Consider the following 72,089-nt stretch of genomic DNA (forward strand, 5'->3'; position numbering starts at 1 on the left):
CATCTGGTGCCATCTTCAAACTCAATTCTCAAATTGATTCAGGCACCAAATTGCATTGGGGACTTCGATGAACTTTGTTAATTTTCCAGAGTCTCAAACTTGGGTGCGTCTTTCCTTCCATAAAGTTTTGAACAGTTCAGTGATGCAATATAATACAACTAGTATGAACACAAGTCAGCTATTCTGACAAACTTAATAGCCCAGATCAACAAATAGCAGAAATGTTTTCCATTTAAGGTGGACGGTCTTCATTCATTCAGGACAACTTCCTCATCGGTTGTTGGCTAAACCAGTGTTTCCCAAACTTGGCAAATTGAAGATATCTGGACTTCTGGAGTCCAGAAGTTTGGAGTTGAAGTCCAAATATCTTCAAGTTGCCAAGGTTGGGAAACACTGGGCTAAACAGTTCCATTTGTCATCTTTGTTAAAGAGATGCCGCGGGAATATACCTTAGAGCAGGATTAGGCAAAGTTGGCTCTTTTGTGACATGTGGACTTCAACTCCCAGAATTCCTGAGCTAGCCTGATTGGCTCTGGAATTCTGGGAGTTGAAGTCCACAAGTCATAGAAGAGCCAAGTTTGCCTACCCCCTGCCATAGAGGTATAGAGGTGGGTCCCGCTCGGTTTGGACCGGTTTTCTTTTATTCTGAATGGAAGTCGCTAATTAACAAAACAAAACTGAAGATGGTTCTGTTTCAAAACTCATGGTCATTTGCTTACGAGGACTCTGCTCCAGTTAAAAACCAGATTGAGACTTCCATGATCCCATTGTTGTGGCCTGTCCACATCCTGCGCAGCTGATCATGGATTCTGAGAATTGAAAGATGGCTGTGGAGTTGGCATCCTAGGCCAGTGTGTTTGGCACCCGAGTCTGGGAGTGAGGAGATCAGAGAGGACATGGGGTCAGAGGTTGAAAGCCAACCAGGGCCTGTTGCACCTCCAGAGGTTCACATGAGTGACTCTTCTGAGGAGGAGCCTCTTTTTGATGCCAGAGTGCGCAGGAGTGTCATAAGGCAGGAGTGGCTGAGCAGGAGAAGGTCACTGAGTGAATAGATCTCTGGAACACTTGGCTACGCCTTTTGGCTATATAAGGGGTAGTCTTGTGATGTGAGTGTGTGGAAGTCAACTTTCTGATGTGGGTGATGGCTGATCGGATCTGGATATTGAAGCATTTAGTTCATTATGATGAATTACCAATCAAGAAAAAGGAAATTCTTATGTCCGGGTGTCCTGCCAACTCAAAGTGAGTCAGTGAAAAGGAGAGCTATGTGATCAAAGGAGAAATAGCGATGAGCTTGCTATCCTGTGCTCGGATTATAATTAGCTGCCACAGAAAAGACATCCCTTGCTTTGTTGCTGCCTTTTAAAACCTCTCTGCTTTATAATACAATATTCCCTCGATTTTAGCGGGGAATGCGTTCTGAGACCGCCCGCGAAAGTCGAATTTCCGCAAAGTAGAGGTGCAGAAGTAAATACACTATTTTGGGCTATGAACAGCATCACAAGCCTTCCCTTAAGACTTTAAGCCCCTAAATTGCAATTTCCCATTCCCTTAGCAACCATTTAGATTATTACTCACCATGTTTATTTATTAAAGTTTATTTTTAAAAATGTTTTTTAAAGGCAGGTGAAAGTTTGGCTATGACATATGATGTCATCGGGTGGGGAAAAACGTGGTATAGGAGAAAAAACCGCGAAGTATTTTTTAATTAATATTTTTGAAAAACCGTGGTATAGACATTTCGCGAAGTTCGAACCCACGAAAATCGAGGGAACACTGTATATTAGAATTGTAGGCTTAAATCTTGTAAAATCCGTGTGTGTGTGTGTATCTATTTCTTGGAGGGCTCATCGCTGGGACAGGGCACCCATGGGGTCAAGGAAGCATGGGTCAAGTCATAAAGCCATCCTTTCCACCAAGGCTGGTATTCCAAGTGCTGTTTGGATGGGGGTCCAGACTGTTGTCGTTATTTGGGATCTGTAAATTGTTGCCCATTAATTATGCATCTAATTTTGCCGAAGGGCACCGTGTTTAATTTCGTGCCAGCTTCTGCTCATTTGGAAATTAATCGAAACCCACCATTTCAGCAGGGGTCCTGGAACATTTTCACACAATCCCAGCTTACTTTCTGATGCATCCAGTGGGTTGATGATATACACCATGAATCTGCGTTTGTCTCCTTTAATCACCCAGACGGCACTCGTTCTCCCTCGGAATATTATCCTGACGTTATGCCTGCTAATTTGCCTGTCATTTAATCCAGTGGAGCCACAGAAATTTTATGCCCCTTATTTGTGCTTGACTGTCCGTGTCTTGAAAAACAGATAACGGGTCCAGCTATAGTTTTATGGGCTTATTTCTTGCCTAGATTCCAGGAAGTGCATACTAAAAAAAGTGTGGACAGTTTGAATGATGATAACATGGACATTTGAAGCAAAGTTTATTTCCCATTTAATGCAAGATAGATCGCTTTGGTGGTGATGGGAGAAGACCAGCATAAAGAAAAGAGCTGATAAAATAATCTAAAGAATAAAACAAAGTAAAAGGAGTAAAAGAGTTTAAAAGAACTTATCTTCTGATTTGGTTCAGGAAATAGACCCCCAACACTTTACCCTTGGACTATCCACGGTTGACCTCTCCAGACTCTTAAGAGGTCAGTAAGGGGCAAGTACAAGTGCACTAGAGTGCCTTCCGTCCCCTATTGCTCTCCTATATCTCCTATACCTTTCTTCTATTCCTATATCTCTTCTTCTATTCTTTCATTGATATGTTCTATTCCTATATCTTCTTTTCTATTCTTTCTTAGATATATTTTACTATGAGTATCTCCTCTATAACCTTCATCATGTATTTTACTATGTGTATACCCACTAAAACCCTCATTGTGTATTGGACAAAATCAATCAATCAATCAATCAATCAATAAAAATAAATAGACAATAAAAAGCACCCAAAAGTATATGAGAAAATTGATAAAATTATGTGAAGAAAGTGAACAACTCTCTCGATTATTTGCTTCTCTGCACTCTCATTGCTGGAACTGGGTCATTCATAAATTCTAATTAGATAATTCATTAAAAAATTAAAAATATGCATGCTTGAAATTTCTGTCTTCCCAAAGATTCTGGTGGAGAAAAAGCATCCCGTTTGTCTTTTTTCCAAATTAAAAACTCACTAATATTCTATATATTTTTTTGTTTGGCTTAAAGATGTGTGAACTGCATTATGATTGGGTTTGCTTCTGCTCAAGCCTTACACATTTTTGTTATGTCCTAATGCCATATTTGGTAGCCACAACTCTTATGATTTTTTCCAAATATCACTAGCACTTAGACTTGCAGTATATATCTCTTCATGGTCCTTTACAGCCCATTTGAAGTGGTTTACAGAGCCAGCTTGTTGCCCCCAGTAATCTGGGTCCTTATTTTATCAACCTAGGTGTTCTGTCTGGGTCCCCCCAGATGCCAACACCAACCAAAAAGAGTATCCAGACACACTGGTAAAAAGCAAAGGCAATTTATATAATTCAAAGCAAACACAGGTAACAAAAACTGTTCTTACAGACAGGAACACTATGAAGCTTCACAGAGGTTTCATGAAGGCCAGGCAATAAAACAGGATTCTTGCTGGCAAAAACAATGCTGGAGATAATAAAACCCACGCCTCCCCCAAGTCTTCCAGACTTCTAGGCCACAAGCCAAGATCAGAGACGCCAAGAATCGAAGCAAGGTCACAGGACTCCCAATTGATAACTCTCCACAAGACTGTAAGGGCGGGCCTGCCTTTTCAAACCTGCTGAGGAGAACCACACCCAAACCCAGCTGTTGCCAATTCAGGGATGGAAATACCTTTCTAATTGGCCCCGTCTTTGAGCTGCTCGTCGCTGCCTCATGTCTATTATAGCCTGTGCGTCTTCATCCAATGAATCCAGGCTACTAGCTGGGGAGAGCTCCCCACCCGGGGTCTCAGGCTGCTCTCCCTCCTCCTCTTCCTGACGTTCCTCTCCCCTGTCTGCCTGGTCCTCCCCCTCCTGTTCACTGTCCTCCTCCTCTGGGCATGGATCCGGCAGAGCTCCAGCCGGTCCCTGAGGAGCCTCAGGCTGAATCACAACACTAGGCAGGATGGAGGGCTGAGTTAATCTTGAACCATTCAGGATCGAACACCTGACAGTGGGCAGAGTCAAATACTGGCTGAGGTGCAGATGTGAAGAAGATGTCAGGTGGGTTAACCCTTACTTCAGACACTTGCAGAGGAGAAGAGAACAAATGTTAGGGAAAAAATATTAGAAGGGGAGGAACTGGTTAATTAATTTCCTCACATCCGGTTGTGAGCGGAAGAGAAAGCTCAGTCATCAATACATGATGAAGGTTATAGAGGAGATACTCATAGTAAAATATATCTAAGAAAGAAGAGAAGAGAAGATATAAGAATAGAACATATCAATGAAAGAATAGAAGAAGAGATATAGGAATAGAAGAAAGGTATAGGAGATATAGGAGAGCAATAGGACAGGGGATGGAAGGCACTCTAGTGCACTTGTACTCGCCCCTTACTGACCTCTTAGGAGCCTGGATAGGTCAACCATAGATAATCTAAGGGTAAAGTGTTGGGGGTTTGGGGATGACACTACGGAGTCCGGCAATGAGTTCCACACTTTGACAACTCGGTTACTAAAGTCGTATTTTTTACAGTCCAGTTTGGAGCGGTTAATACTAAGTTTAAATCTGTTGTGTGCTCTTGTGTTGTTGTGGTTGAAGCTGAAGTTGTCGCCGACAGGCAGGACGTTGCAGCATATGATCTTGTGGGCAATACTTAGATCTTGTTTAAGGCGTCTTAGTTCTAGGCGTCTTAGTTCTAGTATCAGGGTCTTCTCACGTCTCATTTGGTGGCCGAAATATTTGAGCTTCGGCTTCGGTATTGTCCCTCCAAAGGACAGGCGGGATGTTCCGGTGTTGAGGGCTCAATTTCCAGCCCTACAATGGCAACAGCCTTGCGGGAGTGTGCTACAATAATAGTGGGTGGGTGAGAAGGGAGGTGAACTTTCAACTGGGTGGGAATCTCAGACTCAGGTTTCCCTGGGTGGTTTCCAGGACAGCTCCAGAAATAAGTTGGAACTTTGAGGGGTATTTTGACTCGGACTGTGATTTAATTCATATGTTACCTGGAGCTTTGGCATCCCGAGGGGGGCAGGACATCTCTCTCAGGAGGAGCTTGTAGATTAACTTTGCAAGCTTTTAGAACCAAAATAGAAGAGGAAGGACAGAGATGTTGCAAGTGTAATGGAAATGCCAGGGATAATCTTGAAGGGGAGATTGAAATCAGAGTGAAGGGGTTTTTTTGTAAAAGCGAACGTTGCAGTAATGAGTTTCTTGAACTGTCTTTACGTAGACGGAATGAATGCGTATTCAAGTCAGGAAGCGGGTGTGAATTGGACACGAATTCCAATCGAGTGCTGAGGTTTAGCGTGAGATAAGCATGTTGCTGAATCAGCTAGAACAGCGTGACCAGAGAAAACCACGGGAAAAGATGATAAGGAGCAACCGTTCCATCAAGAAAATATGTCGACAGTTGGGAGAACTGTGATTGATGCATAATATCAAGTGACGAAGTTTTGCACTCAGTTTTGGTTGCTGCAATATAAGAAAATAATAAGAATAAGAATAAAAATAACAATAACAACAACAATACTACTACTAATAATAATGATAATGATAATGATAATGATAATGATAATGATAATGAGAATAAGAATAAGAATAAGAATAAGAATAAGAATAAGAATAAGAATAAGAATAAGAATAAGAATAAGAATAAGAATAAGAATAAGAATAAGAATAAGAATAAGAATAAGAATAAGAATAAGAATAAGAATAAGAATAAGAATAAGAATAAGAATAAGAATAAGAATAAGAATAAGAATAAGAATAAGAATAAGAAGAATAAGAATAAGAATAAGAATAAGAATAAGAATAAGAATACTACTAATGATAATGATAACAATGATGATGATGATGATAATAATAATAATAATAATAATAATAATAATAATAATTTATTAGACTTGTATGCCGCCCATCTCCGAAGACTTGGAGCAACTCACAACAAAATACAAAGCACAAATCTAATATTAAAAACAATTATAAAAACCCATTATAAAACAGTCATATCATCCAATTAAAACATACATAAAATGAGCTAAGGGTCAGTTATGTCCCCCAAGCCTGCGAAAGGCAAGGAGGGTGGGGGCAGTCCTGATTTCCAGGGGGAGTTGATTCCAGAGGGCTGGGGCCGCCACAGAGAAGGCTCTTCTCCTGGGGCCCGCCAGATGACATTGTTTAGTCGACGGGACCCGGAGAAGACCAACTCTGTGGGACCTAAGAAGAGCAACAAAGAACTTGGCATGGCTAGTTTAGTGAAAAGAAGGACCAGGGGAGACAGGATAGCAGCCTTCCAGTATCTCAGAGGTTGCCACAAAGAAGAAGGAGTCAAGCTATTCTCCAAAGCATCTGAGGGTAGAACAAGAAGCAATGGGTGGAAACTAAACAAGGAGAGAAGCAACTTAGGAGAAATTTCCTGACCGAAGAGTGGAACCGCTTGTCTTCAGAAGCTGTTCACTGGAGCTTTTACAACTATTTGTCTGAAATGGTTTAATCTTTCCTGCCTGAATGTAGGGTGGGACTCGAAGACCTCCAAGGTCTCTTCCAAGCCTTCCAATGGAGCAGCTTGTGGGAGCTCCATCACTTGAGACTTTCAAGAAAGGATTCCGCAGAAGAGATTGCCATGTGTCGGAAATGACGTAGGGTCTCGTGCCTGACTGGGGGGAGGGGGGGTTGGACTACATGACCTACAAGGTCCCTTCCAGCTCCTTTTAACAGATGCGTTAACAGAATGACGGAAAAACAGAGTTTGTTTTTCCGTCATTCTGCCAAAGCAACTGTCCAGTGGTGATGGTATTGTACAGCCTGCCATTAATCTGCAGAATTTAGAAACATAGAAACATAGAAGACTGACGGCAGAAAAAGACCTCATGGTCCATCTAGTCTGCCCTTATACTATTTTCTGTATTTTATCTTAGGATGGGTCTCTGTTTATCCCAGGCATGTTTAAATTCAGTGACTGTGGATTGACCAAGCACGTCTGCTGGAAGTTTGTTCCAAGCATCTACTACTCTTTCAGTCAAATAATATTTTCTCATGTTGCTTTTGATCTTTCCCCCAGCTAACTTCAGATTGTGTCCCCTTGTTCTTGTGTTCACTTTCCTATTAAAGACACTTCCCTCCTGGACCTTATTTAACCCTTTAACATATTTAAATGTTTCGATCATGTCCCCCCTTTTCCTTCTGTCCTCCAGACTCTATAGATTGAGTTCATTAAGTCTTTCCTGATACGTTTTATGCTTAAGACCTTCCACCATTCTTGTAGCCCGTCTTTGGACCCCTTCAATTTTGTCAATATCTTTTTGTAGGTGAGGTCTCCAGAACTGAACACAGTATTCCAAATGTGGTCTCACCAGCGCTCTGTATAAGGGGATCACAATCTTCCTCTTCCTGCTTGTTATACCTCTGGCTATGCAGCCAAGCATCCTACTTGCTTTCCCTACCGCCTGACTGCACTGTTCACCCATTTTGAGACTGTCAGAAATCATTACCCCTAAATCCTTTTCTTTTGAAGTATTTGCTAACACAATTTCTTCTCTTTGAGTCAGGTGATGAGCACCCCCAACTCATTTGCCTCAAAAGGGGGTAAAATAACATGACGGGTGATGAGGCATCGACAGATAAAATTACAGTGTTTCTTTTCTAACAAGCAAGACCAGTTTACTGCAAATATATGGGGAAAAGAAGCAGGAACAAATCAGATTGACCTACACAGCGTAGGCTTCGGTCAACCTTTGGGAACAATAATCAGAGAAAATTGGGCTGATGGCTACAGGAATTTCTCTCCTGCATGGCTAATGGTGGCTACTGAAACTTCATAACTTCAGCAATGTCATAACTCTGTAATGTCCAAAGCAAAGGCTTTATCTTCTTCCTTCTGTCCAGCAGTTTTAATCTTCCTGTTTTTAAAGCCAATTAATCCTTTTAAGCTTCTTGGACTGTGCTTGCCCTCCGCTGCTAGGGGGGGGGTTTGCGGCGGGGGGGCTGATTCTGGGCTTGTTCATTTGAATTTTATGCTGCATTTTGATTATTAAAGTCTTGCATTTTTAATCTCTAATAATATGAGCTTTGGTTATCTGTTGAAAGAAAAACACCCAGAAAGCGGAGCCTGCAGTCAAGTTAAGACAAGGAGGAAATTCTAGTGAAGTCTGAAATGAAATTAGGGATATTACAAAATGTGTTCATCAAGGAAACATAGGAGGGAACAGATTTCCTGCAGGTTGAGAACAAAAGAGCCCTTCGGAACATCCATTCCTTTGTCAGGATAAAATACGTTACCTTTCTCCTTCCTTCCTTCATTTTATTTATGGTGGCATGAAGATAAGGCAAATCCCGCTCTCTCGCTCTTGCTCTCTCTCTCTCTCTCTTGCTCTTGCTCTCTCTCTCTCTCACTCTCTCTCTCTTGCTCTTGCTCTCTCTCTCTCTCACTCACTCTCTCTCTCTTGCTCTTGCTCTCTCGCTGGCTCTTGCTCTCTCTCTCTCTTTTGCTCTTGCTCTCTCTCTCTCTCACTCTCTCTCTCTTGCTCTTGCTCTCTCTCACTCTCTCTCTCTTGCTCTTGCTCTCTCTCTCTCTCTTGCTCTTGCTCTCTCTCTCTCTCACTCACTCTCTCTCTCTTGCTCTTGCTCTCTTGCTGGCTCTTGCTCTCTCTCTCTCTCTCTTGCTCTCTCTCACACACACTCTCTCTCTCTTGCTCTTGCTCTCTCTCTCTCTCTTGCTCTCTTTCTCTCGCTCTTGCTCTCTCTCTTTCTCTCTCTCGCTCGCTCTTGCTCTCTCTCTTTCTCACTCTCTCACTCTTGCTCTTGCTCTCTCTCTCTCTTGCGCGCTCTCTCTCTCTCTCTCTGACAAATGTTGTTAGACCTTGTAAAAGACACAATAGAAAGATTTGCCCCATGCTTCTCCTGTCTCCAGGCCTTCGTGGATTTATGGCCTTCGTGGATTTAAGGACGGGAGAAAAGTGACAGATGCCGACATTATCAAGGGTATACCTTGTGGTTTTTTTCCTTTTTGAAACAAAGAAAGGGTCATCGCTCAGAGAGGCGGCTAAGGTAGAGTGACCCTCAGGTGGTACCAGGCAAAGCGGACAAGAGGAGAATTGTTTAATGAAAAAAAAAAGCAAAGAGAAAAAGATACAGTTGAGAAGGGTTTTAAAAATGAATCCATGGGTAAAAGAGCTTGTGGGAGAAACAAGTGGAGCCAAGGGACGCGAGAGTCAGGACAGAAGACTTTCAGGGGCTGCAGCATGAATGACAGATGACAGCACTTTCCATTTCTTCTGGAGAACCTAGGCACGTCAGTCAGGCAATATTTCATGTCAATGTAACAATGTGATCTTCATTGTTTAGAAGACCTTTTTTTAAAAAAAAAACAATTCTTCCTTCATTCAGAGACTACGGCCAAATGTGAACATTGTCCACAACGTTCTGGCATCGGACCAGAATATCTCCGAGACCACCTCCTGCCGCACGAATCCACCCGAACTCTGCACCTATTTTAGTGCAAATTGGAGGGTTTGTTTGTTTTTCTAATGCCAAATTCAATTACTTGAAATTTATATATATGGGAAGCAATTCCACTGGACAAATTTGTCTGTCTCTGAAGTTGATCCAGGGCAGCGAGGATCTTTTTGTGATGAGCTGGGTGTTCTTTCCTTCTCCTTTGAGGGAACTGGCTAAAATCTGAAGCACTGGACGGCAGGCAGGGCTTGGCGCCTTCCACCATCACATATTTGCCCATAAGTAGCATGTGGGAGCCTTAAATCACTTCTCTCTTTCCTCCTCCTCCTCCTCCTCCTCTTCTTCTTCTTCACTATCTCCTTCTTCCTCTTCTTCTTCTTCTTCTTCTTCTTCTTCACTACCTCCTTCTCCTTCCTCTTCTTCCTGTTCTTCTTCTTCTTCTTCCTCCTCCTTCCTCCTCCTCTTCTTCCTGTTCTTCTCCCTCCTCTTCCTTCTCCTCCTCCTCCTCTTCTTCCTCCTCCTCCTCCTCCATCTCATTTTCTTTTTGCCTGCTGCCCTCCCACCGTCACACACACTCTCTTCTCTTTTCACTCCAGGCAGTCTGGAGAGGGATTTCTTCCGCCTAGCAACAAGACAGCCTATCAGGAATGGTTAAAAGCTTTTTGTCAATGTGAAAGGCAATTGAAGGGGACCCTCGGGAGAAAAGCTGGCGGTTGTGCCCAGAATGCAGAGTTTAAAAAACTCCTTTGCAGAATAAAAGGGACTTTGTAGCCCCAGAAGCCCCAGCGACAGCAAGTTTCAAGGCACACCACAAAAGAGACATTGATATTCTAGAAAAAGTGCAGAAGAGAGCAACTGTTGTGGTTAGCTCTGGCCCAGCTCCTGCCCCAAGGACTGTGGGTGTGGGGGAGACATCCACATGCTGCAGGCCTGTTTTGCCCCTGGTGGAATCTGCTGATGAAGGCTCCTCTGACCAAGAAGACAGGAGTGACAGGGAGGAGAAGAGTGGGGCAGACAGCTCAGAAGGAGATCAATTATCTAGCTCAGGGGTAAGGAACGTTGGCTCTTCTATGACTTGTGGACTTCAGCTCCCAGAATTCCTGAGCTAATCATGGTAGCTCAGGAATTCTGGGAGCTGAAGTCCACAAGTCATAGAAGAGCCAACTTTGCCTACCCCTGATCTAGCTCCTCCTTGGATTCGGAACAAGAATTAATGATACAGCCACGCATGCGGAGAGCGATGCATAGGCAGCAACAACTGAAAGATTATTATCAAAGAAAATGAGGCCGCCTGTGGTTGGGTGGGGCCATGGTCATTAGTGAGGCTGCTATAAAGAGCAGCCTGTGGGTTTGGCCATTGTGGAGGATTATCTGATCGTTGTGTTTCGTGACTGCTTTACTGACTTCGACCTTTTGTGTGCTGATTTTTCCCCGCTTTGAAACTAAACCAGAGCAAAGTGTGTTTCCCTTTGTGAAAGAAGAAGGACTGTGAATTGCCTCACAGCTGCAAGCTAAGTATCACAGAACTGATAAGGGACTTGTACCAATTACTAGTTTGTTTGGAGACGAGTGCTCTTGGCTAGACCAAAAGAGGGCTTCGTTTAAGTGCATTTTCATTATAAAGAACATTGTTTTGAATTTTCAAACGTGTGTGTGTGTCTGAAATTTTTACCTGTGAATTTTTGGGAGGATTCTACCAGAGAGCCCGACAGAACAGCTGTCAATCAAGGGAGCTTTTAAATATACTCAGACTTGCCAAGCGTGGCAGAGATGGGAGAGAATTTCAAGAGTGAATCATTTATAATTTCCACTACCACCCACAATTGAGCTGAAGAAGAAACTTCAGGCTAAGGCAGTGTTTCCCAACCTTGGCAACTTGAAGATATTTGGACTTCAATTCCCAGAATTCCCCAGCCAGCGAATGCTGGGAGTTGAAGTCCAGATATCTTCAAGTTGCCAAGGTTGGGAAACACTGGGCTAAGGCGTGCAGAATTCCCATCACATCTTTTGCTTTTATACATAACAGCCTTTCCAACATAAAACCTGCTTTTCAAAGAGAGACGTACCAAAAACATCCCCCTTTTTCGAAGGTTGCGGTGTGCAACTTTCTCAACTTTTGATGGCACCTTTCTGATGTCGAAAAAAGGGAACATCTTATAGTGGCTTCAAAGACAAACCCTTGCTGTTTTCTCAGCAACAGAACTAAAAGGGGGCTTATCCTTCGTAATCCCCAGAGGTAAAAGCTAAGCATTCCATGGTCTGATGTTCAACTCCTGGTGCCATCAACTACACCATTGTGCTTTTCTAGTGTGACTTTCCTAGGTTGTTTGCTTTCTGAGGGACCCTGAAGCTCTTGATGGAAATACAGGGCCTCAGCGAAATTGCAGCATCGCAAAAACACAGAAGTTCTCAAAATCCCACCTCCGTACTTCCGTGTTTTTGTGATGCTGCGATTTCGCTGAGGCTCCCCTCGCTGGGAAACCCTACCTTTGGACTTCCGTTGCCAGCAAAGCGCCCGTTTTTGCGCTGCTGGGATTCCCCTGCAGCATCGCAAAAACACGGAAGTCCGGAGGTGGGGTTTCCCATGGAGGGGAGCCTCAAGGGAATCCCAGCAGCGCAAAAACAGGCGCTTCACTGGCAACAGAAGTTTGGAGGTGGGGCATCCCAGTGGTGGCGGCTTGGGTTTGTAAGGTGAAAATAGTTTGTAAGAAGAGGCAAAAAAAATCTTAAACCATGGGTTTGTATCTCAAAAAGTTTGTATGATGAGGGGTTTGTAAGACGAGGTATCACTTTACTAACCTGGCTGGACACTTCTTAGCTCTGAAGTCCACACAAGGTCAAGCGGATTCTAGAGTCCACGAGCTGTCCTTTTATCTCCAGCATCAAAGCCAGCTAGATCCTTTGGGACAGTCCTTCTGTCAACACAGCCCACTCCTGGATCAGCTGCTGTGGGAACGAGAGCGTTATCTATTCCACCTAAACTTGTACCAAAAAGAAAAAGAAAAGACGAGGTAGGAATCTAATAAATAAATAAGAGATGAGGAGTGTGTACCTTGGAGAATTTATTTTTCCACCTGCTAGCTTAGGCAAACTGTAAAAATCCACCATCCCTGTAATCCAGAGTTTCTTAGGTCTCTCCTCTTTCCATTTTGATCTGGCTTTCAAATGGGCAAACCTGAAATTCTACTTAAATAGTAAAGATATGGTGTATAAGAATGCGGCAAAAATACCCATCTTCCCCACGGTTATGCAGGCCCCCCCCTGGCATTGTTCTGTGCCCCCCCCCCCGAGGGAGCACCCCACTATTTGAAAAGCACTGTCTTATTCTGTTAATGTCAATGTAGCTAATGTAGCATCCGAACCAAATCAAGTTGAGTCCAAGTCAAAGTCCTCCTCAAAGCTCCAATTTATTGCTGGAGCCATCCTGACACCTATACTGGAAACCTGAATCTGAGTTTCTCACCCAGTTGAAAGTTCACATCCCTTGTCCCCACCCACCCACCCACAATCTTGTCATGTTGCCCATTCAGATTGTGCCAGCGTGGCCAGTCCTCCCTCCGCTTCCGCCCAGGTGGGTGGGCATAGGATGGCCTTGAACCACTCAGAAGAATGCTTTGTGGCTGCATCTGTTCCCTACTAAAATCCCCCCTTCCACATTCCCATCAACATCAGGCCTTCTACGTCAGGAATTAAAAATCCCTAGGTAATACCATAATGCAGAAAGTAGGCCTCGGGTAAGAATGCTGAGTCATTCTGAGACAGTGGAGCGTGCAGCAACCTAGCAATTATGTGAAAAGTATTTAACTAGGCAAAAGCTCTCTGCTCTTTCTCTGTCTGTTCGCTGTTAGCTGTGTGCTGTTGCTGTTTGTGGAAGTATGCTTTGAAGAAGCTGTAACACTGAAAAAGTTGGCTCCTGTGAGTTATTGAACTAAGATAGTTGTAGCAAGGTACTAGTAAGAGACTAGTTTATTGTATGTATAGTATAGGTAGTAGTAGTAGTAGTATAAAGAAGTAAATATAAACATAGATCCATCCTAAGATAAAATACAGGAAATAGTATAAGGGCAGACTAGATGGATAATGAGGTCTTTTTCTGCCGTCAGTCTTCTATGTTTCTATGTTAATATATTTTTCCACAACTTCCTACTGCTGCTGTGTTTCATTGAAGACTTCAACTCCATTTCTAGTGGTCTGGGGCTGGCTGGCTGGTTGGGTTGGTGGGCTGGCTGGACTGGTTTGCTGCTTGGGCACAAACAGGCTAATTTCCACAAATGCAAACTGTGATATTCTACACAGAGTGTGGCAAGCCGTTAATTTATCACCAACTTCTGCAGCGGCTTGACAGTTAATCTTTTCGCGTGAGAGGGAAGAATCCTAGACAAAGACCTTGCAGGTAAACGAGTGATCCAGAGCGTTTGTAGAAAAAAGGCTTGAGAAAAGAAGGGAATAATGAAAGAAATAATATTGATGCAAGACTCAATTAAGAACCAGCCCGATCCATTGCTCTCATTTATGTTCTGCTGTTTTCTACGGGGGAAAAAATACTCTTGGTTTCATAAGTAGCTTTGAAGCCAGGCAGACTTATTAGTAATTCTGCTCCTTAACTTCGGCAAAATCAATCAAAATATTTAAACACTGAACGAAGCATTGATCAAGATGAAACAGTTCAACGCCTGGTGAACAGAGTTTCTCCAAATTATCTTTTGTTCAGAATTTCCAGGCACAAAGTGCAGCACAGCTATCATTGAACTCCCCTGTGGATTTAACAGTAAGTTAACTGGATTTTATTTTGAAATGTTTTCCCCAGGCGGAAGTCACTGGAGTTTTTTTTAAAAAATGAAAAAAATCCATAGACTCTAGTGAGTCACTCCACGTGCAATTCATAAAATGTATTTTTCCGGGTATATTTTATTTGGCCTTCACACTAGGGACAAATAGGGACATGTTGCTAGGATCCCAGCGGCCGATAAGGTCCCACAGAGTTGGCCTTCTCCGGGTCCCGTCGACTAAACAATGTCGTCTGGCGGGCCCCAGGGGAAGAGCCTTCTCTGTGGCGGCCCCAACCCTCTGGAATCAACTCCCCCCGGAGATTAGAACTGCTCCCACCCTCCTTGTCTTCCGTAAACTACTTAAGACCCACCTATACCGCCAGGCATGGGGGATTTGAGACACCTTTCCCCCAGGCTTATTATAATTTATGTTTGGTATGTATGTGCTGTTTGGTTTTTTAAATTGATAGGGTTTTTAGTTTTTTAATATTAGATTTGTGCCATTATAATATTGTTTTTATCGTTGTTGTGAGCCGCCCTGAGTCTTCGGAGAGGGGCGGCATACAAATCTAATAAATAATAATAATTATTATTATTATTGTTGTTGTTGTTGTTGTTGTTGTTGTTGTACATTTGGGTGGATCAGTACTTTTAAACATATTAAGGTATACCCAGTAATGGGCAGCCATAATTTTTACTGCCACAGTGTGGGTGTGGTTTATTTTGTGGGTGTGGCTCAATGGTCATGTGACTTGGTACGAGTGGCTTACCTGCCATGTGACCAGGTGGGAGTGGCTTGAATTATCATAATCGTTCAAGTGAACTGTTAAGTCCTCGACTTACAACCTTACAATGTCGCTCGCTGGGGTGACAATTTGCTTCGTGTTTCCCGCACTCTCCTTCCTGGGTCTCTCACCCCCCACCCCAGGCTGGGTAGCTAGGCGAACGGGTGCTACCAAAAGCATAAATGCTGTCAGCGCAGCTTCCACCCAGGCCTTCTGCTTGCATCTCATGCAGAAGGTGGCCGCGTGAGGCTGGAGGGGAGCCGGGCAGGAGAGAGGGAAGCTCGTCCATGGCCAGGAAGGAGGAAAGAGGAGAAAAGCAAGGAGCCCAAATGCAGCAGCAGCAGCAGGAAGAAAAAGGAGAGCCGAGCTGAGACCAGTAATCCAGGAAGTGACAGCCGCCGATCAGCTAGAGCTGCGCACTCATCTTCATTTCCACCAGGGGAACTGCATTCCACCCCGTCCTGCCTGCTGCCCACTCCTGATTATACCTAGTGAAGGGCTGCAATCCTGTCTGTTTGAAGCATCTAAAACCCTGGTATGTACATGCTATTATCCTCAATTTCCTCATTTATTTTTGATAATATTTGATTACCCATGTAATAACAGCAGCTGGAATTCTATTTGCACAAAATTGGGAAAGGGAAGAGATCCCTGCAGAGGAGAACATGATGAGGAAAATATTAGAATGTGCAGGAATGAATACATTAATACTGGCAATTAAAGAGAAAGAACAAACTGGATATTGCAATATATGGGAGTTATTTTATCGATGGTTAGGGAGTTAGAAAAAAATAGATATATAGAAAATATAAAAAATGTATTGATAAATATAATTAACAGAGTTAAAGAAATTAAGATGAGAATTGTTACAGTATTAGATATTTAATAAATAGATATTAAGAAGGGATTATATAATGAATATGGCTGTTAACTTTAATTGTTATTGCACAAAATATTTGCACCTACTGTTTATTGAAAGATGGATTTGTTTGTATTAACTTTTTTTTAAAAAAAGCATGCAGAAGAATTTTTTCCTAATTTGAGCAGTGACCCATATAAATTTTGGGCTTCACTGCTGGGAAATGTACATGTTTAATATAATCTAGCCAAGGGGGAAAAATCATATTAGCTTGTCCTGACAACTTGTCTTTCTCTAAGCAATTTCCAATTTTTTCCTTGTGGGAATCTCAAAAAACAATGATCTTGGAAAGTCCAGGAGAGACTCTGCTCATTTATTTGTCAGGCTAGTTGACTATGAACCTTCTGTCCCCTCTTGATATGTTGCTTGATCCTCTCTTAAACCTCAAATACTGTTTTATTTGGAATGCCAATAGAGGTCCTTGGAGACAATGTTAACAAGCACTACCAGTGTTTCACCTCAAGGGAATTGAGACTTTTGCACCATCTGAAATCTTTTCTTGTTTCTAAACACTCTAACTAATCTATTTTATGTAAGCCTAACTCCACAGGGAAAGAGCTCGTCTCGAAAATACTACTTCCTTCCTAGATGTTGCCCTGCCTGCTTTTCTGAACTGCTACATGGAACTCCAACCTACTTTATTATTTTATAACATCACTTGAACAAGAAAATGAAACATGGGCACAGGTAGTCCTTGACTTAAGGTTGTAACTGAGCCCCACATTTAAGTTTAAGGTTTAAGTTTTATTCAATTTATACGCCGCCCAACCCCTGTCGGACTCATTTACATTTTTAGAATAGAATAACAGAGTTGGAAGGGACCTTGGAGGTCTTCTAGTCCAACCCCCTGCTTAGGCAGTGTTGTGGTTCAGCCTGAGGCTGCTCAGGGACTGGCTGTGTCTCTGCTGGCTCCATGCCCAGAGGAGGAGGACAGCGAAGAGGAGGGGGCTGAACAGTCGGACGGGGGAGAGGAAAGTCAGGAATGGGACGAAGGAGAACAGCATGAGAACCCCGGGGGGGGGGGGGGGGCTCTCCCCAGCCAGTAGCTTGGAGTCATTTGGTGATGAAGCACAAGCCGTCATTGACATGCGACAGAGACGTTCAGATCAAAGAAAGGAGCAATTAAAGAAGTATTATCAGCACTGAATTAGGAACAGCTGGGCTTGGGTGTGGTCCTCCTTAGCAGGGTTTAAAAAGGCAGGCAAGCCCTTGAAGCCATGTGGAGTGTTATCAGTTGGAGTTATGGTGTCCTGCTTTGTTCTCGATGTCTCTGTTCCTGGCTTGTGGCCTAGCAGTTTGGAAGACCCGTGGGAGGTGTAGGTCTGCTATCTACAGCCTCGTCTTGGCAGCAAGAATCCTGTATTGCTGCATGGACTTTTGCCTTCGTGGATATATTTGAAGATACAGCGTTTTCCTGTTTGTAAGGACATTTTCTGTTACCTGTGTTTTTCTTGAATTTTATAAAACTGCCTTTGCCTTTTACTGGTGTGTCTGGCTTCTCTTTTTGGGTTGGTATTGGCTTCCGGAGTGACCCAGACAGAACAGGCAGGAAACCCTACACTGCTTCAGACAGATGGTTATCCAACATCTTCTTAAAAACTTCCAGGGTTGGAGCATTCACAACTTCTGGAGGCAAGATGTTCCACTGATTAATTGTTCTAACTGTCAGGAAATTTCTCCTTAGTTCTCAGTTGCTTCTCTCCTTGTTTAGTTTCCACCCATTGCTTCCTGTTCTACTCTCAGGTGCTTTGGAGAATAGCTTGACTCCCTCAAACTAGCCATGCCCAGTTCCTGCAACCGTTCTTCATATGTTTTAGCCTCCAGCCCCCTAATCCTCTTTGTTGCTCTTCTCTGCACTTTTTCCAGAGTTTCAATATCCTTTTTGCATCGTGGTGACCAAAAGTGATGCTAACGATGTTCCCAGCTTTTACTGGCTTGCAGGCTCTTTCATTGTTACTCTCTGTCAAGAATGTTTTCAAAACCCTGACTTTGTAGGTTTTTTATTACTCTACTTGCTCCAAATGTTTCTTTCCAGCCCTAACCAGGTGTAACAATGTTCCCAGCTCTTATCCACTTGCAAGCTCTTTCATTGTTACTCTTTGAGTGTTTTCCAAGCCCTAAGTCTTTGCAGGGTGCTTTTCATTGCTCTACTTGCTCCAAAAGTTTCTTTCTAGCCCTAACCAGGTGCTAATGATTTTCCCAGCTCTTATTGGCTTGAAAGTTCTTTCATTGTTACAAGCCATTGTTTCTCTCTTCCTCAGTCTCTTTCTCTCTCTTTCTCCCTCCCTCTCTTTCTCTTTCTCTCCATCTCTTTCCCCCTCTCTCTCTCCCTCTCCTTCCCTTCCCCTCTCTCTTTCTCTCTCTCTTTCTCTCTTCCTCGGTCTCTTTTTCTCTCTCTCTTTCTCCTTCTCTCCCTCTCTTTCTCCTTCTCTCCCTCTCTTTCTCTCTCTCTCTCCCTCTGCTTTCTTTCCCCTCTCTCTTTCTCTCTCTCTTTCTCTCTTCCTCAGTCTCTTTCTCCCTCTCTTCCTTCTTCTCTCCCCCCCTCTCTCTCCCTCCCTCTCCCTCTCTGCATTAACATTGAAAAACAATCAAAATTGCATGAAAGTCTAGTACTGCTTTATAAAGGCCACATCTGGAATACTGCATCCAGTTTTGGTCACCACATTATAAAAAAAGAAGTTGAGACTTTACAAAGAGTGCAACCATTCTTATTTATTTAATCAATTGTTTATTTGTTTGTTTGAGTTGGAAGGGACCTTATAGGTCATCTAGTCCAAACCCAACTCAAGCAGGAGTCCCTACACCATTTAGGACACATGGCCGTCCAATCTCTCCTCGAAAGTCCCAAGTGTTGGAGTGCTCACAACCTCCACAGGCAGCTTCTGTTCCACCGGTTGATCACTCTCACTGCCAAAAAAAATTATCCTTATTTCGAGGTTGAATCTCTCCTTGGTCAGTTTCCATCCGTTGTTCCTTGTCTGCCCTTCGGGTGCTTTGGAGAATAGCTTGACCCTCTCCTCTCTTATTGGAAGACTGCCCTCATGTCTCCCCTGGTCCTTCTCTCAGACTGTCCATGCCCAGTTCCTGCACCTGCTCTTCGTACGTTCTAGTATCTTTGAGATGATAGCTCACTGTATTTACTTGATTTATTTATTTATTTATTCATTCATTCATTTATCTATCTATCTATCTATCGATCGATCAATCGATCGATCTATTTACTTATTATTTACTTATTTACTTGCTTACTTGTTTACTTGTTTACTTATTTACTTATTTACTTATTTACTTATTTACTTATTTACTTATTTACTTATTTACTTATTTACTTATTTACTTATTTACTTATTTACTTATTTACTTATTTACTTATTTACTTACTTACTTACTTACTTACTTACTTACTTACTTACTTACTTACTTACTTATTTATTAGATTTGTATGCCGCCCCTCTCTGAAGACTCGGGGCGGCTAACAACAGTATAAAAAGACAATGTAAACAAATCTAATATTAAAAATAATCTAAAAATCCCTGATTTAAAGAACCACTCATACATACAAGCATACCATGTATAAATTCTATAAGCCTAGGGGGAGGGAAAGTCTCAATTCCCCCATGCCTGACGACAGAGGTGGGTTTTAAGGAGCTTGCAAAAGGCAAGGAGGGTGGGGGCAACTCTGATATCTAGGGGGAGCTGGTTCCAGAGAGTCGGGGCCACCACAGAGAAGGCTCTTCCCCTGGGTCCTGCCAAACGACATTGCTTAGTCGACGGGATCCGGAGAAGGCCAACTCTGTGGGACCTAACCGGTCGCTGGGATTCGTGCGGCAGGAGGCGGTCCCGGAGATATTCTGGTCCGGTGCCATGAAGGGCTTTATAGGTCATAACCAACACTTTGAATTGTGACCGGAAATTGATCGGCAACCAATGCAGACTGCGGAGTGTTGGAGTAACATGGGCATGCCTTGGGAAGCCCATGATTGCTCTCGCAGCTGCATTCTGCACGATCTGAAGTTTCCGAACCCTCTTCAAAGGTAGCCCCATGTAGAAAGCATTACAGTAGTCGAGCCTCGAGGTGATGAGGGCATGAGTGACTGTGAGCAGTGAGTCCCGGTCCAAATAGGGTCGCAACTGGTGCACCAGGCGAACCTGGGCAAACGCCCCCCTCGCCACAGCTGAAAGATGGTTCTCTAATGTGAGCTGTGGATCGAGGAGGACTCCCAAGTTGCGGACCCTCTCTGAGGGGGTCAATAATTCCCCCCCAGGGTGATGGACGGACAAATGGGATTGTCCTTGGGAGGCAAGACCCACAGCCACTCCGTCTTATCTGGGTTGAGTTTGAGTCTGTTGACACCCATCCAGACCCAAGTTGACGTTCTACTTGGGATCTTTTCTGCCTAACGTTAATGCAACAGCAGAAAGAACAGTTTCTACCATCATATCTCCACACTGATTAAACATGTGATGTGTTTCTCAGGCCAAGAACATCCTTGGCAGGAAAGGACTAGTTTATCTGGAACTCTTTCCATAGTAGACTTCTTCTTAGTGCTCCCCGGGAGGCGCTTATTCAGGGCAAACATATGCCGGTGCAACGGACCTCGAATTTATATCCTCTCTCCGGAAGGAATGCATTCATCTGTGAAGCAATTCCTTTCAATGAAGCAACTTAATCTGAATTGCAAACGACTAACCATAGCCTCAACTCTTCCACTTGTCTTCTCTGGGAATTGAAGAGCAAGTTCTGCAAAGTTTGTGCTTGCCGGGATTTTGAGGCCACCATTTTTTCTGCCCGTGGAATTTTTACTCACTTTTACTACCGTTTTGAATTTCAGTGCATGGTTGGGCAATGTTGTTTGGAAAAATGGCCAGGGCCAAAGGTCAGGCACAGGCGGTCTTAGGGTTGCATGCTGCCATGGTTTTTCAAATACACGGTTCAAAGGTTTTAGTAACACTGACCACTCTTTCGTGCACCCACCCACAGGATGGGGGCGAAAATGCATAGAGAAAAAAATGCAGAAGGAAGTAACTTGGGCGTCCACCTGGATCCACAGCTGACATTGGAACATCATCTTTCGGCTGTGGCGAGGGGGGCGTTTGCCCAGGTTCACCTGGTGCACCAGTTGCGGCCCTATTTGGACAGGGAGTCACTGCTCACAGTCGCTCATGCCCTCATCCCCTCGAGGTTCGATTACTGCAACGCTCTCTACATGGGGCGACCTCTGAAAAGTGTTCAGAAACTTCATATCATGCAGAACACGGCCGCAAGAGCTATCGTGGAGCTTCCCAGATTAGCCCACGTTTCTACAACACTCTGTGGCTTGCACTGGCTGCCAATCAGTTTCCGGTCACAATTCAAAGTGTTGGTTATGACCTTTAAAACCCTACATGGCATTGGACCAGAGTACCTCTGGAACTGCCTGCTACCGCACGAATCCCAGCAACCGATAAGGTCCCACAGGGTTGGCCTTCTCCAGGTCCCATCAACTATTATTATTATTATTATTATTATTATTATTATCAGAAAGAGAGTAAAACAGGAAGCAACTCTTCCCGCCTTCTGCAAGAGGTTGAAGATCTATCTATGTCACCAGGCAGGGGGCAATAACTATCTTGTCCCCCCCAGCACCACCTTTTTCTGACTGTAATATATGAGAATGGTGTGACTATGTAGTAATGATCGTTTTTCAATATTTATGGGTTTTAAATTGTTTTTAACTTATATTGGATTTGTACTTCGTATATTGTATTGCTGTTGTTGGGAGCCGCCCCAAGTCTTCGGAGAGGGGCGGGATACAAATCTAATAAAACTTAAACTTAAACTTAAAAACAGAAGGAAAAAATGGGAGTTTATAAATAAGTAAGTACAGTGGTACCTCTACTTAAGAACGTTTCTAGATAAGAACTGGGTGTTCAAGATTATTTTGCCTCTTCTTAAGAACCATTTTCTACTTAAGAACCCGAGCCAGGAAAAATTTCCCAGGAAATTGGAGAGCGGCACGAAGGCCCGGCCAGTTTCCTGCCATTCCCCCTGGGTTTCTCTCTCTGGCGCAGTGCATGGGAGGCAGCCTCGTGTTGGGTGTATGGGAGGCGCATGTTCCTCCTCGCGGCCTCAGAGTCCCTCTTTTTGTTTTTTAAGCCTTAAAGTTTTGGATTTTTTAGATTCCCCTCCCCTTCTTCCTTCGGCAGCGACTGTCCTCCTCCTCTTCTTCCTCCTCCTCCTCCCACCCAAATTCTGAGCTTTTATTTCTTTCCTAATGGGTTTGCACACATTATTTGCTTTTACATTGATTCCTATGGGGAAAATTGCTTCTACTTACAAACTTTTCTACTTAAGAACCTGGTCACGGAACGAGTTAAGTTCTTAAGTAGAGGTGCCACTGTATTTCCAATGGTCTGCCACCCACATTTAATGTCTCCTTAGTCTCGATTGGCCACCACGTTACGAAAATGGTTTTGAGACTTTGGAAAAAGAGCAGAGAAGAGCAACTAGGAGTGCGAAGATGAACAGTTTTCTTCTTGCATGCCAAAAATGACAGTGTTGTGTGTACACTGGCGCCCACGCATGCCAGCACATAACCGCCATCCCACGCATGCCACACTGCGTAAATGCGCATCTCTGCACTCGTGCCCACTCCCCGTTGGGGATTTTTCATCCTCAGGCTTCCCTGAAGCCTGTGCAGTGCAAATAACAGCCCAACGGGCAAATTGGAAAATTGGAAAAAACAGACTTTCAATTTGCCCACTGGGCCATTTTTCACCTTCCAGAGGCTTCAGGAAAGTCTCCAGAGGGCAAAAAGGGCCTTCCCCAAGGCTGAAAATCAGCTTTGGTTGCAGGAACTGGATAGGGCCAGTCTAGAGAAAAGAGAGGGGTCATGATAGTTATCACTACTTATTTTTTTATAGGGATATCATAGAGTGTTTTATTCATCCTCATTTGTTAAAAAAAGGAAATCAATCCAGGTCATGTTCGGTCTTGCATGGCAGCCGGTCAGTAATTAGCCCCAAATTAAAACTCAAACCCAAAGTTTCTGAAATGAACAAGAGTCTGTTTACAAGGACGTTTGTTGAACTGCGCAAACGTGAACCGATGTCTTTCAACTGCCAAAATCCTGGCGCGAGGTCAGGTTGATAAGTTCCCAAACAGGTGCTCCTCAAGCCTATTTACAAGAATATTAACTCTATAAATGTCCACTACTGTATCAAGGTTTGTGAGACAAAAACAACTCTTCACAGGCTCATTTTCTCCGGAGGCACAAACGTTGGCTTTTTGCAAAGAGCACCTTCCAACTCCTCCCCCTTAGATACTCTCTGGGAGTGCAGACTTTGCACAGCTGTGCTCATTGCCTCTTTCTGAGCCTCTGTAACTGCTCCTGCCTCCCCTGCATCCTTCTTACCCGTACATTCAGGATCCGATTCCTTATCTCCTCTTCCTCCTCCCCAGACCCTGGCAAAGCTCCAGCTGGCGGCTGCAACTCCCCAGTTGGGGGTTCTATAGTTTCTGCAGGCTCCTCACACCCAAACTCTCCCTTCTCCTCGCTGTCTGACTCTGCCAACAACCACACAGGCCGCCCATGCCCAGATGGCCCCAGTTCACCAGGCTCAAAGTCCGTTGCCGGAGGACAACAGGTCATACTGACTTATTTTATATGCAAATATTTTTTATCTGATCCAGCATCTTTTACCCCCTCGGATATCATTACATTTTATTATGCTCCTTGCAAAACTAGCTGTGAAGTGACTTCCTCCTACCTTAAAATGCAGCTTTATTGTCGCTGCTCAATGACTGTGAGCACAACCCTTGATTGATGAATAAGAAGGCTATTGATTACAGAAATTTCATATGTCTGCTTTTTTATTCACATAGACACATAGGCTTTCAGAGTTTGTGTTCATTCTATTGTGTATTTTAGATTCTAAGAATTGCTTTTAGTTTCAGACGTAGTTTTAGTAATAATAGTATCCTAGAATATGCTTCATTTACCCTGAACAAATCACATTGTTCTGACATTTTCCACTTTATTGCTCTTTTTGTTTGCTTGCAAACTTTATTTTTCTCAAAGACTCAGATTAAACAAAAAGACGAGTAAAATAAAGTTTATTTATTGGATGGATGAATGGATAGATGGATGGATGCCCTGTTATTCTTATTGAGAAAAACCAGAAAAACACCAATGAAAATTAAATTGTGACGTAAATCGAAAACTATTTTTACTCCTCAATTTGGAGGCCAGGTTAAACGGTGTATTAAAAATATTTTACAAGACAATGTCAATGCTACCCTGTGAGTAGTTACTAAAATTTTTCCCCTAAGAGATGCTTCATGGCACCGGACCAGATTATGTACGAGACCGCCTTCTGCCGCACGAATCCCAGCAACCGGTTAGGTCCCACAGAGTGGGTCTTCTCCGGGTCCCGTCGACTAAACAATGCCATCTAGCGGGACCCAGGGGGAGAGCCTTCTCTGTGGCAGCCCCGACCCTCTGGAATCAGCTCCCCCCGGAAATTAGGATTGCCCCCACCCTCCTTGCCTTTCATAAACTCCGCAAAACCCATCTTTGTCGTTAAGCTTGGGGGAACTGAGACATCTTCCCCTGCCTATGTAGTTTTTATGCATGATATGACTGTATGTATGTTTTTATTTACTGGGTTTTTTTAGATTTTTATATGTATAATTGCTGTTTTAGATTTTAATTATTAGATGTGTCTCTATGTACCATTTTTATCACTGTTGTGAGCCGCCCCGTGTCTACGGAGAGGGGCGGCATACAAATCTAATGAATACAAATACAAATTGTTCATACGAAGCCCTCCGAAAAAGCTTGTCACCGCAGGAGACGAGAGCTGGAGTGTGTTGTTACAGGAATCCCTCTCTGATCGTTGCAGTGTAGATAAGGCAGCTTTGGTGCTTTTATGAGTAAGGGAGATAAACTTTCATCAAATACGAGCCACTTTCACTCAGCAGGGGGGAAAAAACACATCCCGTAAGAACTGAACTGATCCACTTGTACAAAAGAGCCAGTTGGTTTATGTTCTCTAAATACAGAAAGTGGGGCTTATAAAATGATCAGGTGAAGTCTGTTGTCCAAATATAGTTGTCGTAGCGTATATCAGTATAAACCATAGTTTCCCAATTGAAAGTGCAAAACTCAGCTATACCTTGGTTAGTTTTTTTGAACCTCACTATGAAAATATGTAAAGATCCCTCACACCCTGGACACAAACTGTTTCCACTTCTTCTCTCAAGATGACACTATATGACAGTGAGGGCGAATGTATGGCACAGGGGCCACAGGTGGCATGCAGAGCGGTATCTGCTGGCACACGAGCCGTTGCCCTCGCTCAGCTCCAACATGCATGCGTGTGCCAGACAGTGTGTGTGCCATACATGTACGTACTGTATATATTACAACAGGCACACAAAATAGACATTATCTACTATATAAAGCTATATGTGTATGTACACACACACACACAGCTCTTTAAAATTCTACACATTCAACCTCATTTACTGCAGTAGGAAAAACAGACCCAGAGCCCGTAGGAACCCATCGATGTATCTGGGTTTCAGAAGAGTTTTATTTCTGGTCCAAGTGTGAAAACTAGCAAATCTATTTTGTCTAAGAAAATAAAGAAAGGTCTAAATGCAAGTAGTGGTGATTTTATTAGCTAAATGTTTTGGGAGCTGCCACTCTAAATTTTAGCTGACTGCTCACAACTGCTATTTTGCCTTATGAAAAGCTCTCAAGCCTCTCGCGACAGATGCATTTGCAAGCTATAAACAAGCCCCCTCGCTCTCCCTTTCTTTCCGACCTCATTGAGATCTTTTTTGGGTGGGGGAAGAAATCAATTCCACATTCTTAAGCTGCGGCATTTAATTATCATCAGTATTGATTTTAAACTATCTCAAATAGAATCAGACGCGGCTTTGAAAAATAAGACGGCAGCAACAATATCCCCTGCAGGAAATCTCTCCGCCAGCAAAGCTGTTTCTGAAAAGGGTATTTGGAGGGTTCATTTTATTTTTTACCCCGAGTGTCAAAACACTTCGTATTAGTGAAGAATCAATGTCCACTCTGCATGGCTTCTATCTAAGTTGGCACCTTAGATAGAAGACAGGCAGAGGATCAAGATGGATCTTGACAAACCTGAACCCTGGACCCTAACTAAAAAAATATCCCGCCGACTGGCCACATGCATTCCAGTGGCCGGTCAGTGTTGTAAGTGGTCCTCAGCCAACTCTGGTACTGATAGACCCTGAGGAGGATGGGCCAGGCCCGTCTTGGTACCCTGGGCCCTGAGAGGGATGAAAATTAGGGAGGTTCAGACTTGATTTCTGATCATTGTGTGTTTCTTACACATTTGTGTAGATGCTGGTTTTGTGAATTGTATTTTCTCTTCTGCACATTATTACAGTAGATCATATCAATTATGAGCATAGGTATAACAGTGTCCCCAATAGTATCCTTTGCATTCTCTCCCTCTCCCCCTCTCTCTCCCTATCTCTCCCTCCCTCCCTCTTTCCCTCTCCCTCCCTCTCTCCCTCTCCCCCCTCTCCCTCCCTCTCTATCCCTCCCTTTCCTCCCTCTCTCCTTCCCTCCCTCTCTTCCTTTCTTCCCTATCTCCCTCCTTCACACTTCCCCTCTCCCTTCCCCCTCTCTCTCCCTCCCTCCCTCTCTCTCTCCATCCCTCTCCTCTCTCTCTTCCTTTCTTCCCTCCCTCCCTCCTTCACACTCCCCCTCTCCCTTCCCCCTCTCCCTCCCTCTCCCTCCCTCCCTCTCTCTCTCCATCCCTCTCCTCTCTCTCTTCCTTTCTTCCCTCTCTCCCTCCTTCCCACTCCCCCTCTCCCTTCCCCCTCTCCCTCCCTCTCTCTCCTCCCTCTCTCCCTTTCTTCCCTCTCTCCCTCCTTCACCCCCCCTCTCCCTCCCTCCCTCTCTCCCTTTCTTCCCACTCTCCCTCCTTTCCACTCCCCCTCTCCCTTCCCCCTCTGCCTCCCTCTCTCTCCCTTCCTCTCTCCCTTTCTTCCCTCTCTCCCTCCTTCACCCCCCCTCTCCCTCCCTCCCTCTCTCCCTTTCTTCCCTCTCTCCCTCCTTTCCACTCCCCCTCTCCCTTCCCCCTCTCCCTCCCTCTCTCTCCCTTCCTCTCTCCCTTTCTTCCCTCTCTCCCTCCTTCACCCCCCCTCTCCCTCCCTCCCTCTCTCCCTTTCTTCCCTCTCTCCCTCCTTTCCACTCCCCCTCTCCCTTCCCCCTCTGCCTCCCTCTCTCCCTCCCTCTCTCCCTTTCTTCCCACTCTCCCTCCTTCCCACTCCCCCTCTCCCTTCCCCCTCTCCCTCCCTCTCCCTCCCTCCCTCTCTCTCTCCATCCCTCTCCTCTCTCTCTCTTTCTCCCCTCTCTCCCTCCTTCCCACTCCCCCTCTCCCTTCCCCCTCTCCCTCCCTCTCTCTCCCTCCCTCTCTCCCTTTCTTCCCTCTCTCCCTCCTTCACCCCCCCTCTCCCTCCCTCCCTCTCTCCCTTTCTTCCCACTCTCCCTCCTTTCCACTCCCCCTCTCCCTTCCCCCTCTGCCTCCCTCTCTCTCCCTCCCTCTCTCCCTTTCTTCCCACTCTCCCTCCTTCCCACTCCCCCTCTCCCTTCCCCCTCTCCCTCCCTCTCTCTCCCTTCCTCTCTCCCTTTCTTCCCTCTCTCCCTCCTTCACCCCCCCTCTCCCTCCCTCCCTCTCTCCCTTTCTTCCCTCTCTCCCTCCTTCACACTCCCCCTCTCCCTTCCCCCTCTCCCTCCCTCTCTCTCCCTCCCTCTCTCCCTTTCTTCCCTCTCTCCCTCCTTCACCCCCCCTCTCCCTCCCTCCCTCTCTCCCTTTCTTCCCTCTCTCCCTCCTTCACACTCCCCCTCTCCCTTCCCCCTCTCCCTCCCTCTCTCTCCCTCCCTCTCTCCCTTTCTTCCCTCTCTCCCTCCTTCACCCCCCCTCTCCCTCCCTCCCTCTCTCCCTTTCTTCCCACTCTCCCTCCTTTCCACTCCCCCTCTCCCTTCCCCCTCTGCCTCCCTCTCTCTCCCTCCCTCTCTCCCTTTCTTCCCACTCTCCCTCCTTCCCACTCCCCCTCTCCCTTCCCCCTCTCCCTCCCTCTCTCTCCCTTCCTCTCTCCCTTTCTTCCCTCTCTCCCTCCTTCACCCCCCCTCTCCCTCCCTCCCTCTCTCCCTTTCTTCCCTCTCTCCCTCCTTCACACTCCCCCTCTCCCTTCCCCCTCTCCCTCCCTCTCCCTCCCTCCCTCTCTCTCTCCATCCCTCTCCTCTCTCTCTTCCTTTCTCCCCTCTCTCCCTCCTTCCCACTCCCCCTCTCCCTTCCCCCTCTCCCTCCCTCTCTCTCCCTTCCTCTCTCCCTTTCTTCCCTCTCTCCCTCCTTCACCCCCCTCTCCCTCCCTCCCTCTCTCCCTCCCTCCCTCTCTCCCTTTCTTCCCACTCTCCCTCCTTTCCACTCCCCCTCTCCCTTCCCCCTCTCCCTCCCTCTCCCTCCCTCCCTCTCTCCCTTTCTTCCCACTCTCCCTCCTTCCCACTCCCCCTCTCCCTTCCCCCTCTCCCTCCCTCTCTCTCCCTTCCTCTCTCCCTTTCTTCCCTCTCTCCCTCCTTCACCCCTCCTCTCCCTCCCTCCCTCTCTCCCTTTCTTCCCTCTCTCCCTCCTTCACACTCCCCCTCTCCCTTCCCCCTCTCCCTCCCTCTCCCTCCCTCCCTCTCTCTCTCCATCCCTCTCCTCTCTCTCTTCCTTTCTCCCCTCTCTCCCTCCTTCCCACTCCCCCTCTCCCTTCCCCCTCTCCCTCCCTCTCTCCCTCCCTCTCTCCCTTTCTTCCCTCTCTCCCTCCTTCACCCCCCCTCTCCCTCCCTCCCTCTCTCCCTTTCTTCCCACTCTCCCTCCTTTCCACTCCCCCTCTCCCTTCCCCCTCTGCCTCCCTCTCTCTCCCTTCCTCTCTCCCTTTCTTCCCTCCTTCACACACCCCCTCTCCCTCCCTCCCTCTCTCCCTTTCTTCCCTCTCTCCCTCCTTCACTCTTGCCCCCTCCCTCCCCCTCTCTCTCCCTCCCTCTCTCTCCCTCCCTATGAAAAAGCTGCACATTATTTTCAATGCTCATTAAGCTTTATTTGAAGGAATATTTGCAAAATTTTATGTCAAGACATGAATGTTTTTGAGTTTGATCGACAGCAATTTGAATCATGGGAAGGAAGAAAAGGCGATAGCAGGCGGTAATCCCCGGTCATTGGCCATATCTTGAAGACGTCCAGGTGGTAGTTGGAGGTGGTGTTATTTTCCAATGCCGCTATACAAATGAGATAAAATAATAGGTTGATCATTATATATTCAAGGTAAAGTCCCTGCCCTCCTGTCTGCCTTTGAAACACCTGTTCCTCTTCAGGTCAGTGCCTGGGAATGCCTTGGAGTACGAACAAGGGAACGTCCGATGCACCTCTGGGGCCTCTGGAGTAGAGGAGAGTTTACTTACGGTGCACAGCATCGCCATCCCGGTTGACAGTCCACTCTCCCATGGGAGAAGAAGGAAACTGGACAGGGAAGGACAGAACAGTATCCTTGCAAACCACGACACGTGCCCTGGGCATTACCTGAGAAAAGGAAAACAGCAGACAGGGAAATGATACGTCAAGATACTTTGTCATTTAGGTAATTTTTTTCCTTCTAAGGCATCACTTTCTTTTGCAGAATTCCTGGATTCCTATGAACTCAGGGCGGCTCACAACATATCTATATCTATATCATCTATATCTATATCTATATATATCTATTCAAGTCCCAGTGGGTATGGCTAGCTGATGAGGCCAAAATAAGGCCGAAATAGATCTATCCTAGTCTCCCTTAATTTTCATACAGATAGAATTGTCGGCTATCAATAAAATTAACTGCCTTGGAAATGGCCCTGGGTTGGGCCGAGAGGCAAAAAAGGAGCTGTGATGTTCCTTCAATATACCAGGGTGATTCGACACAAAATGTAACCCCTGGTGCAGAACTGAAGGGATTGGATACTGTAGCCTAGAGGATAATTCTCTGCCTTACAAGGCAAAGGTTGCAGGTTCAAGTCCCAGTGGGTATGGCTAGCTGATGAGGCCAAAATAAGGCCGAAATAGATCTATCCTAGTCTCCCTTAATTTTCAAATTCAGCTTAAACATGTGACATATATATATATATATATATATATATATATATATATATATATATATATATATATATATATTTGTTTTCGTAAATTTTCACGGGTATATGTATGTAGATTGTTCTGAGTTCGGGTTTTGCCCTGTGTAATATTTTGCATGTCTATGCGACGTTTCGGCAAAATCACATTCACCATCATCAGGCTGAAGTTCCAATCTTTGTGTTGTTGTAAAATGGAATGTTAGCAACTGTCATTTCTTCCTAGTATGTAGTGTGGGGGTGGAGATTTGTTTTGAATGTAGCAAATAGATAAAATCCAATTGGAATACCAAGGAATCTATGAAATCCCTTGCAAAACATGTGCAGCCACATACATTGGACAAACTAACAGAAGAGTGAGCCAACGCATAGCAGAACATGTGAATGCAGTCAAAAAAGAAGAAAAGACCTCCTCCCTTGTCCAGCACATTAAAAAAACAGGGCACGAAATTGACTTTGAAAAAACTAAATTACTCCACAAAACAGAGAATTTATATAGAAGAATTTCTCTAGAAGCTATAGAAATTGAGAGGAGACCCCTTTGCATAAATAAAAGAGATGACACGTCCCGCCTACCAGAAATTTGGAAACCAGCCTTAAACAAAAAAAAACACTTCATAATAATCAGCATGTCAATCCTTCTAATAATTATGATTTTAGAATTTTATATTTGGAAATCAGCCTTAAACAAAACACTTCATAAAAATCTCCATGTCATTCCTTCTAATAATTATGATTACACCAACCAATCAGATCACTGAAACATAATCACCCAATCTATTTGCTACATTCAAAACAAATCTCCACCCCCACACTACATACTAGGAAGAAATGACAGTTGCTAACATTCCATTTTACAACAACACAAAGATTGGAACTTCAGCCTGATGATGGTGAATGTGATTTCGCCGAAACGTCGCATAGACATGCAAAATATTACACAGGGCAAAACCCGAACTCAGAACAATCAATATATATATATATATATATATATATATATATATATATATATATATATATATATATATATATATATATATCAGAATAGAATAGAATAGAATTTTATTGGCCAAATGTGATTGCACACACAAGGAATTTGTCTTGGTACATATGTTCTCAGTGTACATAAAAGAAAAAGATATCTGTATGTATATCTATATCTATATCTACATCTCCATATCTATCTCTCTATCTCTATCGATCTATCGATCTATTGATCTATCGATCTATCGATCTATCCATATCTCTCTGTCTCTCTCTCTGTCTCTCTCTCTCTCTCATCTATCTATCTATCTATCTATCTGTCTATCTGTCTATCTATCTATCTACCTGTATTATTATTATTATTATTATTATTATTATTATTATTATTATTATTATTATTATTATTATTATTATGTCAGTACTACACAGCAAACGAGATCACCATGCTGGATTTCGTATTTCATCCCCAGTCGGGTGCTTCCCAAGCACCTAGGACTGCGTGATGTAGCGGCGAATTACAGTTTTCCAATCCCAGTAAAGCGGCCTTTTGCAATTGACAGTTGGAGATTTTGTCAATTCCGATGGTTTTCAAATGTCCGCTGAGATCCTTTGGCCCTGCGCCCAGCGTGCCAAGTACCACTGGGACCACTTTCACTGGCTTATGCCAGAGTCGTTGCAGCTTGATTTTTAGATCTTCGTATTTCACTAATTTCTCTAGCTGCTTCTCCTCAATTCTGCTGTCTCCTGGGATTGCAATGTCGATGATCCATACTTTCTTTTTCTCCACGATCACAATGTCTGGTGTGTTATGCTTCAGAATTCGGTCAGACTGAAGTCGGAAGTCCCACAGTAGTTTTGCTTGCTCATTTTCGACCACTTTTTTGGGCTTATGATCCCACCAGTTCTTTGCCACTGGTAGATGGTAGTTCCGGCACAAGTTCCAGTGGATCATCTGTGCCACAGCATCATGTCTATGCTTGTAGTCAGTCTGTGTGATCTTTTTGCAGCAGCTGAGTATGTGATCGATTGTTTCATCTGTTTCTTTACATAGTCTGCACTTTGGATCGTCTGTTGATTTTTCAATTCTGGCTTTGACAGCATTTGTTCTAATGGCCTGTTCTTGTGCCGCCAGTATTAGTCCTTCTGTCTCCTTTTTGAGTGTTCCATTTGTAGGCCATGGCCAGGTCTTTTCTTTATCCACTTTGCCTTCAATCTTCTCCAAGAACTGTCCATGCAATGCTTTGTTGTTGTTGTTGTTGTTGTTGTTGTTGTTGTTGTTGTTGTTAATTAAGAGCAAACTGACTCTCTAGGGTCCCTCAAACACATCACAGAGTCTTTGGTGGAGAATTTCATAAACCAAAACTAAAATGAACCATCCAATAACCCACAAGAATAAAACCTCCCGTTAAGCTTTGTGGAGAATAGGGAATCAATGATGCCAGTATTTCCCAGTCCCTCCTTAATGCCGTATATCTCCTTTGATCTCAAGTTTTAATCCAAAAGAAATATCAATGGCATCTTTTTCAAGTGTTTGAAGGCTCCTGTTGTCACTAGTCCACAGTGTTCAAGGCTATTTGTTTAACATAAACTACAAGAAAATATTGAATATTATCCTGCTTTCAGAGATTATCATACTTGCTTAGAACATAGTGAGTTCTCAGTCATTCCTCAATTATCAATATTTTGCCTTCTTACCTGGTTCAGACAGGAATGCAAGGAAAAACAATACGAAGAGCAGAGAAAGGATCTTCATGCTGGGATTGGTTCTGGACCAGATTTATTCCTGGGATGGGACACAACTCTCTATTTATGCAGCTACAACGATTGCATCACACTGTGAAATCGTGCAACTACTCTTAAATGTAATTGGAATTGTGGGATTTCCCTCGATTGAAACATACCTGCGGCTTAAATGTCACAAAGGCCCTTGCAAAAGCAGGAGAGTTGGTCGAATAGTTACAGGGTTCTGCTTATCGCTAAAATACTTTGGAATTTGTTTCTTTCTTTATTCGGTTGGATTTCCATGCCGCCCTTCTCCACAGACTCAGGACAGAATCAAGAATGGTAAATATTTGGCTCCATTACTGGTGGCCTGCAGAGTTGACGCAACTAGTTACTTTCAAATGAATTACGTATCAGGGTAGATTAGTTATGCGTGGTTTTAATGAAATGTAGTTAACATCTATTAGCACCCTATAACATTTATCTCTCTCCCTCCCTCCCTCCTTCCCTCTCTCTCTCTTCTTCTCCCTCTCCCTCCCTTCCTGTGTGTGTGTGTGTTTGTTACAAATCCTAACTTATCCACTGCCTGATAATTTTTCTTCTATTGTTGTCTTTCTACTTGTTTTATGCTGGTGAGTAAAATTAATAGGATTCACCTTTTGGCCTGTCCAGACAGAATGGTCCAGGAAGAGATCTCTCTCTCTCTCTCTCTCTCTCTCTCTCTCTCTCTCTCTCTTTCTCTCTCTCTCTCTCTCATATTTTCTCTTGCTACGTCTTCCATGATTGGACAAGACCCATCCTATGCTGATGCTGGGTCAACAGACAAGGACATTCGTATTCTAAGTGGTATCCTACAGTGTTGAGCTCCAGGAAAACAATCTTGAGAGGCTCTTCAGGATCAGGACAGGCTGGACCTCGCATTCTCCATTCTGGGGTCTCCGTTAATAGGTCATGTTCCACCTGCGTTTCCTTCTGCTCAAGCAACCACATCAGCTGGGAGACCACAATGGCGAAAGATTCAACACAACAGACGGGGAAGAATGAGACCGGGTGACTCTGTGGCCTCATGTGCGGTTGAAGAGCAGGGAGCTCCTTCCCCACTGACAGGCAGGCAAAGAGATCCGACACACAGACAGACACATTGACCGAGTGGAAGGCATAGAAGGCTCCCAGCTCCCTGTGAAAAAGCTACACGTTATTTTAAATGCTCATTCAGCTTTATTGGAAGGAATATTTGCCAAATTTTAGGTTAATGCATGCATGTTTTTGAATTTGATTGACAGCAATTTGAATCATGAGAAGGAAGAAAAAGCGATAGCAGGCGGTAATCTCTGGTCATTGGCCATATCTTGAAGACGTCCAGGTGGAGGTGGAGGTGCTGTTATTTCCCAATGTGGCTATACAAATGAGATAAAATCATAGTTTGATCATCATGAGTTTAAGGTAAAGTCTGTTCTCTGAAGCAGAAAATTTTCCCTGCCCTCCCTTCTGCCTTTCAAACACCTGTTCCTCTTCAAGTCAGTGCCTGGGAATGTGTTGGAGTACGAACAAGGGAACGTCCGATGCACCTCTGGGGCCTCTGGAGTAGAGGAGATTTTACTTACTGTACACAGCATAGTGATCCCGATGGACAGTCCTGTCTCCCATGGCTGATGGCGTTCATTGGATAGCGACGGTAATAGCAGCGTCCTCCATAACGATGACAGATGGGCTGAGCATTACCTATGAAAAGGAAAACAGTAGACAGGGAAATGATAAATCAAGATACAGTGATATCTTGTCTTACAAACTTAATTGGTTCCAGGATGAGGTTCTTAAAGTGAAAAGTTTGTAAGACAAAACAAAAAGCGATTAATGCATGCAAGCCCAAAATTCACCCCTTTTGCCAGCCGAAGTGCCCATTTTTGCACTTCTGGGATTCCCCTGAGGCTCCCCTCCATGGGAAACCCCACCTCCAGACTTCTGTGTTTTTGTGATGCTGCAGGGGAATCCCAGCAGGGGAATCCCAGCATCGCAAAATTGAGCGCTTCGCTGGCAACGGAAGTCCGGAGGTGGGGTTTCACAGCGAAGGGAGCATCAGTGAAATCGCAGCATCGCAAAACCACCAAAGTCCTCGAAACCCCACCTCCGGACCTCTGTGTTTTTGCGATTTGCTTTCTTACCTGGTTCAGACAGGAATGCAAGGAAAAGCAATACGAAGATCAGAGAAAGGATCTTCATGGTGGGATTGGTTCTGGCCCAAATTTATTCCTCAGATAGGACACAACTCTCTATTTATGCAGCTATAAGGATTGCATCACGTTGTGAAATAGTGCAACTACTCTTAAATGTAATTGGAATTGTGTTATTTCCTTCGATTGAAACACTCCTGTGGGTTAACTGTTGAAAACGTCCTTGCAAAAGCAGGAGAGTTGGTTGAATAGTTACAGGGTTCACATTATAGCTAAAATACTTTAGAATTTCTTTCCTTCTTTATTCGGTTGGAATATTTCTATGCCGCCCTTCTCCACAGACTCAAGACGAAATCAGTAATGATAAATATTTGGCTCCATTAGAATAGAATAGAATAGAATAGAATAGAATAGAATAGAATAGAATTTTTATTGGCCAAGTGAGATTGGACACACAAGGAATTTGTCTTGGTGCATATGCTCTCAGCGTACATTAAAAAAAAAATACATTTGTCAAGAATCATGTGGTACTGTATTATTGGTGGCCTGTAGAGTTGACACAACTAGTTACTGCATTTTTCGGTGTGTAAGATGCACCTTTTCTCCCCCCTAAAATATGCTGATAATTAGGGTGCGTCTTATACTCTGAATGTAGCTTTATTTTTTCCAGCCCTAACCAGCTGCTAACGATCTTCCCAGCTCTTACCCTGCAGGCTCTTTCATTGTTTTTCTCTGCAGAGAATGTTTTCCAAGCCCTAAGTCTTTGCATGGTATTTTCCATTACTCTAACTTGCTCTGAGTACGTTTCTTTGTAGCCCTAATCAGGTGCTAACAATGTTCCCAGCTCTTACACGCTTGCAAGCTCTTTCATTGTTACTCTCTGCCAAGAATGTATTCCAAACCCTGTCTTTGATTTTTTTTTTCATTCTCTGTTTGCTCCAAATGTTTTTTTCCAGCCCTAACAAGGTGCTATTAATGTACCCGCTTTCATTGTTACTTTTGGTGAAGAATCTGTTCCCAGCCCTGTCTTTGTAGGCGGGGGTTTCATTGTTTTACTAGCTCCAAATGTTTCTTTCCATCCCTAACCAGGTGATAACAATGTTCCCAGCTCTTACCCGCTTGCAAGCTCTTTCACTGTTACTCTCTGCAAAGAAGAATGTTTTCCAAGCTCCAAGTCTTTGCAGGGTTTTTCCCATTGCTCTCCTTGCTCAGACTGTTTCTTCCCAGGTGCTAATGATGTTCCCAGCTCTTACTGGCTTGCAAGCTCTTTCATTGTTACTCTCTCAGAAAGAAAAAAATTTAGTGCCGAGGAATTTAACTCGTTTTTCGCTGATAAAGTTGCTCGGATCCGGGCTGATCTCAACTCCAATTGCATAGCAGTATTGGCTGACAATGAGTCAGTCGAGGTGACTGGGGCTAAACGTCTTTGTCCATCAGTCTGGGAGGAGTTTGACTTGGTGACACCTGATGAAGTGGACAAGGCCATTGGAGCTGTGAGTTCTGCCACCTGTCTGCTGGATCCGTGACCCTCTTGGTTGGTTTCGGCCAGTCGAGGGGTGACACGGAGCTGGGCCCAGCAGATTGTCACCGCCTCCTTGGGGAGGGGGTCCTTCCTGGCTCCTTATAAGGAGACACTTGTGCGCCCCCTCCTCAAGAAGCCTTCCCTGGACCCAGCCGTGTTTAATAACTACCGTCCAGTCTCCAACCTTTCCTTTATGGGGAAGGTTATCGAGAAGGTCGTGGCGCTCCAACTCCAGCAGTCCTTGGAAGAAGCCGATTATTTAGGTCCTCAGCAGTCGGGTTTCAGACCCGGCTACACCACGGAAACTGCTTTGGTTGTGTTGATAGATGATCTCTGGCGGGCCCGGGCCAGGGGCTTGTCCTCTGTCCTGGTGCTTCTCGACCTCTCAGCGGTTTTCGATACCATCGACCATGGTATCCTTCTGCGCTGGCTGGAGGGGTTGGGAGTGGGAGGCACTGTTCTTCAGTGGTTCTCCTCCTACCTCTCCGGTCGGTCGCAGTCGGTGTTGGTGGGGGGTCAGAGGTTGACCTTTAGGTCCCTCCCTTATGGGGTGCCTCAGGGGTCGGTCCTCTCCCCCCTGCTATTTAATATCTACATGAAACCGCTGGGTGAGATCATCCAAGGGCATGGGGTGAGGTATCATCAATACGCCGATGATACCCAGTTATACATCTCCACCCCATGTCCAGTCAACGAAGCAGTGGAAGTGATGTGCCAGTGCCTGGAGGCTGTTGGGGCCTGGATGGGTGTCAACAAACTCAAATTCAACCCAGACAAGACGGAGTGGCTGTGGGTCTTGCCTCCCAAGGACAATTCCATCTGTCCGTCCATTACCCTGGGGGGGGGGGAACTACTGACTGCCTCAGAGAGGGTTCTCAACTTGGGCATCCTCCTCGATCCACAGCTGACATTGGAACATCATCTTTCGGCTGTGGCAAGGAGGGCGTTTGCCCAGGTTCGCCTGGTGCACCAGTTGTGGCCCTATTTGGACAGGGAGTCATTGCTCACAGTCACTCATGCCCTCATCACCTCGAGGTTCGATTAGTGCAACTCTCTCTACATGGGGCTACCTTTGAAAAGTGTTCGGAAACTTCAGATCGTGCAGAACGCAGCCGTGAGAGCCATCGTGGGGCTTCCCAGATTCGCCCACGTTTCTTCCACACTCCGTGGCTTGCATTGGCTGCCAATCAGTTTCCGGTCACAATTCAAAGTGTTGGTCATGACCTTTAAAGCCCTACATGGCATTGGACCAGATTACCTCCGGAACCGCCTGCTACCACACGAATCCCAGTGACCAGTGCGGCGGCATACAAATCCAATAAATTATTATTATTATTATTAAATTATTAAACCATTAACCAGGGAATAAAATAATGTGCTGAAGGTGACCAGACTAAGGATGCTAGCCAGATGAATACCTGGTAAGCAGATACTTTTCCCTAATTTCCCCCCAAAAAACTAAGATGCATCTTATACTCCAAAAAATATGATACCTTCAACTTATCCGGGTAGATTAGTTACCTGTGGTTTTAATGAAATGTAGCTAATATCTATTAGCTTTCTGTTAAATCTCTCTCTCTCTGTCTCCCTCTCTCTCTCTCCTCCCCAGTGAATATTAGCAGATCAGTGAGACTACAAATGGCAAAATTGGCAGAAAAGAAAGTCCGTGTTGAAAGATGTTCTTCTTTGGTCAAGAACCACAGGAAGCAAGTGGAGGCCAATGGTTCAGTTCTTGGTATTTCCCCAGGTTCTGTTAGATCATGAGTGTGAGCCGAGAGGGAAGTGAGGACATCTCAGGCCCCAACTGACATGTTCTTTAGCAACATAGTGAAATAAGGGAAAGAATAAAACAATGTCCACCATATTGTGACCATATTGGGGTGCAGTTCACCTAGTGCCATGATGGGGAACCTATGGCATACAGGCCACAGGTGACAGGCAGAGCCATGTCACCGGGAACGCCAGGTGGAGTCGACTGACAATGAGTCAGTCGAGGTGACTGGGGCACGTACTTGTCCACCTGTCTGGGAAGAGTTTGATCTGGTGACACCTGATGAAGTGGACAAGGCCATTGGAGCTGTGAGTTCCGCCACCTGTTTACTGGATCCGTGTCCCTCCTGGTTGGTTTCGGCCAGCAGGGAGGTGACACGGAGCTGGGCCCAGGAGATTACCAACACTTCCTTGGGGAGGGGAGTTTTTCCATCACTCTATAAAGAAGCGCTTGTGCGCCCCCTCCTCAAGAAGCCCTCCCTGGACCCAGCTGTGCTTAATAACTACCGTCCAGTCTCCAACCTTCCCTTTATGGGGAAGGTTGTTGAGAAGGTGGTGGCACTCCAGCTCCAGCGGTCCTTGGAAGAAGCCGATTATCTAGGTCCCCAGCAGTCGGGTTTCAGGCCCGGTTACAGCACGGAAACCGCTTTGGTCGCGTTGATGGATGATCTCTGGCGGGCCCGGGACAGGGATTTATCCTCTGTCCTGGTGCTCCTTGACCTCTCAGCGGCTTTCGATACCATCGACCATGGTATCCTTCTGCACCGGCTGGAGGGGTTGGGAGTGGGAGGCACTGTTCTTCAGTGGTTCTCCTCCTACCTCTCTGGCCGGTCGCAGTCGGTGTTAGTTGGGGGACAGAGGTCGACTCCTAGGTCTCTCCCTTGTGGGGTGCCTCAGGGGTCGGTGCTCTCCCCCCTGCTATTTAACATCTACATGAAACCGCTGGGCGAGATCATCCAAGGACATGGGGTGAGGTATCATCAATATGCGGATGATACCCAGCTTTACATCTCCACCCCATGCCCAGTCAACGAAGCGGTTGAAGTGATGTGCCGGTGCCTGGAGGCTGTTGGGGCCTGGATGGGTGTCAACAGACTCAAGCTCAACCCGGATAAGATGGAGTGGCTGTGGGTTTTGCCTCCCAAGGACAACTCCATCTGTCCGTCCATTACCCTGGGGGGGGAATTATTGACCCCCTCAGAGAGGGTCCGCAACTTGGGCGTCCTCCTCGATCCACAGCTCACATTAGAACAACATCTCTCAGCTGTGGCGAGGGGGGCGTTTGCCCAGGTTCGCCTGGTGCACCAGTTGCGGCCCTATCTGGACCGGGACTCATTGCTCACAGTCACTCATGCCCTCATCACCTCGAGGTTCGACTACTGTAATGCTCTCTACATGGGGCTACCTTTGAAAAGTGTTCGGAAACTTCAGATCGTGCAAAATGCAGCTGCGAGAGCAGTCATGGGCTTACCTAGGTATGCCCATGTTTCTCCATCACTCCGCAGTCTGCATTGGCTGCCGATCAGTTTCCGGTCACAATTCAAAGTGTTGGTTATGACCTTTAAAGCCCTTCATGGCACTGGACCAGAATATCTCCGAGACCGCCTCCTGCCGCACGAATCCCAGCGACCAATTAGGTCCCACAGAGTGGGCCTTCTCCGGGTCCCGTCAACTAAGCAATGTCGGTTGGCGGGCCCCAGGGGAAGAGCCTTCTCTGTGGCGGCACCGGCCCTCTGGAACCAACTCCCCCCGGAGATTAGAACTGCCCCTACTCTTCCTGCCTTCCGTAAACTTCTTAAAACCCACCTTTGCCGTCAGGCATGGGGGAATTGAAACATCTCCCCCTGGGCACGTTTAATTTATGCATGGTATGTATGTGTGTGTGTCTGTTAGTATATGGGGTTTTTTAAATCTTTAAAATTTTAAATTGTTTGATTACTTATGATTTGTTTTTACATGTTGTGAGCCGCCCCGAGTCTTCGGAGAGGGGCGGCATACAAATCCAAGTAATAAATAAATAAATAAATGGAGCTTCCGGGATACTCGAGCGCATGAGCTGTGGCCAGAATGTGCGGTAAAGACATGTGAAGGGCTGTTTGCTGCTCCCTCTCCTCACCGGCTTAAGAGTAAGTAGACTGGTGTTGCGGGGGACTGTGGGGGTGGCATGAGGGGGCTGAGGGAAAGGCCACAAGGGAGGTACGGGGGGGAGAAACCCTGGTTGGCCCCCACCTCCACCACTTCACTCCCTCGCTGCCCCCTCTGCCTGCGCTGCCTCGATGCTGGAGCCAAAGGGCCACTGGGGCCACCAGGCCCTTTCTTCTCCCACCGCCGAGAAGAATAGAAGAGAAAGAAAGAAGGAAGGGAGATAGAAAGGAAGAAAGAAAAGGAGGAAAAGGGGAAAGGAAAAAAGGAGAGGAGGTGAAGAAGAGGAAAGAAATGGAAAGGGAATGAGAGAGAGATAAGAAAGAAAAAGAGGTTGCATTTATTTGATTTATAAGCCACCCAATCCCATAGGACTCAGGTCGGCTTAAGAATATAAGAAAGAAAGAAAGAAAGAAAGAAAGAAAGAAAGAAAGAAAGAAAGAAAGAAAGAAAGAAAGAAAGAAAGAAAGAAAGAAAGAAAGTCTTTACCACTCCTTCAATTTAGACACGCTTGGATGCCAGTTAGAGAATGGCTGGTAGATGACAACTATATAACTAAAGTTTAATTAGATAGATGAAATCAGACAATTATTTCAGTTTATTAAAATCCTGTTGCTAGTTCAGATTGTTTCAGGGCCAAATTCAGTCTCCTTCCCTCGGCACTTATACATGGGGCATTTAGGAAGGTTCCGAGGGCCCATGAGTTCTGCCCTTGGAGTGAAGGCTACACCATCCTTCAATTGCTGTTACATTGTGCATTTTATCACAATACCTGAAGTGGGTTTGTCTTTTCTTTGTCCCCTTTTCCTTCAGGTCATCCGGTGGAAGTTTACGTTGACATTCTTCCCCTTTGACAGAATGGAGCTTCCACTTAAGGGAACTCTGTCCAGTATCATAGCCAGACAGAGTTTGGGGCAGAGACAAAGGTTTGTAAGCAATTGGTCTTAGGAACACGTTGTTCATTAGTATTCGTATTATAATTGAAGGGATGTATGACTCACAGGTAAGACTTTGAGAATTTAAAGCATTTGTGTCAGTGATGTTTAATTATTTAATTGTACTTTAAATATTTATATCCCTTTCTAAATTTGGGCAATGTGATAAAGGATAATTGGAAAGTCTCTCAACAACACCTGAGAGGGATGAAAATTAGGAAGGTTCAGACTTGATTTCTGATCATTGTGTTTCTTACACTTTTGTGTAGATGGACATTATTTTATTCTTTCCCTTATTTCACTTTATTGCTAAACATGTCAGTTGGGGCCTGAGATGTCCTCACTTCCCTCTCTGCACACACTCATGACCTAACAGAACCTGGGGAAATACCAGGAGCTGAACCGTTGGCCTCCACTTGATTCCTGTGGTTCTTGACCAAAGACCTAGATCAGTGATGGGCAACCTTTTGAGCTTGGTGTGTCAAAATTCGCCAAAAAACTGAGCATAACTCGGGTGGTGTGTCACCTTGAGAAAAAAACATAATTTTGTGATATTTATAGTTTAAATAACAAATATGCATAATTATCTTTCTCTTTCCTGTCATTCTCTGCCTCAATCATTTTCTCATTTCTCTTTTTTTCCTCCCCTTTATTCTATCATTTCTCTCCCTCTCTCTTCCTATCTTCTCTCTCACACTCTTTCTCTCTCTCTCCCTTCCTTCCTTTCTTTCCTTCTCTCTTCCTTCCACTTTTTTCTCTTTCTCTCTCTCTCTCCCTTCCTTTTTTTCTCTTCCTTCCACTTTTTTCTCTTTCTCTCTCTCTTTTCCTTCCTTCCCATCTTCCCCTCCCTCTCTTTCTCCCTCTCTCCCTTTATATTTATCTCTTCCTTCCTTCCTCTCTTCCTCCCTTTCTCTCTCCCTCTTGTTCACTTTTCTCTCTTCCTCCCTTTCTCTCTCCCTCTCGTTCACTTTTCTCTCTTTGGCGAACCCCCAAACTGTTCAGATTCAAGTAAAAGCTTATCAAGGGGGGTGGGGGGTTGTAAAAATCTAGTTATGAGCCGCCAAAGGAGGAAGCAAATGGTGCGATGTCCACGCAGGGTTTTTTTTCAGACTCTCTTTTTTGCGAGCCCGGCATGATTTTTTAAAATTACAAATTAATAACCTGGAAAGGGTTTACCTTAGCACCGTCTCCTGTAACACCGTTCTGGAAGGCGAGCAGGGAGCAGAGGGGCGAGGGCAGTGTTCCCTCTAATTTTTTTGGGGGGTGGGCGGAAAAGTACAGTGTCTGAGTGACAATCCCTTTGGGACTGGGCGGCATATAAGTATAAATAAATAAATAAATAAATAAATAAATAAAGTGTGGGCGTGCGCTATCACACATGAGCGAGTTCTTGCATCTATAATTCTATCCTTTCTATGTCTCCCTCCCTCTTTCCTCCCTCCCTCTTTCCTTTCTATCTTTCTCTCACCCTGCCTTTCTCCAAGCCCTTCCTTTTTCCTCTCCCTATCCTACTACCCCTCACCCTCCTTCTTTCCTCCCTCTCTCCTTTTTTCTATCTCTCCCTCCCTTTCATCCTTCCCTCTTTCCTTTCTATCTCTCCCTCCCTCTTCCTTTCTATCTTTCTCTCCCTGCCTTTCTCCCTCTTTCCCTTCATCTCTCCCTCTCTCTTTATCTCAATTCCCTCTTTCTTCCTGGGCTGCTGTGCCTGCCCTGCAGCCCCACCACGGACGGACTGCCTTAGCATTGGCGCCCCCCCCCCCCCCCACACGCTGCAGCTGCCGGACCATCAGCAGCACACACACACACACACACACTGCGTTTCTCCCTCTTTTCCTTCATCTCTCCCTCTCTCTTTATCTCAATTCCCTCTTTCTTCCTGGGCTGCTGTGCCTGCCCTGCAGCCCCACCACGGACGGACTGCCTTAGCATTGGCGCCCCCCCCCCCCCCACACGCTGCAGCTGCCGGACCATCAGCAGCACACACACACACACACACACTGCGTTTCTCCCTCTTTCCCTTCATCTCTCCCTCTCTCTTTATCTCAATTCCCTCTTTCTTCCTGGGCTGCTGTGCCTGCCCTGCAGCCCCACCACGGACGGACTGCCTTAGCATTGGCGCCCCCCCCCCCCCCCACACGCTGCAGCTGCCGGACCATCAGCAGCACACACACACACACACACACTGCGTTTCTCCCTCTTTTCCTTCATCTCTCCACGCACACGCTGGCAGCACACACAAACGCGCGCGCACACACCCCACACACGCTGCGTTTCTCCCTCTTTCTCTTCATCTCTCCACGCACACGCTAAGCTCCCGGACCATCAGCGGCACGCACACACGCGCACACACACACACGCTGCCTTTCTCAATCTTTCCCTCTTTCTTTCTTGCTCTCTCTCACTCTCTCTTCCTTCCTATCTTCTCTCTCTCTTTCTCTCTCTCTCTCCCTTCCTTTCTTCTCTCTTCCTTCCACTTTTTTCTCTTTTCCTTCCTTCCCCTATTCCCCTCTCTCTCCCTCTTTATATTTATGTCTCCCTTCCTTCCTCTCTTCCTCCCTTTCTCTCTCCCTCTCATTCACTTTTCTCTCCCTTCCTTCCCTCCCTCCTTCTGTCCTCTCCTCTTTCCCTCCCTCTCTTTCCCTTCTTTCTCTCCACATCTCCGGCGTGCAGCTGGCTTTGCTGACCGGCACAAGTCTCAAGCCAGCTGCCCCGGAAAGCCAGGAAGGTCCTCCTGCCCCCCCCCGCCGAAAAATACCCGGAGGTCTACCGCCACCAGCCTGAGCCTCCCGTTGCTCCACTCGGCTTCGCTGTGGACCTCTGTTGTGTTTTCGGAGGGAGGGAGCGGCGGGAAAGCTCTGTGCTGGCCAGGAAAGCTGGCTTTCCGAGAAAGCAGCGCGCTTTCTTACAACTTTCTTTCTTACAACTCTTTCCTGGGCAGGGGGAAGGGAGGAGGCCTGCAACCCCTCCCCTCGCTCCCAGCGGCCCCTGCGAGCCAACCACCGTTCGATGCTTGGCACCACGCCAATCAGCTGGGAGGCGGTGTTCTCGCCCCTCCCAGCCATCGCAAATATCGGCGGGGCGAAAATCGCCCGGCCTCTTAATTAAGGGGAGAGGAAAAATAATAATAATTGCGGTTGCAATTGCACTCCCTAAAGCTCCGTTTCTCCGGCGGCCGCGTGTCACCAAAAATGGCTAGGCGTGTCAGTGGTGACACGCGTGTCATAGGTTCGCCATCACTGACCTAGATCATTAAACATTGACATTCTTTTCTACTGGTTTTGCATTTTGTAGTCTCACTGACTTACTAATATTCTTGGGGGAGGAGAGAGAAAGAGAAAGGGAAAGAGAGAGAGAGAGAGAGAGAGAAATAAAAAAGAAATTCCAAATATGTTAGCTATAAGCAGAACCATGTAACTATTCAACCAACTCTCCTGCTTTTGCAAGGATCTTTCCAACCGTTAACCCACAGGAGTGTTTCAATCGAAGGAAATGCCACAATTCCAATTACATTTAAGAGTAGTTGCACTATTTCACAGTGTGATGTAATCATTACAGCTGCATAAAATGAGAGTTGTGTCCCATCCAAGGAATAAATTTGGTCCAGAACCAATCCCAACATGATTAATTAATTTTTAGTCTAATTGATAATTAGTTATGTTAACTGTTTTAATATTTTTATTCTTCTTTTAATGTTTTTATTCTTCTATTTTAATTAATTTATTGTGGGGTAATTTTACATATGGATGTCTGGGATTGGATGGAGAGTATGTATGAGATGAATGGGTCTGATGTTATAAATGATAGGGTCACCTTGCCTGATGATATAGAGGTGGGAGGGAATGGGTAGCCCATCTCTGGGGTGGCAGAGGGCCAGATTATTTTGGTTCTGCTGGGGAGAGGCAGTTATGGCAGGAGACATAGGGTAGGCTGCTCTTGGGGAATGAAAGCCCACTGTATGAAAGAGGTCCCTTGTTCCGTCCCCATGAGCTCAGCCCGGGGTGCTGGTGATGAGCGAAATCCAGACCCTGGGCTCAGGCTGTTGCTACTTAATGCCAGGTCAGTTGTAAATAAAGCTCTCCTCATCCAGGAAATGATACTGGATGAGGAGGCCGACCTGGTATGTGTGACTGAGACCTGGCTGGGCCCGGAGGTAGGAGTTCTTCTCTGAAATATGCCCAGTTGGGTTTCAGGTATGGCACCAGCCAAGACCCAGGGAATGGCGGAGGCGTGGCTATTATCGCCATGGAGACTTTTAGCCTACGCAGATTTGCTGCTCCTGAGATTGCGAGTTGTGAGTCCCTCTTTGGTTGTGAAGTTGGACCTAGGGTTTCAGGTGGGCTTGTTGCTCATGTACCTGCCTCCCAGCTGTGTGTCAACAGCCCTGCCTGCACTGCTCGAGAGGTAGCTGGGCTGGCGGTGGAATTCCCTGGATTTATCATCTTGGGGTATTTTAATCTGCCGACACTTGGTGATTCCTCTGGGTTAGCGCAGAGGTTCATGGCCCCCATGGCAGCCATGGACCTGACCCAAGTAGTTCAGGGTCTGACTCATGAGGGGGGGGCACATTCCCGACATGATATTTCTCTCAGAGCAGCTGAGCAATGGTTTCAGTTTAAGGGACTTAGATGTTTTGCCCTTGTCGTGGTGAGGACATTTTCTGCTACAGCTTGACTTCAAGGCTATAATGCTTCCACGCAGGGAGGTGGAACTGGTTAGATCTACTCTGCAGGTCACCAATAATGGAGCCAAACATTTATCATTCCTGATTCCATCCTGAGTCTGTGGATAGAAATCCAATCAAATAAAAAAGAAATTCCAAAGTATTTTAGCTATAAGCAGAACCATGTAACTATTCAATCAACTCTCCTGCTTTTGCAAGGACGTTTTCAACAGTTAACCCACAGGAGTGTTTCAATCGAAGGAAATACCACAATTCCAATTACATTTAAGAGTAGTTGCACTATTTCACAATGTGATGTAATCATTATAGCTGCATAAAATGAGAGTTGTGTCCCATCCCAGGAATACATTTGGTCCAGAACCAATCCCAACATGATTAATTAATTTTTAGTCTAATTGATAATTAGTTATATTAACTGTTTTAATATTTTCATTCTTCTATTTAATGTTTTTATTCTTCTATTTTAATTAATTTATTGTGGGGTAATTTTAGAGATGGATGTCTGGGACTGGATGGAGAGTATGTATGAGAATGGGTCTGATGTTATGAATGATAGGGTCATTTGCCTGACGATGTAGAGGTGGGAGGGAAGAGGTAGCACATCTCTGGGGTGGCAGAGGGCCAGATTATTTCGGTTCTGCTGGAGAGAAGCAGTTATGACAGGAGACATAGGGTAGGCTGCTGTCAGGGAAAGAGAGCCCGCTGTCTGAAAGTGGTCCCTTGTTCCGTCCCCATGAGTTCAGCCCGGGGTGCTGGTGATGAGAGAAATCCGGACCCTGGGCTCAGGCTGTTGCTACTTAAAGCCAGGTCAGTTGTAAATAAAGCTCTCCTCATCCAGGAAATGATACTGGATGAGGAGGCCGACCTGGCATGTATGACTGAGACCTGACTGGGCCTGGAGATAGGAGTTCCTCTCTCTGAAATATGCCCAGTTGTGTTTCAGGTATGGCACCAGCCAAGACTCAGGGAAGGGCGGAGGCGTGGCTATTATCGCCATGGAGACTTTTAGCCTACGCAGACTTGCTGCTCCTGAGATTGCGGGTTGTGAGTCCCTCTTTGGTTGTAAAGTTGGACCTAGGGGTTCAGGAGGGCTTGTTGCTCATGTACCTGCCTCCCAGCTGTGTGTCAACAGCCCTGCCTGCGCTGCTCGAGAGGTAGCTGGGCTGGCGGTGGAATTCCCTGGATTTATCATCTTGGGGCATTTTAATTTGCTGACCCTTGGTGGTTCCTCTGAGTTAGCGCAGAGGTTCATGGCCCCCATGGCAGCCATGGACCTGACCCAAGTAGTTCAGGGTCTGACTCATGAGGGGGGGGCACACTCCCGACATGATATTTCTCTCAGAGCAGCTGAGCAATGGTCTCAGTTTAAGGGGCTTAGATGTTTTGCCCTTGTCGTGGTGAGGCCATTTTCTGCTACAGCTTTACTTCAAAGCTATAATGCTTCCATGCAGGGAGGTGGAACTGGTTAGATCTACTCTGCAGGCCACCAATAATGGAGCCAAACGTTTATCATTCCTGATTCCATCCTGAGTCTGTGCATAGAAATCCAACCGAATAAATAAATAAAGAAATTCCAAAGTATTTTAGCTATAAGCAGAACCCTGTAACTATTCAACCGACTCTCCTGCTTTTGCAAGGACATTTTCAACAGTTAACCCACAGGAGTGTTTCAATCGAAGGAAATACCACAATTCCAGTTACATTTAAGATTAGTTGCACTATTTCACAGTGTGTTGTAATCGTTATAACTGCATAAAATGAGAGTTGTGTCCCATCCCAGGAATACATTTGGTCCAGAACCAATCCCATCATGAAGATCCTCTCTCTGCTCTTCGTATTGTTTTTCCTTGCATTCCTGTCTGAACCAGGTAAGAAAGCAAATTATTGATCATTGAGGAATGACTGAGAACTCACTATGTTCTAAGTAAGTATGATCATCACTGAAAGCGAGATAATATTCAATATTTTCTTTTAGTTTATGTTAAACAAATAGACTTGAAAACTGTGGACTAGTGACAACAGGAGCCTTCAAACATTTCTTTTGGATTAAAACTTGAGATCCATGGAGATATACAGCAGAAGTGGACATGCTGACAAGGACATTAGAAGGGAAAGAGGATTCAGATTATTATAGACTATGGGATAAATTTTACAACTGGGTAAAAGAAAGAAAAGACAAAGGAAGTGAAATAAATTGAAAGGAAGCCTAAAAGATTAAAAACAGATAAAATCAACTTTATTTGAAGTTTAAAAAAGAATGTGCAAATATAAACGTTAACAAAATAATTTAAAAATGTAAATATCTCCCATAGAACCTCTGATAGAAACGAGGATGTATGTATCCCAAATGTATTTTTCTGTTTGTTTTAAATGTGTGTATGTTTAATCAAAACATAAAAATCAACCAATGAATAAATCTATTCATATGTTTATGAATCTAAAGAGTTTTCAACCCTCTTATGACTTGATAGTCATGGAAATAGGAGGAGGAAGGAGTATTAGATACATTTGCCCTTTTGAATTAGTTTAAGAAATAAAAAGGAACAAAAACTAAATATTAATTATCTAGTGAATCTATTGATATTCAGTTTGTAAAAAAGAGAAGCTATTGGGGGAAATGTCCCATGTGCCCTGCTTTTCAAGAGCAGAGAAGAGCAGTGATAGGAGCATTGAGAAAAGAGGAAGAAAGCCAAGGGTCAATCAGATTCTGATGGTCAAGGGAAGTTAATGTTCTCACCCAAAATCTCCATCCAAAGCACCAGCAGAAGCAGCCACGATAACTCTGGATTATTTCTTAGCAAACAAGGATCCATAGTAATAATGGAGGCAGAGATACCACCGCAAGGTCTTCTTGGTTGTGAGTGAGATATTCCCCCCTCTGTGTTACCTTAACAGACACAGGCATACCTGCCAATCCAGGTCTGGGCCAAGCTTGAAACCGGTGTTGATATATGACATATTGGGGTGCTGAAGGGAGATTAGCAGAAATGGATTCGTGGTCAGAGATAAGTTCCTGAATTCATAGGAATCCAGTCATTCTGCAAAAGGAAGTGATGTCTCAGAAGGGAAAAAATATCTAAATCACAAAGTATCTTGACTTATCATTTCCCTCTCTGCTGTTTTCTTTTTCACAGGTAATGCCCAGCGAGAGTGTAATCGTTTGGGAGGATTCTGCTCTTCCATTCGCTGTCGACCTCCCTTCCTCTCCCGTGGGAGACAGGACTGTCCACAGAGACACGTATGCTGTGTACGGTAAGTAAACTCTCCTCTACTCCAGAGGCCCCAGATGTGCAATGGAGGTACCCTTGTTTGTACTCCAACGCATTCCAAGGCACTGACCTGAAGAGGAACAGGTGTTTCAAAGGCAGACAGGAGGGCAGGGATTTTACCTTGAATATATGATGATCAAACTAATATTTTATCTCATTTGTATAGCCGCAATGGGAAATAACACCACCTCTACCTGGACGTCTTCAAGATATGGCCAATGACCAGAGATTACCGCCTGCTATCGCTTTTTCTTCCTTCCCATGATTCAAATTGCTGTCGATCAAACTCAAAAACATTCATGCATTGATGTAAAATTTGGCAAATATTCCTTCAAATAAAGCTTAATGAGCATTTAAAATAACATGTAGCTTTTTCACAGGGAGCTGGGAGCCTTCTATGCCTTCCACTCCGTCAATGTGTCTGTCTGTGTGTCGGATCTCTTTGCCTGCCTGTCAGTGGGGAAGGAGTTCCCTGTCCTTCAACCACACATTAGGCCACAGAGTCACCCGGTCTCATTCTTCCCCATCTGTTGTGTTGAATTGAAACAGTGCTTTTGCCATTGAGGTCTCCCAGCTGATGTGGGAGAGGAAGGGAGCGAGGGAGAAAGAGGGAGGGAGAGGGAGGGGGGAGAGAGAGAGAGAGAGAAAGAAAGAAAGAGGGAGGGAGGGATAGGGATAGATAGAGAAAGAGAGAGAGAAAGAGGGAGCTCAATGGATACCATTGCGAACAGTGTTATACCTATGCTCATAAAGTGATAGGATCTACTGTAATAATATGCACAAGTGAAAATATAATTTACAAAACCAGCATCTACACAAATGTGTAAGAAACACAATGATCAGACATCAAGTCTGAACCTTCCTAATTTTCACCATTCTCAGGTATTGTTCACACCCTTTCCAATTATCCTTTATCACAGAGCCTAATTTTAGAAAGGGATACAAACATTTAACTTACAATTAATTAGTTAAACCTCACGGACACAAAGCCTTTAAATTCTTAAAATCTTACCTGGGAGTCATACAGCCCTTCAAAGACATTATAATATAAATACACACTAACTATATGTGCCTAGGACCAATTGCTTACAAACCTTTTTCTCTGTCCCACAAAACGTGGCTTTTATACTGGACAGAGTTTCCTTAAGTGGAAGGTCCATCCCATAACAGGGGAAGAAGGTCAACATAAACTTCCTCCGGATGACCTGAAGGAAAAGGGGACAAAGGAAAGACAAACCCACTTCAGGTGTTGTGATCAAATGCACAACGTAACAGCACTTGAAGGATGCTGTAGCCCTCACTCCAAGGACAGAACTCAGGGGCCCTCGGAAGGTCACTAAATGCCCCACGTAGAAGTACTGATGGAAGGAGGCTGAATTTGGCCCCAAAACAATCTGAACTAGTAACGGGATTTAATAAACTGATATAATTGTCTGATTTCATCTGCATAATTAAACTTTATACCGTTGTTGTCTACCAGCCATTCTCCAATTGGCATCCCAGACTGTCTAAACGGAAGGAATGGTAAAGACTTAAGACAAAGGAATTTTTAGAAAATTACTTTCCAATCTGGAGTTTTAAATCTCTGCATGGGATGGAATGAGTCTGGCTGGAATGTACCTGTTGTGGACGGAGTCGCACAGACGCCACTGATTGGCTAATATAGAAGTGGGAGAAACAAACTACGGTCAGTAGCCGGTTGGGTGACAGGCAGGCCCTCAAAAGAAGCTTCCCTGCAGCCAGCCAGCAGTTGGTTTTGCAATCCAGCACAGGTCAATCAAGGTGCTGAACTGCTCCTACGTCTCGTCTCTTCATTCCCTCGCAGTCCAACATTGGCGATGAAGGTGGAGGAAGAAGGAGAACAGGACAAAGGCAACTCGTGGCATCCACGGCAGGGGGGGGTTCCATAATTATTTTTACTATCACTCTGTGGCCGTGGATTAATTTGTGGGTGTGGATTAATTGTCATGTGATCAGGTGGGACGTGGCTTGGTGATCACGCGACTTGCTGGTCATGTGAGTGGCCAACTTGACGTCACTCATGTCAAACATTAGGGTTAGGGGGCCTGGCTTCTCCTCGCCGCAAAGAGATAAAATTCCCCTGACTATTTACTAACACTGAATAGGCAAAATATACTATTTAATCCTATGTATACATGACATATATGTATATACGTATTATACAGGCACCAAAAATATACATTATCTAGTCTATATGCTGTTTGGATATATACACACAGACCTCTTCCAAAACTACACACGTTCAACCTCACTTACTGCGTTTGGAAAAAGACCCCCAGAGTCCAGTTTCCACCACACATTTAACCACATCTTCTGTACATTAGAACATGACACGTGTCTTCTGATGTTCTTCCCTAGTTTGCACATGACTGTTATTAGCTGGGAGATGTCATGGATTGAGTAATATGTGGAGAAACTCACTTAACAACGCTCTTGCTTAGTAACCAACATTTGGGGCTCAATTGTGGTCGTAAGTCAAGGACCGTCTCTGCCTTCCTCTGCATGGAAGCCTTGTGCTCCTCAACTCCTCCTCCTTTCGGGCAATTTTCCTCCCTGTTTGAGGCACCAAAACTATCCAGACAATTTAAGGTTTCCTGCTGCAGCAGAGGGTTGGACTAGATGACCTCTGAGGTGTCTTCCAGCCCTAAAGTTCTGTGCTGCTTTAAAGTGTCTTCTAGTGACAGGGATTGTGGTGCTTCCTTCCTCTTCTCTCTTTCTCTCACTCTCCTGCTTCCTTCCTTTCTTCCTTCCTTCCTTCCTTCCATCCTTCCTTTCTTTCTTCTTATATTCTTAAGCCAACCTGAGTCCTATGGGATTGGGTGACATATAAATTAAATAAATTAAACCTCTTTTTCTTTCTTATCTCTCTCTCATTCCCTTTCCATTTCTTTCCTCTTCTTCACCTCCTCTCTTTTTTTTCCTTTCCCCCCTTTCCTTCTTTTCTTTCTTATTTCTATCTCCCTTCCCTTCTTTCTTTCTCTTCTATTCTTCTCGGCGGTGGGAGAAGAAAGGGCCTGGTGGCCCCATTGAACCTTTGGCTCCAGCCTCGAGACAGCACAGGCAGATGGGGCAGCAAGGGAGTGAAGTGGCGGAAGTGGGGGCCAACCAGGGTTTCTCCCCCCCCCGCACCTCCCTTGTGGCCTTTCCCTCAGCCCCCTCGGGCCACCCCCACAGTCCCCCCCAACAACAGTCTACTTACTCTTATGCCGGTGAGGAGAGGGAGCAGCAAACAGCCCTTCACAGGTCTTTACCGCACATTATGGTCACAACTCATGTGCTCGAGTATCCCGGAAGCTCCATGGTCACCACATGGCGTTCCCGGTGACATGGCTCTGTCTGTCATCTGTGGCCCGTATGCCATAGGTTCCCCATCATGGCACTAGGTGAACTGCACCCCAATATAGTTACAATATGGTGGACATTGTTTTATTCTTTCCCTTATTTCTCTTTATTGCTAAAGAAAATGTCAGTTGGGGCCTGAGATGTCCTCACTTCCCTCTCTGCACACACTCGTGACCTAAAAGAACCTGGGGAAATACCAGGAGCTGAACCGTTGGCCTCCGCTTGCTTCCTGTGGTTCTTGACCAAAGAACTACATCATTAAACACTGACTTTCTTTTCTACCGGTTTTGCATCTTGTAGTCTCACTGACCTACTAATATTCTTGGGGGAGGAGAGAGAGAAAGAGAGAGAGAGAGATGTTACAGAGTGCTAATAGATATTAGCTACCTTTCATTATAAACACGCATAACTAATCCACCCTGATAAGTAATTCATTTAAAAGTAACTAGTTGCATCGACTCTGCAGGCCACCAAAAATGGAGCCAAATATTTATCATTTCTGATTCTGTCCTGAGTCTGTGGAGAAGGGTGGCATAGAAATCCAACCAAATAAAGAAATAAATAAATTCCAAAGTATTTTAGCTATAAGCAGAACCCTGTTTCAACCAACTCTACAGTTTTTGCAAGGGCCTTTGCAACAGTTAACTCACAGGAGTGTTTCAATAGAAGGAAATTCCACAATTCCAATTACATTGAAGAGTAGTTGCACTATTTCACAGTGTGATGCAATTGTCATAGCTGCATAAATAAAGAGTTGTGTCCTATCCCAGGAATAAATTTGGTCCAGAACAAATCCCAACATGATTAATTAATTTTAGTCTAATTGATCATTAGTTATATTAACTGTTTTAATATTTTTATTCTTCTATTTAATGTTTTTATTCTTCTATGTTGATTAATTTATTGTGGGGTAATTTTAGAGATGGATGTCTGAGATTGGATGGAGAGTATGTATGAGATGAATGGGTCTGATGTTATGAATGACAGGGTCAGCTTGCCTGATGATATAGAGGTGGGAGGGATGGGGTATCCCATCTCTGGGAGGCAGAGGGCCAGATTATTTCGGTTCTGCTGGAGAGAGGCAGATATGGCAGGAGACATAGGGTAGGCTGCTGTCGGGGAATAAGAGCCCACTGTCTGAAAGTGGTCCCTTGTTCCGTCCCCATGAGCTCAGCCAGGGGTGCTGGTGATGAGCGAAATCTGGACCCTGGGCCAGGCTGTTGCTACTTAATGCCAGGTCAGTTGTAACTAAAACTCTCCTCATCCAGGAAATGATCCTGGATGAGGAGGCCGACCTTACATGTGTGACTGAGACCTGGCTGGGTCTGGAGGTAGGAGTTCTTCTCTGAAATATGCCCAGTTGGGTTTCAGGTATGGCACCAGCCAAGACCCAGGGAAGGGCGGAGGCGTGGCTATTATCGTCATGGAGACTTTTAGCCTACGCAGACTTGCTGCTCCTGAGATTGCGGGTTGTGAGTCCCTCTTTGGTTGTGAAGCTGGATCTAGGGGTTCAGGTGGGCTTGTTGCTCATGTACCTACCTCCCAGCTGTGTGTCAACAGTCCTGCCTGCGCTGCTCAAGGAGGTAGCTGGGCTGGCATTGGAATTACCCGGATTTATCATCTTGGGGTATTTTAATTTGCCATCACTCGGTGATTCCTCTTCGTTAGTGCAGACGTTCATGGCCCCCATGGCAGCCATGTACCTCACCCAAGTAGTTCAGGGTCTGACTAATGAGGGGGGCACACTCCCAACATGATATTTCTCTCAGAGCAGCTGAGCAATGGTCTCAGTTTAAGGGGCTTAGATGTTTTGCCCTTGTCGTGGTGAGGCCATTTTCTGCTACAGCTTGACTTCAAGGCTCCAATGCTTCCACGCAGGGAGGTGGAACTGGTTAGATCTACTCTGCAGGACACCAATAATGGAGCCAAACATTTATCATTCCTGATTCCATCCTGAGTCTGTGGATAGAAATCCAACCAAATAAAAAAGAAATTCCAAAGTATTTTAGCTATAAGCAGAACCATGTAACTATTCAACCAACTCTCCTTCTTTTGCAAGGACGTTTTCAACAGTTAACCCACAGGAGTGTTTCAATTGAGGGAAATACCACAATTCCAATTACATTTAAGAGTAGTTGCACTATTTCGCAGTGTGATGTAATCATTATAGTTGCATAAAATGAGAGTTGTGTCCCTTCCCAGGAATACATTTGGTCCAGAGCCAATCCCAACGTGAAGATCCTTTCTCTGCTCTTTGTATTGTTTTTCCTTGCATTCCTGTCTGAACCAGGTAAGAAGGCAAATTATTGATAATTGAGGAATGACTGAGAACTCACTATGTTCTAAGCAAGTACGATCATCACTGAAAGCGGGATAATATTCAATATTTTCTTTTAGTTTATGTTAAACAAATAGCCTTGAACACTGTGGACTAGTGACAACAGGAGACTTCAAACATTTCTTTTGGATTAAAACTTGAGAACCAGGGAGATATACAGCAGAAATGGACAGGCTGACAAGGACATTAGAAGGGAAAGAGGATTCAGATTATTATAGGCTATGGGATAAATTTTACAACTGGGTAAAAGAAAGAAAAGACAAAGGAAGTGAATTAAATAGAAAGGAAGCCTAAAAGATTAACAATAGATAAAAGCAACTTTATTTGAAGTTTAAATAACAATGTGCAAATATAAACGTTAACAAAATAATTTTAAAATGTAAATATCTCCCATAGAACTTCTGATAGAAACGTGGATGTATTTATCCCAAATGTATTTTTCTGTTTGTTTTAAATGTGTGTATGTTTAATCAAAAAAATAAAAATCAACCAATGAATAAATCTATTCAGATGTTTATGAATCTAAAGAGTCTTCAACCCTCTTATGACTGCTACTTGATGGCCATGGAAATAGGAGGAGGAAGGAGTATTAGATACATTTTCCCTTTTGAATTTGTTTAAGAAATAAAAAGGAACAAACCTAAATATTAATTATCTACTGAATCTGTTGATATTCAGTTTGTAAAAAAGAGAAGCTATTGGGGAAAAATGTCGCATATGCCCTGCTTTTCAAGAGCAGAGAAGAGCAGCGATAGGAGCATTGAGAGAAGAGGAAGAAAGCCAAGGGTCAACCAGATTCTGACGGTCAAGGGAAGCTAATGTTCTCACCCAAAATCTCCATCCAAAGCACCAGCAGAATCAGCCACGATAACTCTGGATTATTTCTTAGCAAACAAGGATCCATAGTAATAATGGAGGCAGAGATACCACAGCAAGGTCTTCTTGGTGGTGAATGAGATATTTCCACCTCTGTGTTACCTTAATAGACACAGGCATACCTGCCAATCCAGGTCTGGACCAAGCTTAAAACCGGTGTTGATATATGACATATTGGGGGGCTGAAGGGAGATTAGCAGAAATTGATTCCTTGGTCAGAGATAAGTTACTGACTTCATAGGAATCCAGCAATTCTGCAAAAGAAAGTGATGTCTTAGAAGGAAAAATAATATCTAAATGACAAAGTATCTTGACTTATCAACTCCCTCTCTGCTGTTTTCTTTTTCACAGGTAATGCCCAGCCCAGGTGTCTTGATAAGGGAGGAATCTGCAGTTTACGTCCCTGTCGATTACCCTTAGTTTCCCATGGGAAAGAGTACTGTGAAGGGCGATTGCGATGCTGTGCACCGCAAGTAAACTCTCCTCTATTCCAGATGCCCCAGATGTGCCCTTGTTTGTACTCCAATGCATTCCAAGGCCTTGACCTGAAGAGGAACAGGTGTTTCAAAGGCAGACAGGAGGGCAGGGACTTTACCTTGAATATATGATGATCAACCTATTATTTTATCTCATTTGTATAGCCGTCCTGGAAAATAACACCACCTCCACCTCCACCTGGACGTCTTCAAGATATGGCCAGTGACCAGAGATTACCGCCTGCTATCGCTTTTTCTTCCTTCTCATGATTCAAATTGCTGTCAATCAAACTCAAAAACATTCATGCATTGACCTAAAATTTGGCCAATATTCCTTCCAATAAAGCTTAATGAGCATTGAAAATAACTGTTCTGTCTGGGTTCCCCCAGACCTCAACACCAACTGGAAAAAACAGCCAGACACTCTGGTAAAAGCCAAAAGTATTTTATAGCTGGAAAAAATAAGCACAGAGGAAAACCTGTTCTTCCCAACAGACAGGCTATAATACGGTACAGCAGGGTCCTGATGTCCAGACAATACAGCAAGCTTCTTGCTGGCACCCCCCCCCCCCCCCAAGGTTTCAATAGTCAAAGGCACAAACCAGGATTCCAAGACGCCAAAGTTCACAGCCAGGTCCCACGACTCTCAAAGATAAAACTCCACAAGCCAGGAAGGGTGGGTCTGCCTTTTAGCCTTTCCCAAGAGCACCACACCCAAACCCAGCTGTTGCCACTTTAATGCTGAAAGTATTTAGCCAATTGATTCCGTCTTTGAGTAGCTCTTCGTTGTCGCAGATCAATTATGGCTTGTGCATTTTCCTCTAAGGAATCCAGGCTGCTTGCTGGGGAGAGCTCCCCCTGGTGGGACTCTGGCTGTCCTCCCTCTTCTTCAGCCTGGGATTCCTCCTCCTCGTCTGTCTGCACCTCCTGTTCCTCAGCCTCTCCCTCTGAGCTGGAAACCGACAGAAGGTCAGCCGTTCCCGGAGGGGCCTCAGACGGAACCACAACAATAACGTGCAGCTTTTTCACAGGGATCTGGGAGCCTTCTATGTCTTCCACTCCGTCAATGTGTCTGTCTGTGTGTCGGATCTCTTTGCTGCCTGTCAGTGGGGAAGGAGTTCCCTACCCTTCAACCACACATTATAATAATAATAATAATAATAATAATAATAATAATAATAATTATTATTATTATTATTATTATTATTATTAGTATTAGTATTATTATTTGTTAGATTTGTATGCCGCCCCTCTCCAAAGACTCGGGGCGGCTCACAACGATAAAAACAATATTATAATGGCACAAATCTAATATTAAAAAACTAAAAACCCTATCATAATTAAAAACCAAACAGCACATACATACCAAACATAAATTATAATGAGCCTGGGGGAAAGATGTCTCAAATCCCCCATGCCTGGCGGTATAGGTGGGTCTTAAGTAGTTTACGGAAGACAAGGAGGGTGGGAGCAGTTCTAATCTCCCGGGGGAGTTGATTCCAGAGGGCCGGGGCCGCCACAGAGAAGGCTCCTCCCCTGGGGCCCGTCACATTATGCCACAAAGTCACCCGGTCTCTTTCTTCCCCGTCTGTTGTTTTGAATAGAAACAGTTCTTTGGCCATTGAGGTCTCCCAGCTGATGTTTGCAGAGGGAGGGAGGGAAGGGGAGGGAGGGAGGGACAGATAGGGGGAGGGAGAGAGAGAGGGAGGGAGAGAGCAATAGAGAGAGCAAAGGATACTATTGGGGACAGTGTTATACCTATGCTCATAAAGTGATAGGATCTACTGTAAAAAAATGCACAAGTGAAAATATAATTTACAAAACCAGCATCTACACAAATGTATAAGAAACACAATGATCAGACATCAAGTCTGAACCTTCCGAATTTTCATCATTCTCAGGTATTGTTCACACCCTTTCCAATTATCCTTTATCACAGTGCCTAAATTTAGAAAGGGATACAAATATTTCACTTACAATTCATTAGTTAAACCTCACGGACACAAATCCTTTAAATTCTCAAAGAAAGAAAGGGAGAGAGAGAGAGAGAGGGAGGGAGGGAGAGGGAAGAAAGAAAAAGAGAGAGAGAAAGAAAGAGGAGAAAGAAAGAGAGATTGAGAGAGAGAGAGAAGAGGAAGGAAGCCCCACAATCCCTGTCACTTGAAGACACTTTGAAGCAGCACAGAAATTTAGGGCTGGAAGACACCTCTGAGGTCATCTAGTCCAACCCTCTGCTGCAGCATGGTCTGGATTGTTTTGGTGCTTCCAACAGGGAGGAAAATTGCCCGAAAGGAGGAGGAGTTGAGGAGCACAAGGCTGCCATGCAAAGGAAGGCAGAGACGGTCCTTGACTTACGACCACAATTGAGCCCCAAATGTTAGTTACTAAGCAAGAGCATTGTTAAGTGAGTTTCTCCACATTTTACTCAATCCATGACATCTCCTAGCTAATAACAGTCATGTGCAAACTAGGGAAGAACATCAGAAGACACGTATCATGTTCTAATGTACAGAAGATGTGGTTAAATGTGTTGCAGAAACTGGACTCTGTGTTTTTCTCCAAATGCAGTAAGTGAGGTTGAACATGTGTAGTTTTGGAAGAGGTCTGTGTGTATATATCCAAATAGCATATACACTAGATCAGTGATTTTCAACCTTTTTTGAGCCGCGGCACATTTTTTACATTTATAAAATCCTGGGGCACACTACCAACCAAAATGACACAAAATAACACTCTAAGACACTTTCCTTCCTCTTTTCCCATCCCTGCCTCCTCCCCCCTTGTGTGTGTGTGTGTGTGTGTATACTCTTGAACCATTTCTCTTTCTCTCTTTCTTGCTTTCTCTCTCTCTCTCTCTTTCTCTCTCTCTCTCTTGCTTCTCTCATTCTCTTTCTCTATCTCTTTCTCTCTTGCTTTCTTTCTCTCTCTTGCTTTCTTTCTCTTTCTCTCTCTTTCTCTCTCTCTTGTAGTCTTTCCCTTTCTCTCTGTCTCTTGCTGTCTTTCTCTCTGTTTCTCTCTCTTGCCGTTTCTCTCTTTCTTGCTTTCTCTCTTTCTCTCTCTCCCTCTCTCTCTCTTTCTCTCTCTCTCTCATTCGCTATCTCTTTCTCTCTCTTTCTCTCTCTATTTCTCTCTCTCTTTCTCGTATACCACACTGCAGCAGCAGCATTGGGCAGTAGACACAGGGCCGCCATCAGGAATTTGGGGGCCCCATACAGCCTAAGTGTCTGGGCCCCCCCCTCCCCGCCATTTTAAAACTACTTTATTTTGCAACATACCAATTATGTATGAAATTTACCTTCTTTGGGGAGGGGTGAAAGGAGAGAGTAAGAGAGGAAGGAGTGAAAGAAGGGAATGAGGGAGGAAAGAAGGGAGGAAGGAAAAGGAAAGCAAGAAATGGAGGGAGGAAAGGAAGGAAAGAAAGAAAGAAAGAAAGAAAGAAAGAAAGGGGGAAAGGGACAGGAACAGAGGAAGGAAGCAAGGAAACTTATGAAAGGGGAGAGTAAGAGAGGAAGGACTGAAGGAAGGGAGGGAGGGAAGAAGGTAGGAAGGAGAAAGAAAAGAAGAAATAGAGGAAGGGAAGGTAAAAGAGAGAAAGAAAAAGAGCAAGAAAGAAAGAAAGAAAGAGAAATAAAAATAGAGAGGGGGAATGAAAGAAATGGAAGGAGGGAAGGAAGGAGAGAAAGCAAGAGAAAGAAAGAAAGAAAGAGAGAGAGAGAAAAAAGAATGAAAGAGCAAGAGAGCAAGAGAGCAAAAGAAAGAAAGAAAGAAAGAAAGAAAGAAAGAAAGGCAACTTCAAAGAAAGGCTCACTGAGCATCTCTCCCTCTCTTTCTATCCCTCTTTCTTTCTCTCTCTTCCTTTCTATCTCTCCTCTTCCTTTATCTCCTCTCTCCCTCTCTCTTTCTCTCCCCCTCTCTCCCCCCTCTTTCCCTCTCTCCCCCCTCTTTCCCTCTCTCCCCCCCTCTTTCCCTCTCTCCCTCTCTTGTTATCTCTCCCCCCTCTCCCTCTCTCTTTCTCTGTCTCCCTCTCTCTCTCTTTCTCCCCCCTCTCTCCCTTTCTCTTTCTCCCTCTCCCTCTCTTTCTCTCTCTCCCTCCTCTCTCCATTTCTCTTTCTTCCCCTCCCTCTCTTTCTCTCTCTCTCCCCCTCTCTCCCTCTCTCTTTCTCTCTCTCCCTCTCTTGCTATCTCTTTCTCTACCCCCTCTCTCCCTCTCTTTCTCTCTCTCCCTCTCTTGCTATCTCTTTCTCTCCCCTCTCTCTCCCTATCTCTTTCTCTCTCTCCCTCTCTTGCTATCTCTTTCTCTCTCTTTCTCCCCCCTCTCTCCCTCTCTCTTTCTCCCTCTCCCTCCACTCACCCATCCCGGGGGTCTTTTTCGGACTTCCCAATCCAAGTCACACAGCCTTGCGGAACTCCTGGTGGTCTCCCATCCCCGAAGCAGCCAGGTAAACACGGCCCCCTCTTCCCTGGCCCGAAACCAGCGAATGTCGGGGAAATTTCTGCGCAACCCCAGCCACTTTCGGGGTTAAATTCCTCTCCCCACCCTCTCCGCACCTCCGAAGGGAGCAGGGCAGCGTTGCTGGGCTGGCCAATTCTGGGCGGGGGGCGAATTCCTCCCCGGGGGGGTGGAGGTGTGGAGGTGTGCGTGCGCCCGGAAGGCGTCCGAACTTTGCCCGGCGGAGCTCTGCAAACATGAGGCAGGGAGGGAGGGAGGCCGTTGCCCGGCCAGCGGGCACCAAACAGGGCAGGGCTCCATGGGAGGGGAGGGGGCGCCCACGTGGGACCCCCCCGGCGGGCTCCCTCCGGTCGGGAAAAAGGGGGGCAGGGGTCTCTCGGCTGAGGCGGCACTGGGGGCGCTCTGCACACGCTCAGGGGGCCCGAAGCTGCGTGTGAAAGGGAAGGGGAGGGGGCACCTTGTGTGGGACCCCCGACGGGCTCGCCTGCCTGCCCTGCCTGCTAGCCCCTGGGATTGGGCCGTTCTCAGGTGGCATATTCGGCTGTGGCTACGTGGCCGGCTTTGTCCCGCGGGCTGGCGCTGGCAGAGGCGACAGTGACGGATTTAGGGGGGAACGGGGGCAGATAGACAGGCTTGGCTACCTCCCCCCCTCGCCTTTCTTTTCCTCAGCCAGTTCCGCGGCACCGCTGAGCAGCCCCCGGGATCGGGTTGTTCCCGGGTGCGCCTCTTTTTTTTGGTAACCCCCATAAATGGGCATCCCCTGGGGCTAGGGGGCCTCTGTTCGGCAGTCCACCCGTTTTTCTCGCGGAGTGCCCCCCTCCCCGATACTCTGTCTCCTTACCTGGCCAAATTGGCGCCTCCCTCCCTCGCCGGAAGAGCTGCCCATCTAGCAGTCCCGCTGCCCCATTGCCCGGCAGGGGATGATGGGCAAGGGACGCCTCGGGGAAGGAGGGCGGGAAGGGAAGGAGGGGGCTGGTGGGGGTTTAGGAAAGGGGAGCCCGCCGGGCACGAGGGAACGCTGGCCGTGCGGGGCTCCGAGGCCAGCCTTGCAGCTCCTCGGTGGGAGGAGCCGAAAACCACAGGGAGAGGACTGGGCTCAGCAGAAGAAGCGCCGGGCCCCCCCCCATTATTCAATTTTCCCGGGCCCGGTACGCCCCTCCCAGTAATACCCGTCTATCGGCGGCCCTGAGTAGACATGGGGCAGCGCCAGGGCGGTCAGCTGTGAGGTGAAGCTCCCGAACGGAGGCACCAACGGCGGCAGCTGGACATGTTGCTAGACACCATACATTCTGGCGCTGGGCATGGGGGTGGGGCCGGAGCCTCCATCCCGGCCAAGCCAGTGGGCCAGTGCCAGCCCCACACTGCCAGCATGTAAGGCATCTAGCAACACGTCCAGCCGCTGCCATTGGTGCCTCCGTTCAGGAGCTCCTTCTCACAGCTGACCGCCCTGGCGCCGCCCCATGGCTACTGCCCAATGCTGCTGCCGCCAGGGAAGCTCCAGCCGGGAGGGGCGCTGCAGCTGCCGGAAAACTTGGAAGGCGCGAAGAAGGAAGTTCAGCTTCCAATCTCGCAACTTTTTTCTCTTTGCATCCTCAGCAAAAAGTTGTGAGACCGGAAGCTGAGCTTCCTTCTTCGTGGCACACCAGACCATGTCTCGCGGCACACTGGTTGGGAAACACTGTACTAGATACTGTATATTTTTGGTGCCTGTATAATACGTATATACATATATGTCATATATACATAGGATTAAATAGTATATTTTGCATATTCAGTGTTAGTAAATAGACAGGGGAATTTTGTCTCTTTGAGGCGAGGAGAAGCCAGGCCCCCTAACCCTAATGTTTGACATGAGTGACATCAAGTTGGCCAAGCCACCCAGTCACCTGACCAGCATGATCACCAAGCTACGTCCCACCTGGTCACATGACCATCAAGGACGCCCACAAATTAAGCCATGGGCACAGAGTGATAGTAAAAAAAATTATGGGAAACGCCCCCCCCCCCCACACCGTGGATGCCACGAGTTGCCTTTGTCCTGTTGTCCTTCTTCCTCCACCTTCATCGCCAATGTTGGACTGCGCGGGAATGAAGAGACGAGACGTAGGAGCAGTTCAGCACCTTGATTGACCTTTGCTGGATTGCAAAACCAACTGCCGGCTGGCTGCAGGGAAGCTGCTTTTGAGGGCATGCCTGTCACCCAGCCGGCTACTGACCATAGTTTGTTTCTCCCACTTCCAGATTAGCCTCTTTCTTTCTTTCTTTCTTTCTTTCTCTTTCTTATCTCTCCCTCTCTCTCTCTCTCTCTCTCTCTCTCTCTCTCTCCCTTTCTTTCTTTGAGAATTTAAAGGATTTGTGTCCATGAGGTTTAACTAATTTATTGTAAGTTAAATATTTGTATCCCTTTCTAAATTTAGCACTTTCTGCTCATTGTGTTTCTTACACATGTATAGATGCTGGTTTTGTAAATTATATTTTCACTTGTGTACATTATTACAGTAGATCATACCACTTTATGAGAATAGGTATAACACTGTCCCCAATAGTATCCATTGAGCTCCCTCTTTCTCTCTCTCTCTCTCTATCTATCCCTATCCCTCCCTAGCTCCCTCTTTCTTTCTTTCTTTCTTTCTTTCTTTCTTTCCTTCTCTCTCTCTCTCTTTCTACCTCCCCCTATCCATCACTCCCTCCCTCTCCTTCACTTTTTCTCCCTCCCTTCCTCTCCCACATCAGCTGGGAGACCTCAATGGCAAAAGAACTGTTTCAATTCAACACAACAGACGGGGAAGAATGAGACCGGGTGACTCTGTGGCCTCATGTGTGGTTGAAGGGCAGGGAACTCCTTCCCCATTGACAGGCAGGCAAAGAGATCCGACACACAGACAGACACATTGACAGAGTGGAAGGCATAGAAGGCTCCCAGCTCCCTGTGAAAAAGCTGCACGTTATTTTCAATGCTCATTAAGCTTTATTTGAAGGAATATTTGCCAAATTTTACGTCAATGCATTAATGTTTTTGAGTTTGATCGACAGCAGTTTGAATCATGAGAAGGAAGAAAAAATGATAGCAGGCGGTAATCTCCGGTCATTGGCCATATCTTGAAGACGTCCAGGTGGTAGGAAGAGGTGGTGTTATTTTCCAATGAGGCTATACAAATCAGATAAAATAATAGGTTGATCATCATATATTCAAGGTAAAGTCTGTTATCTCAACCAGACAATCTTCCCTGCCCTCCTGTCTGCCTTTGAAACACCTGTTCCTCTTCAGGTCAATGCCTTGGAATGCGTTGGAGTACAAACAAGGGTACCTCCATTGCACATCTGGGGCCTCTGGAGTAGAGGAATGTTTACTTACCATACACAGCACAGCCATAGCCATCGACAGTCCTGTCTCCCAACTGAGATGTAGGGAACTCGACAGATAAGGAAATCGCAGAATCCTCCCAAACCACGACACCTGGCCTGGGCATTACCTGTGGAAAAGAAAACAGCAGAGAGGGAAATGATAATTCAAGATACTTTGTCATTTAAATATCTTTTTTCCTTCTAAGACATCACTTTCTTTTGCAGAATGGCTGGATTCCTATGAATTCAGGAACTTGTCTCTGACCAAGGAATCCATTTCTGCTAATCTCCCTTCAGCAGCCCCAATATATCATATATCAACACTGGTTTTAAGCTTGGCCCAGACCTGGATTGGCAGGTATGCCTGTATCTATTAAGGTAACACAGAGGGGAAAATATCTCATTCATAATGAAGAAGACCTTGGTGTGGTATCTCTGCCTCCATTATTACTATGAATCCTTGTTTGCTAAGAAATAATCCGGAGTTATCGTGGCTGATTCTGCAGGTGCTTTGGATGGTGATTTTGGGTGAGAACATTAACTTCCCTTGACCATCAGAATCTGGTTGACCTACTTCCCCATGAGCACAGCCAGGGGTGCTGATGATGAGCGAAATCCAGACCCTGGGCTCAGGCTTTTGCTACTTAATGCCAGGTCAGTTGTAACGAAAACTCTCCTCATCCAGGAAATTATCCTGGATGAGGAGGCCGACCTTGTATGTGTGACTGAGACCTGGCTGGGCCCGGAGGTAGGAGTTCTTCTCTGAAATATGCCCAGTTGGGTTTCAGGTATGGCACCAGCCAAGACCCAGGGAATGGCGGAGGCGTGGCTATTATCGCCATGGAGACTTTTAGCCTACGCAGATTTGCTGCTCCTGAGATTGCGAGTTGTGAGTCCCTCTTTGGTTGTGAAGTTGGACCTAGGGTTTCAGGTGGGCTTGTTGCTCATGTACCTGCCTCCCAGCTGTGTGTCAACAGCCCTGCCTGCACTGCTCGAGAGGTAGCTGGGCTGGCGGTGGAATTCCCTGGATTTATCATCTTGGGGTATTTTAATCTGCCGATGCTTGGTGATTCCTCTGGGTTAGCGCAGAGGTTCATGGCCCCCATGGCAGCCAAAAAAAGAAAAAAAAGAGCTGTTGCTAATTAATGCTAGGTCAATTGTAAATAAAGCTCTCCTCATCCAGGAAATGATACTGGATGAGGAGGCCGACCTGGTATGTATGACTGAGACCTGGCTGGGCCTGGAGGTAGGAGTTCCTCTCTCTGAAATATGCCCAGTGGGTTTCAGGTATGGCACCAGCCAAGACTCAGGGAAGGGGGGAAGCGTGGCTATTATCAACCTGGAGACTTTTAGCCTACGCAGACGTCATGCTTCTGAGATTGCGGGTTGTGAGTCCGTCTTTGTATGTGAAGTTGGACCTAGGGTTTCAGGTGGGCTTGTTGCTGGGTGTCAACAGCCCTACCTGCGCTGCTCGAGGAGGTATCTGGGCTGGCAGTGGAGTTCCCCGGATTTATCATCTTGGGGTAATTGTAATTTGCCAACACTTGGTGATTCCTCTGGGTTAGCGCAGAGGTTCATGGCCCCCATGGCAGCCATGGACCTCACCCAAGTAGTTCAGACTCTGATTCATGGGGGGGGGCACACTCCCAACATGATATTTCTCTCAGAGCAGCTGAGCAATGGTCTCAGTTTAAGGGGCTTAGATGTTTTGCCCTTGTCGTGGTGAGGCCATTTTCTGCTACAGCTTGACTTCAAGGCTCCAATGCTTCCACGCAGGGAGGTGGAACTGGTTAGATCTACTCTGCAGGACACCAATAATGGAGCCAAACATTTATCATTCCTGATTCCATCCTGAGTCTGTGGATAGAAATCCAACCAAATAAAAAAGAAATTCCAAAGTATTTTAGCTATAAGCAGAACCATGTAACAATTCAACCAACTCTCCTTCTTTTGCAAGGACGTTTTCAACAGTTAACCCACAGGAGTGTTTCAATTGAGGGAAATACCACAATTCCAATTACATTTAAGAGTAGTTGCACTATTTCGCAGTGTGATGTAATCATTATAGTTGCATAAAATGAGAGTTGTGTCCCTTCCCAGGAATACATTTGGTCCAGAGCCAATCCCAACGTGAAGATCCTTTCTCTACTCTTCGTATTGCTTTTCCTTGCATTCCTGTCTGAACCAGGTAAGAAAGCTAATTATTGATAATTGAGGAATGACTGAGAACTCACTACGTTCTAAGCAAGTATGATCATCACTGAAAGCGGGATAATATTCAATATTTTCTTTTAGTTTATGTTAAACAAATAGCCTTGAACACTGTGGACTGTTGACAACATGAACCTTCAAACATTTCTTTTGGATTAAAACTTGAGATCCAGGGAGATATACAGCAGAAATGGACAGGCTGACAAGGACATTAGAAGGGAAAGAGGATTCAGATTATTATAGGATATGGGATAAATTATACAACTGGGAAAAAGAAAGAAAAGACAAAGGAAGCGAATTAAATAGAAAGGAAGCCTAAAAGATTAACAACAGATAAAAGCAACTTTATTTGAAGTTTAAATAAGAATGTGCAAATATAAACGTTAACAAAATAATTTTAAAATGTATATATCTCCCATAGAACTTCTGATAGAAACGTGGATGTATGTATCCCAAATGTATTTTTCTGTTTGTTTTAAATGTGTGTATGTTTAATCAAAAAATATAAATCAACCAATGAATAAATCTATTCAGATGTTTATGAATCTAAAGAGTTTTCAACTCTCTTATGACTGCTACTTGATGGCCATGGAAATAGGAGGAGGAAGGAGTATTAGATACATTTTCCCTTTTGAATTTGAACCCTGCTGTTCTGTTCGGGTCGTATGTGACCCGAAGCCAAGTTTGAGTCCCTGTAAAAAATTTTCCCTGCATATCTGAAACTTGAAATTTCATGACTTTTCATCATTTCAGGGGTTCTCTCTATGAGAATTTTTTTGGGGGGGTGGGGGGCTTAGTTTTTGCTGAGCAAAAAAAGTTACAAATCTTATGTTCGGGTCACATACGACCCGGACCGAAAACACTTCATTTGAAGTGCTTATGTTTGGTCAATTTGAAAACTTTTTTCACTTGGAAAGTAGTCTGAATATTTCTGCACACAATGATATGAAAATTGAAATGAAAAAATTAATCCTTATTGGTTTATTTTGCACATAAATGTGCCCCCCCCCGTTTTTGTGATTTTTTTTTCAATTTATGGATAGTTTTGCTTGCAAAATCCATTCTATTTTACTGGAGTTGGTGTGGGATTGGTAGCTTGAACATTTCTGAATATAAGAAAAATATAAAGGAACTGAAAAAAAATGATTCTTACTGGTTTTTTAACATCAGAAATAAGGCCTCCCCCCCCCCCCTCGGCTGCTTGCAATCATTTTCACTTTTTATTTTTTTATGCTCCAAATCCGAAATATTCTTTAAAATCTTAGGCATTCATTTACTCAATTTAACAATGCTGGTCATCAAAAAATATTTTTGGGGTGGTGGCTAATTGTTTTCTGGGCAAAAAAAAATCATAACTTCAAATCTGTTTCTGTTCGTATATGACAGGACCAAAAATATTTTTTTTAGGTACTTGAATTTAATCTTTTTGAAAACTTTTTCAACTGGAAAACTAGTTTGAACATTTATGAACATAATGATATGAAAATTGAACTGGAAAAATTGAGACTTATATTTTTATTTTGATCAAAAAGCCCCTCCCTCCCCCCATCCTTTCTGAATTTCGTGTCAATTTATATTTTTTAAGGCTACAAATCCCTAAGGAATTTTCCCCCAAAAGGTTTGATATACTAAATTGAACATTTCTGAACATGAGAAAAATATAAATGAACTGAAAAAAATGGTTCTTATTGGTTTATTTTTGCCACAAAAGGGCCACCCCCCCCCCGGCCTTGCTGTGTGCCATTATTGTCACTGTTTATACATATTTGTCTATAAATATTTGGAATATCCTTTTGAAAATCAACCACATTGTAGCCAGATAACTAATTTTATGAAAGAAATCCATTTTACTAAAAAAAAGTATGTAAGTTTGAAATTAACAGCATAATTTTTATATAAATTGAAATAAATTTATATGCAAAATAAACCAATATGCATCAATTTTTCCAGTTCAATTTTCATATCATTATGTTCAGAAATGTTCAAGCTACAAATCCCACACCAACTTTAGCAAAATAGAATGCATTCTGCTAGCAAAACTATCCATAAAGTAAAGACTATTTCACAAAAACGGGGGGGAGGCACATTTATGTGCAAAATAAACCAATAAGGATTAATTTTTTCAGTTCAATTTTCATATCATTGTGTGCAGTAATGTTCAAGCTACCAATCCCACACCAACTTTAGTAAAATAGAATGCATTTTGCAAGCAAAACTATCCATAAATTGAAAAAAAATCACAAAAACGGGGGGGGCGGCACATTTATGTGCAAAATAAACCAATAAGGATTAATTTTTTCATTTCAATTTTCATATCATTGTGTGCAGAAATGTTCAGACTACTTTCCAAGTGAAAAAAGTTTTCAAATTGACCAAACATAAGCACTTCAAATGAAGAGTTTTCGGTCCGGGTCGTATGTGACCCGAACATAAGATTTGTAACTTTTTTCGAACAGAACAGCAGGGTTAAGAAATAATAATGAACAAAAACTAAATATTAATTATCTTGTGAATCTGTTAATATTCTGTTTGTAAAAAAGAGAAGCTATTGGGGGAAATGTCGCATATGCCCTGCTTTTCAAGAGCAGAGAAGAGCAGCAATAGGAGCATGGAGAGAAGAGGAAGGAAGCCAAGGGTCAACCAGATTCTGACGGTCAGGGGTAGTTAATGTTCTCACCCAAAATCTCCATCCAAAGCACCAGCAGAATCAGCCACGATAACTCTGGATTATTTCTTAGCAAACAAGGATTCATAGTAATAATGGAGGCAGAGATACCACAGCAAGGTCTTCTTGGTGGTGAATGAGATATTTCCACCTCTGTGTTACCTTAATAGACACAGGCATACCTGCCAATCCAGGTCTGGGCCAAGCTTAAAAACGGTGTTGATATATGACATATTGGGGTGCTGAAGGGAGATTAGCAGAAATTGATTCCTTGGTCAGAGATAAGTTCCAGAATTCATAGGAATCCAGCAATTCTGCAAAAGAAAGTGATGTCTTAGAAGGAAAAATAATATATAAATGACAAAGTATCTTGACTTATCAGTACTTCAGATCACAGAGAAGGAGAAGAAGGTAGTGCTGTTTACTTTTTGCATTTGCATTTTTTGAATTCAAGGAGAAGGGGCATTTATAACTGGCTGTTACAGACAATTTTATTAGCAGTTTGTTTTCAAACACAGACCAATCAGATTAGGCTGGGGCAGGATTAGACTGGGAAGTATAAAAGGCAGGAAAAAGCCATTTTAATTTGCACTTCAGATCACAGAGAAGGAGAAGAAGGTAGTGCTGTTTACTTTTTGCATTTGCATTTTTTGAATTCAAGGAGAAGGGGCATTTATAACTGGCTGTTACAGACAATTTTATTAGCAGTTTGTTTTCAAACACAGACCAATCAGATTAGGCTGGGGCAGGATTAGACTGGGAAGTATAAAAGGCAGGAAAAAGCCATTTTAATTTGCACTTCAGATCACAGAGAAGGAGAAGAAGGTAGTGCTGTTTACTTTTTGCATTTGCATTTTTTGAATTCAAGGAGAAGGGGCATTTATAACTGGCTGTTACAGACAATTTTATTAGCAGTTTGTTTTCAAACACAGACCAATCAGATTAGGCTGGGGCAGGATTAGACTGGGAAGTATAAAAGGCAGGAAAAAGCCATTTTAATTTGCACTTCAGATCACAGAGAAGGAGAAGAAGGTAGTGCTGTTTACTTTTTGCATTTGCATTTTTTGAATTCAAGGAGAAGGGGCATTTATAACTGGCTGTTACAGACAATTTTATTAGCAGTTTGTTTTCAAACACAGACCAATCAGATTAGGCTGGGGCAGGATTAGACTGGGAAGTATAAAAGGCAGGAAAAAGCCATTTTAATTTGCACTTCAGATCACAGAGAAGGAGAAGAAGGTAGTGCTGTTTACTTTTTGCATTTGCATTTTTTGAATTCAAGGAGAAGGGGCATTTATAACTGGCTGTTACAGACAATTTTATTAGCAGTTTGTTTTCAAACACAGACCAATCAGATTAGGCTGGGGCAGGATTAGACTGGGAAGTATAAAAGGCAGGAAAAAGCCATTTTAATTTGCACTTCAGATCACAGAGAAGGAGAAGAAGGTAGTGCTGTTTACTTTTTGCATTTGCATTTTTTGAATTCAAGGAGAAGGGGCATTTATAACTGGCTGTTACAGACAATTTTATTAGCAGTTTGTTTTCAAACACAGACCAATCAGATTAGGCTGGGGCAGGATTAGACTGGGAAGTATAAAAGGCAGGAAAAAGCCATTTTAATTTGCACTTCAGATCACAGAGAAGGAGAAGAAGGTAGTGCTGTTTACTTTTTGCATTTGCATTTTTTGAATTCAAGGAGAAGGGGCATTTATAACTGGCTGTTACAGACAATTTTATTAGCAGTTTGTTTTCAAACACAGACCAATCAGATTAGGCTGGGGCAGGATTAGACTGGGAAGTATAAAAGGCAGGAAAAAGCCATTTTAATTTGCACTTCAGATCACAGAGAAGGAGAAGAAGGTAGTGCTGTTTACTTTTTGCATTTGCATTTTTTGAATTCAAGGAGAAGGGGCATTTATAACTGGCTGTTACAGACAATTTTATTAGCAGTTTGTTTTCAAACACAGACCAATCAGATTAGGCTGGGGCAGGATTAGACTGGGAAGTATAAAAGGCAGGAAAAAGCCATTTTAATTTGCACTTCAGATCACAGAGAAGGAGAAGAAGGTAGTGCTGTTTACTTTTTGCATTTGCATTTTTTGAATTCAAGGAGAAGGGGCATTTATAACTGGCTGTTACAGACAATTTTATTAGCAGTTTGTTTTCAAACACAGACCAATCAGATTAGGCTGGGGCAGGATTAGACTGGGAAGTATAAAAGGCAGGAAAAAGCCATTTTAATTTGCACTTCAGATCACAGAGAAGGAGAAGAAGGTAGTGGCCCGCGTGCCTAACGGCGCGCGAATCATATAACTATAAACCAAAATCAGCAAAGTTTGGTAGCAATAGGGATTGTTGATTTTCCTGCTAAGTACTTGTATTTCAATACATTGTTAAGATGACTGGCTTGGTGCAGTGTAACATTTGTTTGGCTGTTGTCTTCCGTAGTACCTTGTGGAACTTGGGGTACTGCCCTCTTTGCATAAGGACATCTAGGTTAGATGGCGAGATCTCTAGATTGCAGTCCTTAGTTTGTAGCTTGCAGTCAGAAGTGGAAAGATTGTCCTAGCCACGTGCTGTAATGCAGCCATGTGTCCAGCCTCCACTTCCACAGCGCCCCCCGAGGAGGAGGGCTGTGTGGACAACTGTCGGTTCAGGAAGATTGCGTGCAGTTGAGCAAAAACATAGCAATTTTGGTCTCTCTGTATCGAATTCCTATAGTGTTCTTGCGGATTTAAATAGTAAGGATGTTGGAGATATTAGCAAGGCCCCTCAGGCAGAGAATGAGGGGATGTTCAAAGGGGAAGTTGTCGTAAATGTCACCAAACCATCAAGTACAGTTAGTAGAAATAAAAAGAGGACACATTTTCTTGTGGGTGATTCGACCGTTAGAGGTGTTGATTTG

General features: G+C 44.7%; 2 long non-coding RNA genes across 3 annotated transcripts; one reads left to right on the plus strand and one right to left on the minus strand.

The window, feature by feature from the left end:
* Positions 1 to 29,192: 29,192 nt before the first annotated feature.
* On the minus strand, positions 29,193 to 44,741 carry LOC139168341 (uncharacterized). 2 transcript variants are annotated; one of them, XR_011559273.1, is made up of 5 exons: positions 44,266 to 44,741; positions 42,687 to 42,757; positions 34,575 to 34,692; positions 29,563 to 29,680; positions 29,193 to 29,379 (listed from the first exon to the last, which is right to left on the minus strand). It is a non-coding gene; the product is annotated as an uncharacterized lncRNA (long non-coding RNA). The 2 variants fall into 2 exon arrangements; XR_011559272.1 differs by lacking the exon at positions 42,687 to 42,757.
* Positions 44,742 to 49,037: 4,296 nt separating this feature from the next.
* Positions 49,038 to 49,806, plus strand: LOC139168342 (uncharacterized). Its single transcript, XR_011559274.1, has 3 exons — positions 49,038 to 49,048; positions 49,326 to 49,443; positions 49,627 to 49,806. It is a non-coding gene; the product is annotated as an uncharacterized lncRNA (long non-coding RNA).
* Positions 49,807 to 72,089: the final 22,283 nt, after the last annotated feature.

Source organism: Erythrolamprus reginae, chromosome 5 (assembly GCF_031021105.1).
Source record: "Erythrolamprus reginae isolate rEryReg1 chromosome 5, rEryReg1.hap1, whole genome shotgun sequence".
Taxonomy (NCBI): Eukaryota; Metazoa; Chordata; class Lepidosauria; order Squamata; family Dipsadidae; genus Erythrolamprus; species Erythrolamprus reginae.